General features: G+C 40.0%; 4 protein-coding genes across 6 annotated transcripts in view; 2 read left to right on the top strand and 2 right to left on the bottom strand.

Moving 5' to 3' along the window:
- Positions 1-11,828, top strand: part of LOC311055946 (beta-1,3-galactosyltransferase 1-like) — a 16,884-nt gene extending 5,056 nt beyond the window's left edge. The window contains exons 2-3 of one of the 2 annotated variants that reach the window (XM_084072233.1): positions 8,182-8,382; positions 8,936-11,828. In XM_084072233.1, the coding sequence (XP_083928359.1) occupies positions 8,336-8,382; positions 8,936-9,965 (1,077 nt within the window). In that variant the 5' untranslated portion in view covers positions 8,182-8,335 and the 3' untranslated portion in view covers positions 9,966-11,828. Of the gene's footprint in view, positions 1-8,181; positions 8,449-8,935 lie in introns of both variants that reach the window. The other variant, XM_084072234.1, reaches the window with a different exon arrangement.
- Positions 11,829-30,806: 18,978 nt separating this feature from the next.
- On the top strand, positions 30,807-33,937 carry il17c (interleukin 17c; the record flags this gene model as incomplete). Its single annotated transcript, XM_084054669.1, has 3 exons — positions 30,807-30,929; positions 31,339-31,568; positions 33,700-33,937. Exons 1-3 carry the CDS (start codon positions 30,903-30,905, stop codon positions 33,935-33,937), a joined length of 495 nt encoding a protein of 164 aa, XP_083910795.1. The 5' UTR covers positions 30,807-30,902.
- A 6,435-nt stretch (positions 33,938-40,372) lies between these two features.
- LOC311050267 (beta-1,3-galactosyltransferase 1-like) lies at positions 40,373-44,041 on the bottom strand. Of its 2 annotated transcripts, none has more exons than XM_084064279.1 (2): positions 43,937-44,041; positions 40,373-42,268 (listed from the first exon to the last, which is right to left on the bottom strand). In XM_084064279.1, exon 2 carries the CDS (start codon positions 42,142-42,144, stop codon positions 41,008-41,010), a length of 1,137 nt encoding a protein of 378 aa, XP_083920405.1. In that variant the 5' UTR covers positions 42,145-42,268; positions 43,937-44,041; the 3' UTR covers positions 40,373-41,007. The 2 variants fall into 2 exon arrangements, with proteins under 2 accessions (XP_083920405.1, XP_083920404.1); XM_084064278.1 differs by lacking the exon at positions 43,937-44,041 and adding an exon at positions 43,586-43,918.
- Positions 44,042-57,592: 13,551 nt separating this feature from the next.
- On the bottom strand, positions 57,593-65,964 carry kcng4b (potassium voltage-gated channel, subfamily G, member 4b; the record flags this gene model as incomplete). The annotated part of the gene is made up of 2 exons (XM_084054556.1): positions 57,593-58,396; positions 65,203-65,964. The coding sequence occupies 2 exons, from the start codon at positions 65,962-65,964 to the stop codon at positions 57,593-57,595; spliced, it is 1,566 nt and encodes a 521-aa protein (XP_083910682.1).
- Between the last annotated feature and the right edge of the window lie 6,125 nt (positions 65,965-72,089).

The raw sequence follows: 72,089 nt of genomic DNA, 5'->3' as shown, positions 1-72,089 counted from the left end.
TGTGTGTGTGTGTGTGTGTGTGTGTGTGTGTGTGCGTGTGCGTGTCTGTGTCTGTGTCTGTGTGTGTGTAAGACAGAGAGAGAGAGAAACCACCACACATGCTCACGATGCGCATGTGTGTGTGACACACACACACACACACACACACACACACACACACACACACACACACACACACACACACACACACACACACACACACTCACATTCTCTTTCTCTCCTTTACTTTTTCAGTCAAGTTTAGAGCCCCCAAGATGAAACACACTTCTGAAAAGGACTTCCCTTTATAATGTGTTGAAACGCAAAGATTACATAATAGAGACAAAAATAGCCATGTAATAATATTTTGTGTTTTGGATTACCTATCTTAAGCAAGTTTCAAGTCTCTGCAAGTTGATTTTCATTCTGTTCTAAAATTGAATGGAATCCAATGGCTCGCTCTCAAATCAAAGAAACCAAGATATCCTAAACATGCCAAACCAAAGGGTACATTATTATACTCTCAGAGTTAAATTAACACAGAGGATTAGACGATGCCTTTCAAAAAGCATCCTATCAATATTTTGAGGAGTAATTTGATCTGGCTTTAAAAGGATACAAACTTGTTAAAAAAAAAACATAAACAGATAAAAACAGTTAAATTAACACTTTTGTTCATTTTTGTCTCTATGCAATCGTTGCTTTTCAACGTATTGCAAAGTGAAGTAATTGATTTCCCAATTAAATTAAAATATCCTCTCACAATTCATATTTAGCCAATGTTGACTCCAACCAGTTTATCCAGTTTGGTCTTGATGACATTTTGGGGGAAAAATAAAACAAATACATAAAACCATTAACGTGAAAACTGATCTATGTTTATGTACAACACAAAGCTGAACCTGTGATTTGACACAACAACATAGTAGATGTTGAACACAGATTCTGACACAGATTAAGTGTTTGTTTAAGGTGCATTGTATTGTGGAAAGCATCAAGGACCGGAAGCAGGGCAGATTTGATGGTTAGTTAACACAATGTACAGTGGGGGGTTTGGCTCTAGAGACCTGAGCTGAGCATGAGAAGACTGTGGGGAGATAGATTACAACAATTGGGGTTGGGTACGACAACAGTTTGTTTGAAAGGTGGCTACAGGTTCAAGTTCAAGTTACTAATACCACTTAGCAAAATACCGCAGTGTACAGCATATCGTCGCTGTCGGGCATGAAACCTCCTCCATATTCTGACTTTTTGTGTTTTTTTGTAAATTAACGCCCAACTTGATCATACTACAGTGTCACACAAAAGCATCAAAATGAGCAGATCTGCAAGCTTGAAACGAGGCACAAAGTGGCACGTTTTGATCTTTCAGATCTGCTACTTTTGCTGTTTCCACCCGACAGAGATGATATGCTTCAGTACTGAAACTCATGGAATATTGATGAACCAGTTGAAATATCGTCCCTATTCTGGGCATGTCATAAACAGGCAAACATTCAGCTAAAATAGGTGAACATTCTTCAAAAATAGCAGATCTACAAGCTCACGACGCATCACATTGTGACGCGTTGGTGTGCTTGTAGATTGTGACAGATTGTAGAAATTATGTTGTGTAGCATTTTCCCATCATAATTTAACAGTGGTGGAAAAGTACTTTGTTACTAAGTAAAAGTATCAATACTGCAATGTAGAAATAGGCCTACTACGAGTAAAAGTCCGGAATTCAAAACTTTACTTGAGTAAAAGTACAAAAGTAGTTCAAATGCATAAAAGGTAGACTAATCTTTTGAAAATCTACAAGCTCACAATGCGTCGTATCGCGACGCATTATGAGATTGTAGATCGGCTATTTTCAAATGGCCGAAATATATATAGGGCTGAAGTGGTTAATATGTTTTGCAATAATAATCCAAATCTACAAAGTAACTAGTAACTAAAGTTTTCAAGTAATTGTAGTGGAGTCAAAGCACAATATTTGCCTCTGAGATGAATGGAGTAGAAGTAAAAGTAATGACAATTGGAAATACAGTACTCCAGTAAAGTAAAAATACCTCAACATTGTACTTAAGTACAGTACTTGAGTAAATGTACTTTGTTACTTTACACCACTGTAATTTAAAAGACAAAATGTAGTAAACGAAAAAAAGGGATATTTACCCAGTGTTTGGGAAACACTGGTCTGGGCTTTTTGTTCTAATGGCATTAGTGTCCTTTTTCCAGTTGATAGCAGTGATGTGGACACACCCACTCACAGTGTGACACTCAAAAGGGATACAGTTGCAGTCAGATTATACTACATGCCATTCTCTATATATGTCCTCCTCCCATGGAAAAGCAAGTCACCTCCCCATTGTTAAGTTGTTATCTTAGTATCATTGCGGCGGTAAGTTTCAGTTTAACCTTGTAGTGTTTTGTCCATAATTGTTTTTAACAAATATGTTTGTTTGGATGATGTGCATGTTTTATGCCATTTAAATGAGCTAAATGCAAAATCCAGTGTATAGGAGAGTGTCACGGGGCAACCCGTGCCCTATATACACATACACATGCATTGAAAGTTATGCAAGGACTAATGGTTTTAAACTTGTGTATTGATAATGAAATGTTCACTGATTGTTTGCTGGTTGTCTCTCCTACACTGCTGGTGGCAATCCCCTTGATTGGGAAGGTGCCAAGTGCTGTGGAGGAGGGGTGTTTCATATGCTTTAGGAGTATTGTGTTTATTTAAACTATCATTGAGTCTTTACCCCAAGTTATATTTGTTTAATTGTAACGCATCATTAGGAATGTTTAGGTTACTTTTATACTGTGGCACGGGGGAAGCTCTGGGAGTATTTATGGAAGTATTTGGAATTGTTGCTAATTGGTTCTGTGTCCTGTGGTAGGATCCACTCCCTATTTAAGGGAGGCTGCAGGAACAGTCTAGTAGCAAGTTAGATGGGTAGAAACACAGGTAACATCCTTGAGGCAGAGCTACAGGGCCTTGTGTGATCAAGGTTTAGCCTTAAGAGAGCTCTTATCCAGTTGGGTCTTGTTTATACGTGTTTGCCTTAAAGGGCAAGACCACTTTGGTAGAGGTTTGGGTTGTGTAGCTACCTTGCCATGATGTAACTCCAAAGGTGGACAAGAAATCAAAAAAAATTACTCCATCGATTACAAATTGATAATTCAAAATATGCTCCTCATTGACTTACATTGTACGGTAAAACAGCTCTCAAAGTCACTCTTTTAGCACATTAACGAACACAAACAAAGATGATTCAGACAATATAGAACATCACCAAACCCAGTACTTTTTTTTTTTTATATAAAAATGTCAACTTCCTGTTTATTTTACTATTTGAAGATCCGGATCCGGATCCGCAGATCCAGTCCGGGTTTTCTTCCTAATAAAAACAGCAAAATCAACAGGAAGTTATTTTTATTAAAAAAACAAACAGTACTGGGTTTGGTGATGTTCTATATTGTCTGAATCAGCTTTGTTTGTGTTTGTTAATGTGCTAAAAGAGTGACTGAGAGCCGTTTCAGCATACAATGTAAGTCAATGAGGAGCATATTTTGAATTATCAATTTCTAATCAATGGAGCAATTATTTTTGATTTCTTGTCCACCTTTGTAGTTACATCATGGCAAGGTAACTACACAACCCAAATCTCTACCAAGTCTTGCCCTTTAAGTGCTTATTTATTGTTCTCACATTGCTCTATTTTTAACTTTTAGGCCAGTATTATTGTTGCACTGGATTTCGATGGTGGAGTAGAGCGAAATAAAAAGCCCCAAAATGCATCTCTGACTGTCTTTGGAGCCTTGGCCGTTCGAGCCTTTTCACAGAGAGATTGCAATAACACCTAGAAAGTTGAAATATGCTATATAAAACTTCAGTACAGTGGTTCTCAAAGTGGGGGTCGAGGGGCCCTCAGGGTTCCTTGAGGGGGTTCCAAATGGACCCTAACAGGTCTGTAAACACTGAAAGTGTACAATTGGAACCAAATGGACCATTGCAGGTCCATGTGCACTCTCAGAGTTATGGGGGTCCTTCAAAAAAAAAAAAAAAAAGGGTGAGAACCACTGCTATATATATAGTAGGTGGCCAGTGACTTTGACCAGTTTCACTTTCAAAACCTTTGCATCATGCATGTCACACAAACAGAATGCGATGCGTTTTGTTGATATAACGTGATGCAAAGGTTTTGAAAGTGAAACTGGTCAAAGTCACTGGCCACCTAGTACTATAACACTGTTCTCTATATACTGTAACTGCTAGATAAGATAAGGTAAGATAAACCTTATTTGATCCCCAGAGACAAGTTCAAGGAAACTGATATGTTATCCTGACGTTAAACCACTGACATTGGAGAAGTAGCTGTTTGTCTATTGTTGGCTGCTACTAAATCATGTAGAGTCAAGTCATCCTTTCAGTTCCTTAAACAAAACATTGTGGCACCTTTTAATTATGAAGGTATGTTGATAGTAAGAACATGCTCTGACCAAGTTACTTATTCATGTACAGTAACACTGTTACACATACATTTAGTTAGTTAGTTAGTTAGTTAGTTAGTTTATTTATTTCTGTCATGATTTTTTTTTAAACAAAACAGTACAACTTAGTCAACATGATGACTATTTGGCCGAAAAGGTATGGGCTGAAGCCAAAGCTTATTTTGCCCACCTTATTACCATTTAAAATAAATTATCATAGTAGCATAAAGTAACATACATGAGATGAGTGTAGTGACAATTACTTGTTATGGGTTCAATGACTTCTTTGTCATAATGGTTTTGAGCAAACTTGGCATAGAATACTGGTATAGTCATGAGTGCATAATGGACTGTGTAGCTATAACTAAGACAACGTATGACCTGCTTTATTTGTCTTCATACATAAGACATAAGACATTGTTGTACAGATCTGATATACATGAATCCAACCTTTTCTACTCCTGGGCCCACTTGAAAGTCTCAAAGGAGTTCACAGACCACCCATCTGTTTAGTGGTCAGATGGGTGGGCCGCAAGCATTTTCAGAGCATGTTTATTTTAATTGTCAATCAGTCGATTGTGTTCCGGCTTGTTCAATGGAACTAACGTAGTATACTTTAACTTTAAGTTTCTACTTATTGTGCACCATTACTTTTTTTAAAACCTTTTTTCACCCTTATTTAAAATATATATTAATGTTATGTTATCAATAGTCTTTTTAGTGTTTTGTCAATTATTTTTGGGCCCACTTGCAATATCCTTGGCCCACAGGTTGAGAATCGCTGTTATAATACATATAATCCTATAATACACAGTGATAATGAAGGTTCGGTCAGTGCAATCACTGTGTGAGTCTCATGAAAGAATGTAAACCGCCTCCACTGTAACGTGAGTTTGGATCTGAGATATAAGACACTTCCTTTGTGTAAACTAAAGGCGTGACATACCATTGGCAAAGCTTGTCTGTACTCTGTCAATAGATGTTTGGCTATGTCCCTATTCTGGGGTGAAACATTTGGCAAGAATAGCTGATCTGCATACAAGCTCACAACGTGTCACACTCACAACGTGTCGCAACGCGACGCAACGCATTGTGAGATTGTAGATTTCCTATTTTTTAAAGGAGGGGGCCTAGTATATGTAGGTCAGTTGGGGACTCTGGTCAACAAAGTATATGGGGTTAAACTCAAAGGTTAAAGGAGAACTTTTTTCTTTTTTTTTGGGTGAGATCTGATGTTCATAGTGACAGAACACTATGCAACCAAAAAAAGAAAGAAAAAAACAACAACAGAAGTCTCGCTAGACGAGATTGAAATCTCGAGATTGAAATCTCGTCTAGCAAGACTTCTGTTTTTTTTTTTTTTTTTGACAGTGTTCTGTCACTATGAACGTCAGATCTCTCACAAAAAAAAAAAAAAAAAAGCTATTAAAATATGTGATCTAACCTAAGGCCTATCCATGCACCTTTTTAAGCTGTGGCGGACCAGGGGTGGAGTTAAGAAATTTTTCTACTGTACCATTCATCCTAAGATATCATAACATCATAGAAAAGGTAATAAAACTTTAGTCCAAAATTCTCCTTTAAGTCTTACCCTGCTGAATAGGGTTCACATACTCCCATCTTGCACTTTGGAGTACCTCATTCTGTTGTGTCGATGAGGAATCTGGATGGGGCACTCAGAACACATAAGAACACAATAATGAGACAGAGACAGAGAACTCAGATTCCAAAGTATGAGAGATTTTAAGGTATTCGAATACAGTGGAGCCAACGTACACGTCTTAATGCGACATACAGGCTGACTCAACTCAGGTCATACAATGGTTCATTCATTCATACAGGGGGGGGGGGGGGGGGCATTGGGAGGTGAAGGAAGCGGCAAACAGTCAACGCCAGCGTCCTCACCTTTCCCACATTCACACACCAATGGTGGCAAGCTAGCGCCGACCGACACATTGGAGGCAATGTAGGGTTCAGTGTTCATCTCGTGCAACATAACAAGCTTGTCATCCCAGCTGATGTGAATTTGTTTGACCCTCCATGTGGTCTCTAACTAACGGTGGTGAGTGATGGTTTAGTTGAGTAGCGAGCTCGGAGAACACCAGGCAGTATCACACGACAAGTTCTAAAGTTTATTACACACATATAGAATATATACAGTACTGGTGGACACATGACATGACCGGAAGATATGAGACATTGGAAAAGAACAGAATGAGTGAGAAAATGCATCTTGTATCATTTGCACAGATGTCAGTCTACTCTATCTGATAAAGTAGTTGATGGCCATGGCGTCAAGTGTATCAGTATGTGCTTACGCAGATATAATTATATCTTTTATAGAATTTAAGTACTTTGCTAGGTGTTTTAATTGTGGTGTATATATCTATTGTCCCTTGTGGATAATAAAGACACATGGGTCAGGCAGATAAATGTCAGTCCTATAATCATATATTCATAACGCAGAGTCACCAAAATCATTCATCTTAAAAGATTGGATTGTTTGTGAATATATAGTATAAACAGTTTTCTATTATGTAAATTATATATATATTTATTTATTTTTTGAGCGGTGCAACCGCTCCTATAAGAGTGTTTGGGACCCATCCGTGGCGAATGTTTTTCTTTCCGTCGTGAAAATTTGTTTTTCCCTGTGACGCCATGCTGTGGAAAACACGCCCATTGGCTAACCTTCGCAGGAAGTGCTGTGATTGGCTACCGAGACACATGATGAAATTAACTTCAAACTTCGCAGACGCGCTTTGATTGGCTAGCGAGACGCATGATGAAAGTAATAATAATGTAAAAAATGTAAGCACGTCACTTCGCAGGACGTGCTGTGATTGGCTACCGCGATGCATGATGAAATTAATAACTCATAGACTTTTTTAAATACAAAATTGATAATCTTGCCACAGGCACATTTGTCCCTGTGTACGGACATGTTTGACCTCTGAACATATTGTCGATTTGCATGTTATTGTTGTTTTGTTGTTGACTAGATCTAGACTGAGATAACTGTAGAGACCAACCTGTAACATCTCTGATACAGGTAGGGACAACATTTCCTAATCCAAATAAGGTCACCAAATCTTAAAAAATGGGTCAAACCAATTTCTCAGAAGATAAACAATCTTCTGAAGAGGAACACAACTATTCATTTCTGGAACCATCTCACAATGAGGAAGGGGGAGTCAGACTTCCATTTGTATTGTAATACATACAAATGCACCATGCATCAAATGGTGCACCAAATGTACCATTTTACATTTCCTTGCAACTCCAAGTGCCACCTCTATACATTTAATTTTGTGCTTTCTTAGATTTGCACTGATAGTTTATTTTGTGTCACTGCCTGCAATGTTGCTACAGCTGTCCATCAATGTTATGTCGATCATGTGACAATAAAGCACTTTGAACGTTGAACCATCAGAAATGAGTGCTGACACACACACACACAAAAACAAACCTCTCTCTCAGACCCCTTCGTCTGGGCGTGGAGATACAAGCCCAGACTGGCAAAGGAATGACCGTCATCTAACCAAATGTTATTCGCAACTGTCAGTTCTCACTCACTGACTTGTACGTACTGTAGGCTAGACTGTGTAAAATGTATATAGTCTCTACCGTACTTAAAGTCTCAAAGGAGAAAATTAACATCATCACGTTCAAATGCAATCATCATCATGATGTATCCGTCTCTTTTTCTTTTGTGTCTCGAAGGACTAGGACGCTCTAGAATGCATCAGGATATCCTGGATCGACAGCGGAGGAGCCGTGTCCAGTGATAGATGGTCATCTTCTCACCTATGCACAGTAGACACCGGTTTGGTGTCTAAAGCGCAGGCCGGACGCGGCTTAGTTTTTTGTTGAAAACATGACGAAAGCCTTAGAAGAACTAACACACGTTTTGTCTGAATCCAGGTGAGCCACAGAGAACAAAAGACACACTGTCGTAATGGACCCTTTTCACAGCACACATTTTGACAGGTAAATGCAGCAGTTAATTGTGTGGAACATGAGCTGTCCATGCTGGCACACAGTAACACCTAAATGAAACACATCCACAAAAGTATTATATTCAGTATTACTTTACCCGTCAACATGTCTGCTGTGAAAGGAATCTGTTTTATACCTTTTCAACTGAAAAATTTGGGCACAAGAGATGTTCTCTGAAAGAATAACTGCATATTAATGCAGTGACTATACCAGTATTCTGTACCAAGTTTGCTCATGACAAAGAAGTCATTGAACCCATAATAAGTAATTGTCACTACAGCCAATATATGTGTGATTATTTTTGTCAGAGAAGCATTCATGTAAAATCTACTGTATGTGTATAAGGAAAGTATTGAACCTAATGGTGAGCATTTTTTCAGTTACTTTTTATATCGATTATGATTATTAGTTATTATTATAGTGTGACTTCACATAAATGTGTTCCGTGACAACTTTTATATGAAAATGTTAATCACAGGAATGAAGACATCCAGCATGGAGGGAAGAAACGACAGACGTGGTGGAGGTTCTGCTTTATATGCTTATTACTTCTCATCTCAACTGCATTCTTGTATGAGTTTGATTTGACTCGGTTCCCATCACAGGGCACTGTTTTGTGGAGGGGTGACACTGTAACAGATACAACAGCCAAAGCAATGAGTGGTGATGCACTGCTCGAGTACTTTGTTGCTTATCCACATGACTACAACTTCACTGTGGATGAGCCGGAAAAATGTCAACAGCAGAAGCCTTTTGTGGTTCTGATCGTCCCGGTAGCTCCCCACAACAGGGCAGATCGTGACATCATCCGCAGCACATGGGGGAGTGAAAGCCCTGTGTTGGGCAAAGTGGTGAGCGTGTTCTTTTTGTTGGGACTGCCGACGGGAGAAAAGGTAGAACAAACCCAACAGCAAGTGCTGGAGGAGAGCAGAGAGCACCGGGACCTGCTACAGAGTGACTTCCTGGACAGCTACAAGAACCTAACCATCAAGACCATGGTGATGTTGGAGTGGCTGGACTCTCGCTGTTCCATGGCGTCCTTTGCCATGAAGATTGATTCAGACATGTTTCTTAATGTGCACAACTTGGTCGACATGCTGTTGAACGCTCCGAAGGACAAGTACATGACTGGACTTGTGGCCAGTGAAGCTCCAGTTCTGAGAGACCCGGACTCTAAATGGTACCTACCTGTTGAGGTTTTCCCTGAATCACAATACCCACGATATGCATTAGGACTGGGCTACGTTTTGTCCTTAGACCTGCCTAGAAAGCTTGTGGAAGCATCCAGGTATGTTAAAGCTGTGTACATTGAGGATGCATATTTGGGTTTGTGTATGAGATACCTGGGTATACCACCCACCGACCCCCCAAACTGGTCTTTGTTTAATGTGTACCCTCTGCCTTATAGTCACTGTGTTTACTCCAGGCTAATAGCCATCACAACTAGTGACGACACTGATCTTATGTCTTTGTGGGTAGATTTGAAAGGACCAGGTCCTGTCTGTTGACAGAGAAAATATAATATATTAAACCACCATTTACATGGAGGGTGTAAAGGGATGCTGTCTTTCTGTATGAAATGATGCAACACATATATGGTCATCATATCAATGTTTACACTGATCTTTCGCAAACATATTAGACCTGATAGATTATGAGAATGGTGCTTTTGTTGAATTTATTTTTCTTCATATTTTTGCATTTTCCAGAATATCTAAATAAAGCGTGGGATAGGAGGAGAAGGGTGACTTATAATAGATGAATTTTCATACATTTTTATGTATTCTATGTGCAGGTATATATGAATGTATGTACTGTATGTGGCTTGTTTCAAATCAGGCTGTATTATGAGTTGTTGTTTGTTTTAGTTTTAAAATTGATGTGTCTGATAATCCGGTGGGATGGGTCAAGAAATTGTCCGGACACGTAAATAAAACATTCATATCAGGGAAAATACTGACTTAAGAACTTTAACAAACAGCATATATTGGCTTTGAATAAATACGTAACTTTTATTAAATCTTTAGCTATTTTCAACATTCTTTAACAGTTGGTCTCCAACCTGATCTGTAACTTAAACCACTTGAACCACATTACACTTATACTATATCGTCTATGTTGGGTGGAAACCTCCAAAACGGTCACTTTTCATGAGTCAAATTCAAAAATTGCAAAAGTAGCAGATCGACAAGATCGAAACACGGCCCTTCGTGCCACGTTTCGAGCTTTTAGATCTGCTACTTTTGATGCTTTCGTGTGACATAGCTGAGTGGTTAGTGAGCCCGCCTAGGGAGCCAGAGGCCCTGGTTGCCCTAGGTACGATTCCAGGCCAGGCTGGAAAATGTGTCGATGAAATGAAATTTGTCCCTGAGCAAGACTCTTAACCCCTAATTGCTCACAGGCCCTCATTGGAAACAACCGCAAGGACTTTCATGAACGGACCTGACCTGTTAAAGGAATTATAACACTGTAGCATGATCACGTATGCCGTTAATTTACATTTCTTTTAAACAACCTTTTAAATGTAGAATTCTACCTTTTATAGAATTGAAGTACTTTGCTGGGTGTTTTATTTATGGTGTTATGTATTGTCAGGTCTTGAATGTATAGCCTACATTCACCCGAGCAAAACAATTTTCCCTTGTGGATAATAAAGACAATCTAATCTAATCTAATCTAATACTTTGTTGACCAAGACCCCCTCAGGGCTCTATTCTTCCTATCCTTTTCTTTACACCAAATCTCTTCAATGAAAATAGCCTAATGTTCGCCTATTATGACATGCACGTTAGGGTTCATGTACAGTAGTTGTTGTCCTCAGAACACCTGTCTTTTGTCATTAATAATTACAAATGGGTAATAGTGGTCCTTGGCACATGAATATTAACTTGGTTGCATCAGTGTGGTTAATGTATGTTATGAAATTACTTATCGGACAGCTGCGCAAATGAAAACAATATTAAAGAAATAATATAGAACGTGTGACATGGATACACGTTCCTTTATTGTGTCCATTTAGTTCAATTTGTACACTGTCAGAGCTAAATTAACACTCACGATTTTATTGTGTAGTATTTGCGAGTTTATACTGACTGGAGTGGGGTGTTATTTGTCTGGTTAGGTATGTAAAATGGAATTTTATAATGACACATTGATTCATATCTGATTTTATGGTGTGATGTAATACACATTGTTTGCAATATATTGATGGTGTGGTACAGCATGTGTTGATTTATGAGGCAGAAAGAAAAATATTGTCTTGGCAAGTGGATTTTCTTAAGTGATTCTGTGCTGTTTGGATAATAATAATAATGATATAACTGTGTATAGCACCTTTCTGCATTAAAACACCATCTTGGTTTTTATCTTTACCTGCCTCACTGTCCTGCACTTGGGTGGGTCCTCTCCTCACCACCACACCTACACATGACGAGCCATGGACCTAAAATGGGTTTGATAAAATGCCATATTAAAATACCCCAGAGCTCGCCAATCTGAGTTCAAGTGATATGGTTTAACACAACTTGTTAGGTGCCAGGTTGTAAATTATGTACAAACAAATAAAGGGGCTTAAATATAACTCTAAACTATTACAGTGTCGCCATGGTTAGTTAAAAGTATTGCGGTAGCATTCTGAATTTCCTGTAATGTTTTTACAGATTTGCATTTTTTGGTAATCCAGTAAAAGGGAGTTACAGTTTAATCCAAACAGCTTGTAATAAAAGCATGTATTAGCACTTTAGGCATCTTATATTAGGCATATTTTTTACTTTCACTATGTTCCTGAGATTAAGAAAAGCTGTTCTTGAGGGAGTGTCAGCCCAATGTTTGTTATCCCTTATCCAAACCCTAACCATAACCATAACCATATCCCAAATAGGGCCAAGGGAACACAGACAGGACCCTAAAACACACCCAGGTCTGTAACCTCTGTTTTGATCTGTACAGACATTATTTGAATGATGCATAGCATTGTGACAAATAATCATACTTTATATTTTCATCTGTCAACTATAGAAAATATAGTTGACAGATGAAAATATAAAGTCCATGGGAATATTGAAATGTTAACCAGAAGTATTTAAAACTTTTTAAAGAAGCAGCCCATCTAGGAACTTCAATATCAACTAACTGCAGTTATCAATTTGGCACAGCAGAGGTAGCAATTGTCTACAAAACATAAACACTAGAGACAGTAGCCTACAGAATATAGACGGCATGTGCTATCTTCATAACAAATATACAGTATAGGCCTAACTGTAAGGGAGCACCTGTGCACTAAAGGTCAACTGAAAGTACAAAAGAATAAACATTAACAAGTTACATGTGTCCAAAATCATAGAGCAATGAGAACATTTGTAAAAAATAATATTACAATCACATCAGTCATGTGTTCTACAGTTATTATTTTAGGATACTGTACATCAGGGGTTACCAAACTTTTTCAACATTTTCATCACAAGCACACGCACGCACGCACGCACGCACGCACGCACGCACACACACACACACACACACACACACACACACACACACACACACACACACACACACACACACACACACAGAAACAGAAAGTAATCTAAAAAAGAAGACTGGTTTCATTGTTGTCACAACACTTAGTGACAGATGGGGGTGGGGCGATGGGAGGGGATATTAAGAGGTGTAGTGTGGCATGTTCTTCATTTGCATAACATGCGTTTCTAGCCTCGTTCTTAATTTTCCATAATATGACAAGTGGTACAAGCTGTATTGTAGGGGCGGCCATAGCTGAGTAGTTAGTGAGCCCACCTGGGGAGCCGGAGGCCCTGGTTGTCCCAGGTACGATTCCAGGCCAGGCTAACAGTGTGTTGATGTGTGTCCCTAAGCAAGACTCTTAACCCCTAATTGCTCCCCGAGCACCGCACAATGGCTGCTCACTGCTCCTAGTTGTTATGGGATGGGTAAAATGTTGAGGACAAATTTCATACATATATATGCAAATACACTGTGACAAATAAATCCCCAAGTTGTGGGGCTAATATTATATTATATTATCTTTGGACGAGTCCTCCAGCAGAATCTACAGCAGTTTTTCAACTTTTTCATGTCAAGGACCCCAGCATCATGTTATTATCATGTCAGTATCATGTGACATGATACTGACCATGGTAATAAAATGTGTTTGAATCTGCATACATCATCTTTCTGAAGCCAACATCTTTCAGCTTTCTGGTTGTTCTAATTTGATTCATGCTTCTAGAGAAGGCAACTGGATGTTGCACCTTGCACATGCACCCAAGAGGGTTAGGGTACTTCAAGTTTACAACTTTCCCAAATCATAATGTGTTTTTCATCTGATTGCCTCAAGTTAAGACCTTATGATTTCCTTCCCACTGTTGAAATTTGAGTGGTTTATTCAACTGCCATTTTGACCGAAATTACTACTACTAGTCCATACCCGGTCGATGCATCCGTGGGGGGATATGCGCACATGATCTGGCAACCAGGGAGGCAGTTCGTCCCATAGCTCACAGGGCCATCCCACAGCTGGGCAGCCCGTAACTATGGCGACATGCTTTTACACAAAAACGCAAATAAACAGCTGAGATTTGGTTAAATCGAAAAACGGGCTTCGCAGTTCCGTGCACATGGTAATGGTCAATGGCTGTGTGCAAATTCAGATCAATTACTCCAGCCACTGAGGAGAACCAGGTAGACAGTTTTGGCCTGACCACCACCACAGAGCTTTTTGGAATTATAGGAGGATAGGAGGATATCCAGTAGATGGATAACTCTCTCTCTCACACACCCACACGCACGCACGCACGCACGCACGCACGCACGCACGCACGCACACACACACACACACACACACACACACACACACACACACACACACACACACACACACAAAGAGAGTTCTAGATGGCTGGTCCCTTCGGTGCTACATTGTAAAAACTTCGTCATACATCATATAATCAAATGTTTTAGACTTCCGTGTACCACAGCAGGTCAAATAGCCCACTCAAGGCCACTGAATGTCTCGAAGCACTTTGCAAGCAGTGGAAGTGAGACACCACAGGTGTCGATTAGAAGAAAATGTTAAAAGCCAATTGTGGAGGAAAGCATAATTGGTCTTGCAGCAATCAGAAGAAAAACACTTTATTTATGATTTTGAAAAAGTAGTGTTCTCAAATTGCACAGCTTGATGTCAAGGCAAATTTATGACCTGAGAAAGCTGGATTGTTCTGTAGCACAAGATCAGAAATGTACGTGTGTTGAAGGAGAGAGCATAAGATTCAAAAAGACGAGAGTCGTATATACTATACAACACACACACACACACACACACACACACACACACACACACACACACACACACACACACACACACACACACACACACACACACACACACACACACACACACACACACACACAAAAGCAGTTAAAACAGAACGGTCAAATTTGGCCATGAACAGTTGAACACACTGAATGGGAATTGCAATGTACACTGGAGAGAGGTTAAAGCAATTGACCACTTGTAGCGACATATACTCACTCTATAATGCATTATAACAGTCAGCAGGCCTATAATAAACTATACAATGATTATAATGTTTTACAACTATGAGAATTATAATACACTATGATCCGTGCCAAAAACAGTCTGTGAGTGTTTGGTAATCATGAAGTATTATAATACTTGGCCAAATAAGTCATTGTAAAATCCTTTATGTGTAATGATTGTTGGTATAAAACATTATGAGTAAATAGGAGTTTGTATAAATATAATTATACAGTGTTGTATTCAATTAATTATAAGTATGTTTATAAAGCATTATATGAAATAAGGTAAGGATACCTTTTCACAAAGTTATCCTTAATTGGAAAATGATTTGCAATGATTTAAACCAGAAACTCTACCAATGGCGGCTTAAATACCACTGTGTAGACAAATTAGTAATTACTTACAAACATGAAATAGGCGCTTATTGCAAGTATCTCTATGGGTTGCTGCCAGTAGTGCAGAGTCTGCAGACAGAGGATATAATGAAATAAAGACTTCCCATTTTTTAATGACAGCAGTCCATTACTTAAGAGGTGAAAACACTATTAAGCTACCAGTCAGCAAGGTCTATTATATAAAACATAATCTAGGGATATATAGTAATAAAATATTCAGAATTTGCCCACCCAGATGGTACCAATTTGTAAAATTTGGGGTCTTGGCCCATGGACTAACAATTAATATACAGTATTACTGGCATAGTATAAGAAATAATGAGAAAGTAACATAAACGGCCCCCAAGAGCACTTCAATGCCCCCCTTTCAGACATATTGCTTCTGGCACCCCAATGGTCTCTGAACGCCTCCCAGTGGGTGGTACAACCCCCCTTGATAAACAACATTTTTGATAAATATGTTTATTGGTTTAGCTAGGCCAGCCAGAATGGCCAAGCGTGGGGATCGTGTTTTCGTCCCTGTCCATCTGTCCATCAAATCAAATGAAATTAAATTCATTTATAAATCACATTTAAAAACAACTCCTGTAGAAAAATGTGCTCCTCGGAGCACAGGTCTCCGCCAGGGCAGGTAGCTTATTGTGGGCTAGCAATTTGTCACAGCAATCGTCATTACCTATCATCGATAGGTAATCGAAGCTATTAGAACCGGCAGGCTTTCTATTCCTGGAAAGTTAGCATGCTATAATAGAAGCCATTGTTCTCACATTAATACAAAATAAAATGTAAAAAATCAAATCTTGTTTGAAATGACCAACCTGCTGTGGACCGAACAGAGTGAGCTTGTAGATAGACTATTTTCACCATAGTTTGGGTCCCGTATGCACTTGGTTATGTTACTATTTATCATCATTCTCTGACTCCTCTGGAAGAAACTATTGTGGAATCGTCACATTCCTCAAGTTGACACAGTCCACAGACAAGTTGTGCTGTCTGTTCCTGCCAAAGTGTGTGCAGATTCAGAACTTCAGCTCAACAGCGAGCTAAACTCCACTTCCCATAGAAAGAACGACGTAACGTAAGATTTGTTCTTTTACTGAAGATTCTTCATCTTTTACAGGTCATGGAGTAAAAACTGAAAACAAACATAAAATACAATGTAACATGAAATGCCGTCCTACACTCTTTACTTTGTAAATACAATCGCTTTTAATACAAAATAACCAAGTATAACAATAGCATTGCCTCCTGGTGAAGGTACGTAGAAGGTAAGTTGAAAAAGCATCACATTGGACACAGACATGAAGAGGATTTATGCTCTTTGCTGCTACTACCACAAATGCTCACAGCTGTATTTTATAAAGTGCAATTATCTAAACTCACACACCTGCCTTAAAGTCACAATGACCTCTTCTCATCAAGAGGGCCTTTCAATATAAGGGTACTTCTGTCTTTCAAAATAAAGCCATTCTAAACAACATAACAGCATACAATATAAATCACATTATAAGACAAGACACAAGTAGAGACATTAAGAGAAGTTGTGTCCAAAGACCAGCTGATAGCAGTTTTAAAGTGTATGACATCGACCATTTAAAATAAATCCTTAGACATGTGTTCTCAGTGGATATTCATCCATGCTGTGACTGGTTGTGAGTTGTGACAGCGTTCTCTGATTTTTGGTGTTCTCAATGTAGCACTGGCCCTTTAAGGAAAGTGCATAAAGAGGGGTGGGCAGGTTTGTGGCCTCCTGTCTAGCCAGAAGCCTGGTTTGAGTGTTTGTGAGTGAGACCTGGAGGCATGAGGGCGGGGTACAGACTAATTCTCGGTAAGACAATCTGAAACAAATTACAAGGTTTTTATAACTCATTGTAACAATAGTATATATATATAAGAGTTTAGATAGGTACAATATTAGGCCTGTTGTTAATTATACTAATATATATCTGTACTTCCAGAAGCCTCCAGGTCCTTTGAGCAGCAGTACCCTGTGGCTGTGCAGGCCTTTATCAATTGGAGCCATGAGCATATATTGACTATCTGGGTATGTTTGTTATTTTGCTGTATTTTGTCATCTTCCTATAGGAGCCTAATGAATTGATGAATTGGGATGAATTGTTGGAGGGTTGGTCTAATGCTTTATTATTTGATTTTTGTAGGAGCTTAACTAACATCACTGTTTTTCCCACCATATATATATATATATATACATATACATATACATATACATATACATATACACATACACATACACACTATCTAGACTGAGTGCAATAGGGTTGACTGAGGACAGAGCTATACTGGGTTACTTATATACTTTATTTTCTTTTGGTTTTACATTATTTTGATTTGTTTAATTTCTGTATATTTAGTTTAGAGGCCCAAGTAGGCCCCGAAGCCCTTACCCTTATTGCCCCTTTGCCTCTTGAGTTTAGTCCCTTTTGCAGAACTCTAATACTAACCGCTTTCTTCCTTTCTGTATTTTAACCTGACTATTTTTTATACCAATTGTTGAATAAACTTGACATATTTGATACATCAGCCTCTGGTTCTGTTAATTCTGAACCCGTACCTTCCTGGGGAACCTTACCTTGTTCAGTCCTATATATCTATATATATATATATATACAGTATATATGGTTAATGTGTTTGAAGGATCCCTCACTCCTATATGTGTGGGTAGCGTAGTCATTGCTTTACAACGCCCTGCTACATCAAAAAGACTGCTTTGCGTTCCATAAGTTTGTAAAAGTTGACCTTCCTTCGGGCCAGTGGGTGGTTATAGCTAGCCTGACAGAGTCAGGTTAGGTTATAGCTGAATGGGTAGAGCCTGGGAAACGTAAGGTCCCAGGTTTGATCCCTGGCCCCAGCTATGTGTCGAGGTGTCCATGAGCAAGACACTTCACACCTAACTGCTCCCCAAAACCACTCCCGGCAGCCATCGGCTGTGTGAAGCTGAAATCTGAATTTCCCCTACGGAATTAACCAGGTCTTCCCCTTTCCCTTTCCCCTTGTGCCAACGCATTCACTGTCCCAAATCAGATCACAGAGTTGATTGATGACATTGGGTGCCAACTGCCAAGTAATGGCTGTCCTGTTTGGTGGAAAGCACAGATTCCCTCACAACAATGCAATCTAACACCTTCAGCAAGGAGGTTGTCTCAGCTTCATCACTTGTAGCGCCTGAACGTCTACCCTCCACTGAATCTGCTTTAATTTCATAACATTCATTGTAACTGCTCCACTGCCTATAAGACACGCCACTGCTCTTGTAGAAGATATGGACAACCATGTGCTGCTGTGTGGACCGTGTCAACTTGAGGAATGTCTCAATTCCACATAAAAAGAGTCAGAGGATGACGATGAATAGCGACTGTAGTCTGTATAAAACAAGTAAGCAATAGGTGCCTATAATGGGCTTGTACCCGTCTTACTGGATTACTTGATGACATTGTGGTTATTCAAGTAGTTTCGTAACTAAGTAATACATTTGTGCTTACTTATTTGCTTCCTCCTTTATAGGTTGAATAGTTATTGAGATATAGCCATTTTAAGCTCCTGGCAGCCATTATGCGCGCCATCTTGAAAATGATGCCTTTCCGGAAGTTACATTTTCCTAGATTTATTTTTTTATTGCTTATTTAGCATGCCCAATAGTAACATTCATTGAGAAGACCTTTTGTATGAATTTATGGGGTGTTCAAACATATACTGAGCCATCTATTATTGGAGTTTCTGCATAAAGGCCACTAGTGGGCCAGCCCAACTGGTGGTTTTTGAAAACCTTACACCCACACCTAACACCATGCCAAAAATCTAAAACGTGTCACTAAGTGCACAATCTTCATGAGTTCTGACATATTCCCTCTCAGCTATTGCAACTACAGCTTGTAGCACCTTGTCTGAGCTAATCTTGCAAACCGTTGGGCCGATCAGTACCAAATTGCTTGTGCACATTGCCAGTAGGTCACAGACGTATCTCCACAACTTTTCCCACATATGTTTTACACTTTTTGTAATTGTGTTTTTCACGTAATTATTTCCCCAAATGTGTTCAAATATGTAAATAATCCAATTAAATATGCACAATACCAAAATGTCCTCAGCAGAAATGGATTCAACTGGTAAAAGTACCTGAAGGGTCAACTGTTTATCCCCCCCACCAACCAAAGTGCAGTAGGCATGTCTAGCTAGGCCGTCAATGTTTGCCTGTAGTTGTCTTCACAAATTTGTGAAGTAGGAAGAGGCCAAATTACGCGTGAGGGGTGCTTTTTCTAGTGTTGATAAAGATGATGAGCCCAGTGTTGACGCAGTGGTGGCGCACCGGGTAGTAGAAATGAAGCGACTGAAATAACAAAGCCCAAAGTTTACATTCACTATAATGCCGAGACACCAAATGAACGTGTTATACTACGGAGAAGGAGGACCACCAACGTACCCTCTGTGCATGGGGAAGTGGCACCACATGCCAGGAGTAAACACTCCAGAAGGATTGTTTGTAGCACACAGGGGCTATAATGACAACAAACGGTCAAGTTCAAGACCACAATATAGTATGCAGGCGATTGCTTAAACAGCGAGATGGAGAGACATGCCTGCACTGATGCTTAACAACAAGACATACTGAAGCCCAACAGGCCAGCCTGGTTTACAATTTACTATTTACAATTTAGGCATTTAGCAGACTTAATCCAGAGCGATTTACAGTAAGCAAGGACACAAGATAATACATCATAATACATTAATAATACAGTACATGCATAGAAATAGTAATCTAATAATAAAGTAATACATAAGTAAGCCAATAATCTAATGATAACTAATACATACGTAAACCAAGAACCTATCAGCCTGTACATTGAAACTATCTGTCTACATAACATGCTATCTAAGTTAGATTTTAACCTTTGCATAAGCCTGCAAGGTCATCAAGGATAGGGCAAGTGCTACGGACTGAGGTGGATTCTGAAGAGGTGAGTCTTGAGCTTACGGCAGAAGATTGGGAGCGAGTGCAGTTCTAATTGCAATGGGGAGTTCATTCCATAGTTCGAGCCAGAAGGGAGAAGAGTCCATAGTGAAGGTTCTGACAGCTTCCCTGTGTTAGCTGATCTGAGGGAGCGGGAGGGTTGCCTCCCACAATTTTCAAATGTTTCCGGTCATACAGTCTGGGACTCGGAAGCTCTGATCATGATTAGAATATAAACCGGATATGAAGCCTCCTCCCCACTTCCGTTTCGTCTTTACAGTCGCGCAAATTAATCCTAATATAAATACAAATCATCTAAGTATATTTAGCTTGCTGCTTAGCAGAAATGGAAATAAAATAATAAAATGTAAAGATATTTTAAAATATATTTTCATGAACGGAAGTGCCAGCTTCCCCTCTCGGATTTCGGGAGTTGTAGTTCCAGACTCTATATAGCATTCAGAGATTGTGGAATAGTTGTCTGGCTACGCGAGACTAGGTTGGATCAGGCTTTGAAGATATGGGGGTGCCATACCTTTGGTTGCTTTGTGGTTTAGAGCACACGCGTTTAGTGTGGCCACACCCACCGAGGAAGAGCGTGGCATGGCACCCACAAACGAGCGGAGACAGATAGCTAACTCTGGCAGAAGGTGTGCTGCCTTAATACTGGTACTGATGAGTGGGCGGAGGATGGGCCGTGGTTAGCGTGGGAACCAACACCCGTCCTGCTATACAAGGAAACAAAGACAACTTCTCTTCAATAATCATGGCTATAATATCCTTCTTACTGAACAGTCTTTTTCAACGGAATTAGTTTTTCTTTGTATAGCTCAACTAAAACAATACACACCCTTTTTACTATAACAACACTGGTCTTTTTCCCACACTTATTTAACCCCAGCCGGCCGCAGCGCACGCCGGCTACAACTCTTAAAGGGACATATCCGTACAACTGCTAACAGCACAGCTACGTCGCTACACAATAGTGCCCTCTAAAACGCTGCTATTTTATTATGCATGTAGAAGGAATTAGAAACCTTTCGAATTAGCCTCATGGTGGCGCTATAACAGGGCCCTTCACATTTTGGCCTATAACCCTTGAACCATAGGTTGTAGAGTCAAAACAATTCATCGGATCATGACACAACTCCCCATATAGGCCACGACCATTGGTGCCAGACTAGATTTTCTAGTTTAGTTTAGCTTCCGTTTCAGTTTAGGTTTTGCATGTCTGCGTTATCTGACCTCAAGTGGACATTTATCTGGTATCAGTTGAGATTTTATAAGTTACAGTGATGTATTTTTCTTTGTTGTTCATTTGACAAGTAACAGGTAAATTCTTTAATGTGCTGTGATGTTTCCAGTAGCAGTTAATATAAGAAGAAATGGAATGCTTGTGTATTGTGCTCTAGAACATTTATGAGCGTTATATCCACAATCCACATGAACGACATAGTGTTACATGGTATTTTTTATGTTTTTTACAATGGACGACATAGTGTAGCATGACATTTTTAATGTTTTTTACATTGGACGACATAGTGTAACATGGCATTTTTACTGTTTTTTATATTGGACGACATAGTGTAGCATGCCATTTTTAATGGTTTTTACATTGGACGACATAGTGTAGCATGCCATTTTTTATGTTTTTTACATTGGACGACATAGTGTAACATGACATAGTTTTTTATGTTTTTTACATTGGACGACATAGTGTATAGCATGGCATATTGTTTATGTTTTTTACATTCAACGACATACTAGCATACTGTATGGCCTTTTTAGGGCCCGAGGACTACACCAATGCGAAGCCCTATTGAAATACAAGGAATTATTTGATCACAAATTAATCACATTTTTGAAGGCCTAAACACACTTAAAAAGTTGTGCAACTTTGCACACTCATCACAAGTGGCGAAAATGTATTTTATTGGTCTCAAAAAGGTTCTTGGCCAAATGGCACAACACCGCCTCCTACATACTTTCAAAGTAGGTGCGGTTTCATGTACTGTACATGTACACAATGTGTTACGTACATGTACAGTATCATGTCTCGTCCAACAAAAAAAATCTTGGAGCCATGACCTAACCTGGCAGGAAGTCAGCCATTTTGAATTTATTATGGCGTTTTAGTGCATTTTACATTTTCAATATATTTTTGACATCAATAAAGAGCTTGCTATTTTGATACTAGCTTGAGAGTCCTGAATAGAAAATTGGTGTTAAAACATGCCACACCTCAAATGTGTGACTTGTGACTTGAGTTGACCTCAGTGACTTGGGACTTACTTGAAATGTGAAGGCTAAGACCTACTATGACATATAGGCATCTGGCATAGGCATCAAACAACATACTTTTCTATTTAAGCAATGAAAAAGAAAAATAACCTATTACTCTTGAAACAATCCACCAGCAGAGCTCCAGGATGGACTGACAGGGCCAATGGAATGCCCCCGGAAGTGCACTGCACTGTCTTGGCTTTCGAAGGAAATTCCCATGTCATCTGAATGCAGCAAACATCACTGTGACTGACTTTTGTTCTATTTTGTGCTTCCACCAAGATGCATTTACAATTACAGTATATAAGCTCAGGGTAAATGGCACAAACCCACATCAAACAATAAGTGGTCACATAAATGTTGTGCAAAGAAAACAATACCTACTAAGCAAGTAGGATACCATGCAGGTAGCCTAAAGATCAAATCTTGCATCTGTCTAAACAGACTATCTAAATAACATTCTTAGCTTTTGAGGTCAAGCTAACATTATTTGTCTATCTATACTTAATATAAACATAATTATGTGAACAAGTAACCAACATACTATACTTCAGCATAGCATAAATGCAGTGAACACACACACACACACACACACACACACACACGCACGCACACACGCACACACACACACACACGCACACACACGCGCGCACACGCACACACACATTTAGCTGCTTTTTTTGGCATCCCAAGTTGTTGGAAGCATCTTACAACCAACCTATGTACATGGCCTAGGCTGCCAAAGATAAACACAAGTAGATTGCACCCATAGCCTAGCTCTGTGATGGTACAGTAGGTGGCCAGTGACTTTGACCAGTTTCACTTTCAAAACCGTTGCATCATGCATGTCACACAAACAGAATGTGATGAGTTTTGTTGATATAACAAGTTTGTTCATATAGAGTCCTATCCACAAATCCACCGTTTAACTTCACACAATCCACATTATCAAAACCATTGGTGTTGTGTGCCGCATTCTGTTTGTGTGACATGCATGATGCAAAGGTTTTGAAAGTGAAACTGGTCAAAGTCACTGGCCACCTACTGTATAGAGGAGCAGCTGGTATTTAATGACTTTGGTCATAAAAGCTTCCTCTAAGCTAGAGTCAAAGGTGCAGGCCACTTCAAGAATGGAAACTGATCTGGAGCCTTCATTGACAACAACATCATCTGGTTTATTAGCAGAGAGATGTGCAAATATTTCAGGATTTTCAGTACAGAGTTGAAACATGGAATGTTTGACACAGGAATGTTTGTACATTCTCACTGACGGTGTAAAATGTTTAGATATGTCCTTAGTTATGAGATCAACTAATCTGTCGTGGCGTGCTATGTAAAGCCCTTTATAGGCATCGCAGCCATTCAGAATGTGTGACATGGTTTCTGTAACTAGCCCTGTGGTGTGATGCAGACAATGAGGTACATGGGTGGAGGGAAACCAGAGAGAAAGGTTGAGTCTGGTGGGAAGGATCTGTAACCTGGCTTTTACTGTAAAGGTGATAATGTCCTCATTGAGAGCAGTGTTCCTTAAATGAATGGGAAACGGAGTGATCAGCAGAGGGAAGACAAGCACACACACACACACACACACACACACACACACACACACACACACACGCCGAGGAACCACATACAGCTAGGCTCTGATGCCTGGCAGCGTGTCCCGGATCGATTCCATGTCACTCCCCGACTCTCTCCCTGTTTCCTGTTTCTTCACTGTACTGTCGAATAAAGACAGAAAAGCCCCCCCCCCCCCCCCCCCCCCACCCCCAGTCAGGTACCTGACTGTGGGTAGCTTAAGCTTTAAGTCACCTAGAATGAGTGTCTTCAATTAAATTCCCAAGTGGGCCTGGGGGGACAATAGAGCACAATAATGGAAAGAGCAGTACTCACATTTGTTACTTAGGTAAAAGTATCAATACTGAAATGTAGAAATACTCTGTTACAAGTAAAAGTCCGGTAATAGAAATTTACTTCGGTAAAAGTATTGTCCTAAAAATATACTTAAAGTACCAAAAGCAAAACTTTGTCCGTGTGAATCTCGTGGAAAAGTGGAGATATTTTACTAAACATACGTTTTCTGGCAGAACTTTCAAATGGATATGAAATTAGAGGACAATATCTGACTCCAAGTCTTAGGAATTGATTATTGGGTGAGTACACACTTAGCGCAGAGCACTTTTATGCCGCGGAGATCATTCTGCTAACCGTGCCCACAGCCATGGGACCGATCTATGGCTGTGTATTTGGAATACATGAATGTATGTAAGATCACAGATATTCTAGGGCTAAATTCTTATGTGATTGTGAAATACATTATTTGATGTGGAAACGGTGACCCTTATGCTGTTATTTGGCTAAGCTTTCTGGGGCTATTTTATGGTTAAATCTATTTTAATTATTTTATGTAAAATATATGCAAAGATTGGGCATACCTGCGCGCGGGGGGGGGGGTCAAAACTGACAGGTTCATGAGCTCTGGCACCTAATCATTTACAAATTAAGCTGATTATGCTGATACCACTATGATGCGTCTGCTCTCCGGTAATGATGAAATAGCTTACAGAGCAAATGTCTCCAGTCCTCCACAACTTAAACCTAAACATTTACAAAACCAAGGAGGTGGGTGTGGACTTCCAAAAAAGCTGTCCAGAGAGTAAGTAGTCTTGGGAATGGGAACCAATGGTTCCCGGACCATGTGGCCCAAAGGTCAAGAGCCTATTTCCTGTTTCCTTAGCGTGAGACAGCTGGATTCTTCACATGAACACGTGAACCTTATCCTCCCTATTCTGGGTGTGACATAATAATAGGCAAACATTCTGTGAAATTAACAGATCAGCTATTTTCGGTGAAGAAATTGAGTGTAGAGGGAGAAAAGGAGGAGGTGAGTATAGAGCCCTATAGGGACCTTGGCCAACAAAGTATATAGGATTTAAGTGGTTGAGAGTTTGCACTCATTCTTACTTTGGAGCTGTGTGACAATAAGGTTTGTTTGTTTGTTTGATTGATTGATTGATTGATTGATTGATTGATTGATCGACTGATCAATACATTACAATGAAATTATGTATCTGCTAGCCTCTTTCAGAGTCAGAGGCCAGTGTATCCTACAGGCGACTGAAATTGCAACCCAATTTTCTTTAGGGGAGGGGGGATTTTGAATGATAACACTTGTAAGATCGGTATTCTATCACTTATTTGTGATGTGCACTTACGCCTCTCCAAATGATCCAGAATGCCGCAGCACGCTTGGTCTTCAACCAGCCAAAATGTTCACATGTCACCCCCTTCTCTGCTCCCTCCATTGGCTCCCAGTTACTGGCCGCACAGAGTACAAAACACTGACATTGGCCTACAAAGCAACCAAAAAAAACTAAAATCTAATTCTGTTGAAAAAGACTGTTCTGTAAGATACATATTATAGCCGTGATTATTGAAGAGAAGTTGTCTTCGTTTCCTTGTGTAGCAGAACACGCTAACCACCCACTCATCAGTGGGCTGATTGGTATCAGTATTGAGGTTGCACACCTGCCAGAGTTAGCTATCTATCTCCGCTCGTTTGTGGGTACCACACCACGCTCTTCCTCGGCAGGTGTGGCCACACTAAACGTGTGTGCTCTAAACCACAAACTACAGGACCTTCGCTAAAACATCCAGGACAACGCTCCACACGTCCCAGACTCTTCTCCCTTTTGGCTCCCAAACTATGGAATGAACTCCCCATTGCAATTAGAACTGCAGACTCACTCATCTTCTACCGTAATCTGAAGACTCACCTCTTCAGACTCCACCTCAGCCTGTAGCACTTGCTCTAGCTTTGACGACCTTGCAGGATCATGCAAAGGCTAAAATCTAACTTAGATAGCATGTTATGTAGACAGATGCCAGGTCATTATAGTTTCAATGTAAAGTAAGTAAGCCTTGCCGAGGCCTGAGGCCCATAGGGCAGGAGCCTATCTCCTGTTTCCTTACGGTGCATTTTAACAGCGGGCGATTCAGGATAGTATTCTCCGGAAGTGCATTATATGTCTATGAGAGCCGGCAACTACTGGCGATAGCTGGGCGAAGTGGGCGGGGGGAACGATGTTGATCTGAAAAGATGTATTTTATTTATCTTTTGGACGATGTCGTCCGGCGATCGTCCGGAGAGTCGCCCGCTAATAAAACGTATTGTTAGCGTGAGGCAGCTTGATGTACAACTTGTTTATTTACTCGTACTATACAAGTACACCCCCTGGACATGACGATAGTATGTCGCAGGGATTTACCCCAATCTGAACCTTGATGCTGAGTGCCAAGCAGGGAGGCACTGGGTCCCATTATTAGAGTCTTTGGCATGTCCGGTCGCGGATCGAACCCCGACCTCCCAGTCTCAGGGCGGACACTCTAACCACAAGGCCACTGAGCTGGTTGGTCTTCAGACTCCACCTCACCCTGTAGAACTTGCCCTAGCCGGATTATGCAACCGGACCTTGCAGGATTATGCAAAGGCTAAAATGTAACTTAGATAGCATGTTATGTAGACAGATGCCAGGTCATTATAGTTTCAATGTACAGGCTGATTAAGGTTCTTGGTATACGTACTGTATGTATTAGTTATTATTAGACTATTGGTTTACTTATGTATTACTTCATTATTGGATTACTATTTCTATGCATTTGATGTATTATTGATATATTATGATGTATTATGATGTATGATCTTGTGTCCTTGCTTACCGTAAATTGCTCTGGATTAAGAGTGTCTGCTAAATGCCTAAACTGTAAAATGTAAACTGATGACGCACGTCATGTCACCATGTGGTTGAATTTACTTTGTGATTCTAATGAGTTTGTTACTGCCTGTCTGCTGCCTGGGTCTGGGAGCCTGCAGCCTGACTGGAGCCTGCAGCCTGACTGGAGGTATGAGCCTGCAGCCTGACTGGAGGCATGAGCTAGTGAAGGGGAGAGGGGCAAAATGGATAAGGAAGAAACGGTCTATAGGCCATTAAATGCCCAGTTTAGAAGAAAGAAGAAGGTGAGAAATGTGCACAAGACAAAGGTATGCCAGCTTTGCAGCTATGTCATCTTCAGGGCTGGACTACTTCACTGTCATGTGTGCTTATTCTTGTTTGGAATGAAAAAGAAAAAAAGGTTCTGAGGAGCAGAGGAGGCTGTCCAAATTAGGATTGGGGACGTCTGAACAGTAGTACATGTGCACTTGCTGGTGAACTGATAATCATTTAGATAATACACATTCATTTGTTTGATTCTGTCAAACAAATGAAACAAACATCATAGATACGTCATAAATGTAGATGATTGGCGTCATAGAGTGAAGAGAACCACATGAAGCCATGCTGTTATGAAATTGAAATGAAAAGGTTTGAGAACCACTGCAATCACAAGGCCACTAGCCTCGATCTCTAGGCTTTTATTTTTTATTTTTGCTCAAAAATAAAAGCCTGGACCAGCGAGTCGGTGTTCCGGGCATAGGAAGTGTTTCATTTCCCCAACCAACCAGAGTGCAGTGGCCGTCGCTCCAAATGTTGTGTTGACGGGGCGGGGCCTGACGGACAGATCGGTGAACCAATGGGATCACACGCATTCTCTCTCCGGAAATGTTAAACACGCCCCTCTGTATGCCAGATATCAGACACGCTAGGTCAGTCTACAAGGCCACTGAGCTGTTCGAGAGAGTAGATAACTTCAAATCAATTTCTTGTTATGTTGTAAATGAGTGTCAATGTAAGTATTATTGTGCAGAAAGCCTGTGTTCTCACATTTTCTATCACAGTTGGTATGAAATCTGTTAATTAATTAGCTTAAAGGCAGGCTCAAAAATAATTGTTCAGGGTTTACCAATCACCTGTAATACTAATTACACTCAAATTCTAAGGATAGGTGTAACAATAATCAATGCCCCCCCCCCAGCAGCCAATGCACTTTTTGACCCACTTCCAACTTTTGTTAAGTTCCAGTCAGTGTCTCATTGAAATGGCAATACATAATTGAATCCTGAATCTTGATGATACCTTTCCTTTGAACAGTGTATAATGGAGCTGGAAAGGTTCATGAAACTTGAGTCAAGGCAACACTAATGTTATGACAAGGCACTTTGCCTGGGCCACTGGTCTAAATGCAGGATGAACACATTTATACTCAGAAAGCACTGCTGGGGGGAGGAGTTTGTTTACTACATATTGCATCACCCCATTGTTAGCCTCAGATATGGATAGTTCCGGATAGTTCTCGTTGGTTCTCCTTTATGAATAATTAAAAGGTCATGATAGAGTTCAGAGTGTGGATTGTGTTTTTATGTTTATTATTTTTTATTTGAAAATAAATACATAATAATAATAATAACAAAAAAAGAAAATACTAAACATTATGCCCACTTTATGGGTCTGAATTAATTGCTACTAAAAGTGTAAATACCACCATATAAATCTACTTCTAGACCAATTATCTGTTTACTAACATTGAGACTGGACGCACAGGTGATTGTTTCACGCAATCAATTCCCAAGCTGTTGTTTTGGGGTGCGCTGGTTTCAGCACACCCCAACCCCCTCTTCTGTGTTGGCTAGGGAGGCGCGTCCTAGCGAGAGCTGACAGAATGGGTTTCATTGCACGCATACTGGTTGCACGCATACTGGTTCTTACTTATCAGTGTGACGTCGTCTGTTAAGGGGTCACAGACAGACAGACAGACAGACAGACAGACAGACAGACTTCTAGTCATCTTGGCCTTTCTTTGCTCATAATTTGTACAGATGTTTTAGAACTATGACATACAATACTGGTTGGTTGTAGGGTTTCCCAGTATGGCAACCTTGATGATGAAGGACTATTACTGCCCCTGGCCGATCTAAATACAGGATAACTACATTTATACTGGATAAAGACTGAGGGGAGGAGTTTAGCTACTACAGCATTACATCACCCCACTCTGCCAAGCCAGTCACTGAAGAATCTGTGCTATGTGAAATGTGATGTCACCCCAGCTAGTGTAAAACAGTGGGGGAAATTCTTTGTCGTACAAGTTCCTATCCTTTCAGGAACGGGGGGGGGGGAGAAAGGAGTAAGGGAAAGAAAGAAAGGAAACCAGGCCAGAAGTGTGAAATATTCCGAATAATAGAGTCCAGATGATGTTTGTTTGTTTGTTTGTTTATTTAACATTTTAATTGATGGCACTGAAATCATTGCTAGGAAATGTCAACATGAATTCTATAATACTACTAGACTACTGTAGGCTATAATAGATAGACAGACAGACAGACAGACAGACGATATGTCTTAATTATTATTATACTTTTTAGAATATAAAATTCATTCTTTTTTTGCAACTGTACATTTATTAATTTGTTATTTATTTAGTTTGACTTTATTATGTATTAATACACACGACACACACACACCGGTAAAAAAAAAATATATATATTTCAAAAAAGTGGGTAGGGCAGCCTGTAGCCTATGTTACTACTACTACCACGTAGTATAAGGTGGCATAAGGTGGTTTTTGCCTTGAATTTAACTTCCCAGTCTAGCTAGCCCAGGGAGCATCTAGGGCGAACAACGCATGTGTGAATACAGTTTCTTCCCTACCACAGGGCAGTGGTGGAAAAAGTACTCACATTTTGTAAAAGTATCAATACTGCAATGTAGAAATACTCTGCACAACGTATACTCATTATGCAGAATGTCCCATTTCACAAGTTCAAATGTATTAAAATCTTTTGGAAAATAGCCTATCTAAAAGCTCACAACGCGTCGAAAACCGACGTGTTGTGAGCTTGTAGATCTTCTATTTTCAAATAGCCTATAGGGTTGAAGTGGTTAATGGATGTTTTCTGTTTTGTAATAATAATCATCTAATCAATCTACACGTAACAACATTAACTAAAGTTTTCAAATAATTGCAGTGGAGTAAAAGAAAATTGGAAATACTATAATAAAATGTTTACTTAAGTACAGTACTTGAGTAAATGTACCTTAGTTACTTTCCACCATTGCTTCTTCCCTACCACAGGGTTAAGGCAAAAATAAGCTCCCATGTAACCACGTTGTTGTATTGACTAGTCAAGTAGTCACGTGACGTCTGGAGTAGACTGCCATGCCCTTAGTTTACACAGCGCAGTGAGCGCTCTGTGTCAGGATTTCCCCAAAGCTAACGTTACAGGGATGTACAGTAGTATATATAGAGACTAGTATATATAGAGCACGATGGACCACCACTTATCCACTACATCCCAGATTGCGGGTGCAAGATGACACGGGCCAGCAGTCTGCAAATGGTAACCGACTTTTTCCCTAGAATGTTGTGTATGCGCATCGATCTTAATTGATTTAAAACATTGTTAGCCTAAAGTATCCTATGATCAGTGGTGTAAAGTAACTAAGTACATGTACTTAAGTACAATTTTGAGGTCTTTTTTTTACTTTCTTCAGTATTTACAATTTTCAATACTTTTACGTTTACCTGCATTTTTATACATTTTTTAAAAAACTTGTGAAATGGGACATTCTGCATTACTTTCTACTTGTTCTACTTTAAGTACATTTTTATACCAATACTTTTGTCTTTCGTACTTGACTATGACTTCAGCATTTATTGTGTTTATCCTTTTTATTTAGACTGTGTGTGCATATTGTTATTGTAGATATTGCATCCAAATCCAATCAATAAATCATTCAATATTTTAGATTTCCATTGGATTGCTATGCATCTTCAGTGACCAGTCTTGTGGGAAACGAATCCGATGTGTCAGTCAGAAGAGTCTGGAATCTCTCACTGCAAGGTTTCTGACAGCCCAATGGGGCGAGGATCCCAAAGCCATGGAGCCACAGTCCTGTGCTAACTTCACAGCCCAGACGGCCCAGACCTGGAACCAGAAGGACCACAGCCACCGCTCTCTCTCCCCCTGGCGGTACAGGTATGTTAATGTTTATTCAGCTTTCAGCTTGATCACAGATGTTTAAAAGACATGTGCCATTAAAAACACTGAATTATTTTGCTTATTACAATATAAAACTTCAAATAAATAAAAAATGCAATTGCCTATCTAAAAATCCAATAACAAAACCATGTAATCCATTAAGACCAGGATCAGCATCTGTGTGTCATTTTAAGATTTCTTTGGCCATTCAAAAAGTAGCAGATACACAAGCTCATAGCCGCGCTATACCGAGCTTGTAGATCTGCTATTTTTGAAAAATCATTGAAAATGTGTGCAAATCTTTGAATATATATTTATTAGACATTTTGTCAAATATTTTGTTCCAGGGACCCCCAGAAGCAAAGATTTGAGTTACAAATGTTCGCTTAAAAATATATTCAAAGATTTGCACACATTTTCACGTTTTTTTTCAAAAATAGCAGATCTACAAGCTTCAAGCGTATTTTTGAATAGCCAAAGAAATCGAAAATGACAGAGATGCATCCCCAGATTGAATGGGTTAAGAGTTTGCACATGTATGGGATTGGTGATTTCTTGTATCTCTCAGTTCGGCATGTTGGAATGTCCAGTGCGTTTCCATTCCCAGTCTAGCTAGCCCAGGGAGCATCTGGAATGACATTGAGGTTGCCCTCATTTTCAGTGTCGTCGAGATACGTCACAATTTCATTTTTATTTTCACATAAATATTCATATCAGTGATAAAACAGAACAAAACAGAAACAAAACAAAAACAGAAATGTTGTATCTGTGATACAAAAAGTATGTGCGTGCGCTTGTGTAGGCCTATATGCCTATATTCAAACATTTCTGAAAATCTTTTGGAAAAAAACAATTGTGGTAAAAAAGGACATGATAAATGCTTTAGCTACTCGTCGTGATTCATAAAACCTGTTGTTTGTGTAACACTATTTTTTTGTATTGAATCAGTATCATGGTCAGTATCATGGTCAGTATCATGTCAGTATCATGACAGTATCATCATGGCCAGTATCATGGTCAGTATCATGGTCAGTATCATGACAGTATCATGTCAGTGTCATGGTCAGTAACATGTCAGTATCATGACAGTATCATGTCAGTATCATGGTCAATAACATGTCAGTATCATGACAGTATCATGGCCAGTATCATGGTCAGTATCATGGTCAGTATCATGGCCAGTATCATGGCCAGTATCATGGTCAGTATCATGGTCAGTATCATGGTCAGTATCATGGTCAGCATCATGGTCAGCATCATGACAGTATCATGGCCAGTATCATGGTCAGTATCATGGTCAGTATCATGACAGTATCATGGCCAGTATCATGGCCAGTATCATGGCCAGTGTCATGGTCAGTATCATGGTCAGTATCATGGTCAGTATCATGACAGTATCATGGCCAGTATCATGGTCAGTATCATGACAGTATAATGGCCAGTATCATGGTCAGTAACGCGTCAGTATAATGGTAATTCCCCTCTATACCAGCAGTTATCAGCCACTGGAGTAGTGTGGTGGTGTTGACCTGCATGAACGCACTGCCCTCTGGCTGTATTCTGGTGTTTTCACTGTTTGTTTTTGTAGACAGTGATGTTTTTTTGTAAATGTTTTTTTTTAATTGAATACTTTATTAGTCAGAAATGTAAACAGCACATGGTACAGTAAGACATTAAGGCTAAAAGGATAACACTAAAACATCATGGGGACTTGTTTTCATTATTGTCCTATGTTGACAACCAAATCAAAGTGTACTCTCCAGTCTGTTTTATTAAATATTCAGATACCTCATAATATTAATTTGATCAGACCCCTCCTAAGCACATTCAACTTCAAACTCAATGTTATAAACTTGTTAGACACATAGAAAACAAAAGGCCCTGGTTCTGGTGACTGACATCATTATTTTTTATTACGGTAGTTATTTCATTATGTTAATATTTTCTGTAATGTAATGTTGCATCAAGTCCATGCATGAAATCTATGAAATTCATGCATGCAGCATGAAGTAACTAATTGATAAATGAAATTGTGAAATAAAAATGCAATATATAAATATTTTTGGCAAACTTGCTCTTTTTTTAATTCCTACATATTTGTGACTGTGATTTTGTCTGTTTGTTTTAGAATAGATAAACAGGAGAGCAGAATTCCACAAGAAATTGCCATAGCTGAGTGCTTATGCCAGGGCTGCATTATCAACCGGCGCGAAGAAATGGGGTACAATTCCGTGCCTGTGTATGGAAAATTAAGAATCCTGAAGAAGACCAAATGCCCAACTGATCCACACCGATATTTTATCGAGGCGTTTACTGTTCAAATCCCTGTGGCCTGCACTTGTGTTGCACCCACACGTGTAAGTTGATAAAAAAAAAAACGGAATGAAATTAGCATTGGCTTAAAGTCATGCTGTGTAACTCTTTAAATTGAATAAGCTATTTTTTATTTTACCTTTCCCATATTTTTCACAAGTTGCAAGTCTTTGCCCCCCTACAATTAATTTATTTATTTAATTATTTTTTATTTAGTTACTTTTAATGTATTTTATTTTGTTGAGGTATTTTGTACCTCTGTGGTTTTGTTTCAAACTGAATTCTGGGAAAAGCAGTTCTAACATTACAGCCGCTTTAGTGATAACTGAGCTGTGTGACCAAAAAGACTTCTAAAATGAATGCTACACAGTATGAATTTAGTATCTCAGATATAGGACTTGATGTACTGTCAAATAATCAATAATCATGACAGTTGACCTAACAAGTGCTATATGAAAAAGATCCAAAATAATTGAAGTTCCTAATTTATCATAGAGAGCAAATCTTAATATAGAATATTAGAATGTAATCCATAGAAGAAAATATTTTGGACCGTGAAGGGAAACCTAGAACCTTCCATCACCTGAAATTTTCCAAAGCACATGAATGTATATTTCTATGGAAATCTGACATTTCTCGAGCCTGACAAGTCATATTTGGACTGTCACACATTATTTGTAATAATGCTTTGATTTAAGCAAAATGTTATTACATTATATATGAATTAGGCTGTACACTTGATTTATATTTGTGTCAACCTGCACAATTTGGAGAATCCAGAGCAATAGCACTTTACGCTTTATGTTATACTCAAGTTAGTATAAGCTAAAATAATCACAGCCCAGGAAATCAATGGAGCTAACATTAAGTTCCTATTTATCTGTATCATTATTCAAAATTGTAAAGAAAAAATAGCATGACATTTTCTTAACATTAAAATATCAGTGTTTTGCCAATTATTCAACTAATTGGCCCACCTACAATATCCGTAACAAATGCTGCTGAGGACCCTAACGTGTTATAATTTGTCTCTTATCGGAAACAAACAGCTACAGTAAGTGCTATCTTCTGCTAGCCCTAGTCATTTAATATAATCATGATTATTATGACTTTATGGGTATAGCAGTTTTTACAACAGCGCTACAAAGCGCTTCACACAGCATCAACAATGTAAGAACAGGAAATATTGTGCGAAAAACATAATCAGAGATAATAAAAGGATAAAAAATGTGTAAAAACAAAAAAAAAGTAACAATAACAGATTGGAATCAGGTAGTAAAAGCAATACAAGGAGGTGATTTAAAAGAGAACACTGAATATGCTAGACCAGGTGTAGGCAAACCATGCGGTTATTTCCAGTATCTCCCTGTTGCTTTGACAAAATCTTTATGGAAATGAATAACTATATATTTGTTTTGTTTATTTATATTTTCATTTTTAGTTATCGTTGTTGTAGGCCAGGCTAAAGTTAATCTTACAGTCTCCAATTGTAAAAATGTGTAGCCTATACACTAAATATAGGCTGTTGTAGACCTATTAGTAATGTTGCTAGGCAAATTTAGCCTTAAAAAAACTGTATACCTTCATGGTACTAAAGTGAAAGTGTCTCTGTTTGGCATGTGTGGCATATTGCACACCGCTCTATACTGCTCACCTGTGGTCATGTTGTAAACATTCTAGTATGCAAAGGTTGCAAGTTGCATAACGATGCAATGAGAATATATATTTTTTTTTAAACAGAGGGGGCAGTGCAAGTCAGATTTTGTCACTGCAGGAGTGAGGACTTGAAGCACTTGTTCAAGTTCATGCAACTGATGGATGTGTATCTGGGGAAAAAAATCATTAGTGGCGCTCTCAAGCCCCACAATGAGCTGTTCACCCTATACATCCAGACTACGGCCGGAGTGCCTGTGTGTTCTGCCTGTGGATTAAGTCTTACGTATTTACCTTTTTATGATTTTATTATCCTGTCTTGTATTTTTTAATGTATTTATATGGACCTGAGTCTGCTAATAAAGATTGAATTGAATTCAAGTACAAGTAAGAGTAGAAGTACAATTATTTTATTTATATATATATACACAGTATATATCAATGCATTGCTGTAATGTTTTTACAATGAATTTATAGAACCTTGTAAGCGATGTAGTTTGTCTTTGGTAAACACAGTAAGCATTTGAAAATGAATGTTTTTTTTTATGTCTGCATTTTTCATCACATAGACTTCAGATAAGGCCATGGGGTGTTCTTGGAGTTTTTTCAGGCTGATTCAGCTACTGATCAGACTTGTTCTCCTCCTGCTGCCGCCATTACCGTGTTTTGTTTTGAGTTGAAACAAGAACTCAAAAAGGTGGTGGAGATGTGGATAGGTTTGTGTGCCTGGATGACGTATTTCCGCTTTCATGTAGATAGAGGGTTGTTTTTCCGGCCAAGGACCCCTTAGCTGGGACCCCATACTGTACATTCTTATTTTTTAGAATGCTTTCCATTCTGTCATACAGAAACGTGAATGGTGCGTGCATTGTGGCCTTGCATAGAACTTTAAAATTCTGTTCAGCTCACAAGCCAGACATCGTCATTGAAATTGTCAGCCAGCTCTGTGCAGTTTTGGGGAAGTAAAAACTCCTGACTAGACACAACTACAACATGCCAGACAACACTGTTCTGTGTGATAGCCATCGAACCTCAGAATGGTGAAGTAGAGCAGTGTGTTCTTCATAGCTTCTTCACAGCTTTCATGACATCTGACAATTCAGCACTAATGTCTTTGGCAACGTTACGAGTGACTCCCTAGTCCCTGTGTAGCATGCAATTTAACCTGTAACCAGCATGCAGTGTTACACAGAATCAAAAACGAATCAGGTGCACACCTAGGAGCCAACCAGTGCTTGAGCACCTGCCTGTTTGCTTTCGTAGGAGAAATAGCCCTTCTCTCATTTAAATATCGGTCTTGCTGAACCACAGTTGCTCTCCACCCTGCTCTCATTCAATACAATGTAGGTTAGGTCGTTTTGTTTTGTCACCCTGATAAGTCTGAAAACGTTTTAGTTGAGCATGGCAGTCTCCATGTTTCTTGTTAAAACCAGAGTATAAAAGGCACGAAAATAGCAAATTTAGTTGTCAGCACTCACTATGCAACACTTTTAAAAACACCCAGCAGAAGAAGGAGATGTAAACATTTCTCAGACATATGTATGTGTGAAGTGTGGTTTACATTATAGGACATTATGCAAGTAACACTGTTCAAGGTTCTGTTGATTTTTATTAGGGCTTATCTATGAATCATTATCATTCATATTTGTAATTATATGAAGTAGGCTATGTACACTTTTACTAGACTGGGTCTATATTGTTTAACTTATCTGTTGCCTAAATTTCTACAGTCCTCCACACAGTGGGGGTTTGGGGTATAGTTGGGTAGCATTTCTTAAAATGTATATTTGCCAAAGGTATGTTGGATTCATGCATATTTTCAGACATTTAAAACAAAACAAAAAAATATCAGGAAAAAAAATGGGTGGCCCCCCTGCAGTGACTCAGAGGACCGCCTAGGGGTCACGGACCCCCTGTTGAATACCCATGATGTAGATCCCAGTGCAGAGTGTGTACTGTGTTAGGTTTCCTTCTTTGAAGAACACAGCGTGTGGCCAATTGCATTTAAGGGGAAAAAAGAAGGAAAAAAAGTGCAGCCTTCCTAGAATGTACTTGAGTAAAAGTAAAACATTTGTCTTGGAAATGTGCTTGAGTGAAAGTAAAAATTATTTAAAAAAATAATAATATACTCAAGTAAAGTACAAATACTCAAAATCTGACCTTAAGAACTCAGTACTCAAGTAAATTTACTCTGTTACTGTCCACCACTGCATATAGGTGTATATACCATTTACTATAATCTCAGCACTAATGTGATGTTAAAATCAGGGTTTGATTTGTAAAATAAAATAAAATAAGAAAACAAGGGGGGATGATAGGGGATTGTATGACAAATAAGTTGAGACATTTAGGAAGATTTTGGAAAAAATATTTTTTTGGAGGGAATCCAATTTTTGATGCCTGGATCAATGTGGTTATTTTCTTCAATCAATTTGTTAAATAGTGATATTATCAAACATATAAATATCAAACATGTCAGACAGTCTACATATCCCAAAAGGAAATGCATGTATTTAATTCAGTCTGACCGGCCATAAAAATGAATGACTAGAGGGGGGATATAAAAAAACATTTTGGATTCCCCCACATCCCCACAGAACATCCAAAATGTAACCATTTTTTTAAAGCCAAACCTATGCTTAACACACACAACCCTAACCCTAATTACTATGTTGTGTTCTAATTTGGTTGGACCAATGGACTGGCTGCACCAATAACTTCTGTATTTGCAAGCTTGTGCATTACAAGATGCCATTAGTAAAGGTCAAGAATCTCTATAATTTCCTTATTTTCCATATGAATTATGGAATTCAACATTATCTCCTCAACATTCTCTGTAATTTAGGCTAAAATGTCGGCTATCGTTATCCAATATCATATCTTAGTCCTTCAGTCACTACCGATGAAATATTCAGTGAACTAATAAGGAGTAGCCTTACCCCAGAAACATGGTATTTCAGTCATTTTCTACTATGTCAATAAATAGGCTAATGAGGCTAATGAACCTTTTAACCAACTTGTTAACCAGAGTCCCCCACTGCTTTATACTAGGTCCCCTCCTTTTTTGCTCTACACTAAATATCTTACTTATCAAGCTCACCACGCATCGCAACAATGCGTTGTGAGCTTGTAGATCTGCTATTTTGTGTGCCCCCAGACTAGGGACATTACGGTTCAGTTCTTCTCCCTCCACTGGTACATTAGGTGTGGCCTACACCTAGATGCACCACAGTTAGCCCACTGCACTGATGTATTTATGTATGTACCGTAGTTTGTCTTTGGTAAACACAGTAAGCATTTGAGAAAAAAAAATGTTTATGTCTCTGTGTGTGAGTTTTTTCAACATGGACTTCAGATAAGTCTGGCTGTAAATTAGAAAGTGTCAGGTTAGAGTTCAATGGCGTGAATATTGTCATTTATGTCAAGGAACATTGTTAGCTGATCAATGTTTCTTATTCTGATGGAATGTGGCTGTATGGTATATGCACATTACATTTATGGACAGTGATTTCAATTGCAGGGCCTGATTGACTGAAACAATAATTCAGGCTGTGTATGAGACATACACATACAGTATATGTGCAGAAATGCGCACATGCAGAAATGCACACACACACACACACACACACACACACACACACACACACACACACACACACACACACACACACACACACACACACACACACACACACACACACACACACACACACACACACACACACACACACACACACACACTTTTTTCCCACTGATGAAAGCTTAAAGAATGCTCTTAAAGGTCATTCATTGTGTGTACATGTTTGTGGCAGATATGAAACTATCAGCTCTGTCTGCGGTATCTGGAGTAAAGCACAGTCAAGAGGATGTGGTCACAGTGTGAACTGCCTCTCTGCAATCTCTGCAGCTCTCGTGCTGTATGTTACAGTATGTAGGCCTACTAGCGCTGATTAGGAACTTTGATATTCTTGCTATATGTGTTTTATTTTTACCAGCATGCAACGCAGGTCTACAAAGAGACTGAGCACTAGTCGATATATTCTCGACATATTTTCGATCATTGGCTGTCCTTTAAGCCAATAGGGAGCCACAAGCAGTGTTGCCAGATTCTGCAAAATAAATAAGAAACCAAGTCTATGAAAACAAGCTACACACACACACACACACACACACACACACACACACACACACACACACACACACACACACACACACACACACACACACACACACACACACACACACACACACACACACACACACACACACACACACACACACACACACACACACACACACACACACAGGAAAAAATAAAGCATGCTGGTATACATGACTGTGTGTCTTGTTATTGAAGTAACAGAGAGAAGGTCATTTTATCATCTACTCAGGCTTATGTGAACACCCCAGACAGTTTTTAAGTTGCTCGATTCAGTATTTAGATATTGGTATTCATTTTATCAGACACGCCCCCTTCCTATACAAACCCATTATAACGTCAAACTCCATTTTAACAATGTTAGATTCATCGAAAACACCCGTCCTTGGTTTTGGTGACTCATACTGCCCACCTAATACGTGAGGGGGCCACTTTTTCATTTCTTTTATTATCATTTTTTTTTCTTACTTTTAAAAATAAATGAAAAAAGTTATCTATCATGGATAAAATGGAGTTTGAAGTTACAATGGGTTTGTATAGGAAGGGGGCGTGTCTGATAAAATGAATATCAAATATCTAAATACTGAATTAAGCAACTTAAAAACTGTCCGGTGTGCTCACAAAAGCCTGAGTAGACGATTAAATGACCCAAAACCAATTTGAAAAAGTTGAAAGTTTGAAAGTTTATTTCTCACATCTCAACTTGACACGTGTAAAAGAGTGGGTGAAATTATCTACCCGTTATAATAACGAGAATAAAGGGAAAAACTAAATAAAACAATATCAATTATCTACATATGTGTGTATTCAAAAACAACAACAAAATACAAGTGCAAGTAAGAGATATCAGCAGCAGGTATCAAATGGGTTCAGATTGACCTAAGTGCAAAGTAAATTTATCGTCAAATGACCTACCACTTACACATTCCGAAGGTCCTTGCCACTTACAAGTGATCTTGCACTTGTAAGTCGCTTGCTAAATGCCTAAGTAAGTTGTAAATTGTAAGTAGCCTGATGTTTTAACCATTTCCTGATATGACGTCATTCTAGGATGTGAAAACAAAATAGCAAATATTAAATAATGTTTTCCTGAGTTTCCCTGAATGAAATATGCAAAACAGACTTTCACATCCACCAGATGTCTTTAAATTCTGGAAAACGTCCCTGTTGTCCAACATGAAATGTAATGTAACTAACCGGCAAGAGAATTGCAAAAAATAAAGAGTGAAAGAAAACATCAGCTGGAGAGTAAAAGGGAAACAGCACGTTCCGCCTTTCAAAATGTTCATTGTCTCTATTCACGGTGCTTGACTACCAACAATAAGGACCTGGTCTTTTAAAGTCTTTCCAAATGTTCATACGATCCTCCATATTTCGATTAGTTGTGGTGGCTATTAACTTGGAGAAAGCACAGCGACTATAAGTCACAGGAAACACTTGAAACAGATACCAGTTTGGGGGGTCGGTGGGTGGTATACCCAGGTATCTCATACACAACCCCAAGTATACATCCTCAATGTATAAAGCTTTAACATGTCTAGATGCTTCCACAAGCTTTCTAGGCAGGTCTAAGGACAAAACGTAACCCAGTCCTAATGCATAATGAGGATATTGTGACTCAGGGAACATATCAAACGGTAGGTACCATTTTGAGTGTGGGTCTCTCAGAACTGCAGCCCCATGTGCGACAAGTCCAGTCATATATTTGTCTTTCGGAGCTCTCAACAGCATATCGACCAACTTGGGCACATTAAGAAACATGTCTGAATCAATCTTCATGGCATAGGAGGCCATGGAACAGCGAGAGTCCAGCCACTCCAACATCACCATGGTCTTGATGGTTAGGTTCTTGTAGGAGTCCAGGAAGTCACTCTGTAGCATGTCCTGGTGCTCTCTGCTCTCCTCCAAAACTTGCTGTTGGGTTTGTTCTGCCTTTTCCCCCGACGGCTTTCCCAACAAAAAGAACAGACTCACCACTTTGCCCAACACAGGGCTTTCGCCACCCCATGTTCTGCGGATGATGTCACGATCGGCTCTGTTGTGGGGAGCCACCTGCACGACCAAAACCACAAAAGGCTTCTGTTGTTTACATTTCTCTGGCTCATCCACAGTGAAGTGATAGTGATATGGATACTCCACTAAGTACGGTCCTGGAGATACATAAGGAGGTGGTGTAGGCAGCGTTGTCCGTGGAGTGGATACTGTTGTATTATGTACCACCGTTATGGTTGATAATGTTGTAACATTCATCTCCTCAGGTTGTAGGAAAACAGAGGAGTTGGTCATAATAACTTCCCCATTTGTTTGGGATTTGAATATTGTGCCCATAGCATTTTCCTTGACGTTGGGAGATGCTGTTGTGAACAGGCCTTTGTATGGCATCCACCATGTTGTTGTGTTGTTATAACGTATCCACCATTGTGGGCTCCAGTCTGCTGCCATTTCCATGACATTCACATTGTAAAAAAATAGAACTGACGTCACAAGCAAAACGAAGCAGAACCAGCGCTTGCACGGACAGCTGCAACTCCTGCCACTTTGAGCAACCTTCCCAGCCTCCACCTTAGTCGTGCTGAAAGGAAAGAGCACATAGCGACATAAACAGCTTTACCTCAGCACCATAGTGTTCTTGAAATCATGACCACACCATTACACCAGGCAGTGGTAAATATAATATATTAAAATACACTGCTGCCAGAATAATTGGTCTTCCCATACCAAACCTCACAAAACAAAGAACTACATCAATCACCACCTTATCCTAATATGGTAGTTCTCTAGGCGCCCACATCCACCAACCATTGCCTTGGGGGGTGGGTGGGTGTGGGCTCCAAAGCAACTCGGCCCACCCAAACAAAAATTCAAGCCAAGTTAAGTAAACTTTAAAACAGAAGTTACCTAAAGGCACTGCATAACCCTTTTTAAGTTATCTATCTATTGAGAACCCTCAATAGAAATTGAGAAACCGGCTTTGTGAAATACTTTACGGATACTGATTAAATGGTTGCACAGCTGGCAAGAGTCTCAGTTCAATCTGTCATCAGGCTTATGTTCATTATATTTGTGCAACATAAACTGCTAAAACATTACAGCCACTAATTATAAAAATGTGAGGACAATAAAAAACTGCAATTAGCAAGTGCCATTGATTTGAGAATTCTCAGTCGCTCTGTGTGTAATTTCTTTCCTTAGCGACATTATTAAAAGCTGAAAACTTAAATTAAATGTATTGTTTGCTGTAGTCATAACATTTTATTTAGGTAATGGTGTGCCCCTGATGTAACCAGATTTGATCTGCAGGGTAAAGTACATGTCCCTTCTCGGCTCAGCCCCAAAATATTTTTTTCCTCAACGCCCCCCAACCCCCAGTAGCCTATCCACATCCAGCCCAGACACCCCCCCAACCCCAAGGCAGTAAACCTACACTGCAGGTGCATTGGTTAGGTAGCATATACTTTAAGGAACATTTGGGTCTAAATCCTTCTTCACACACATCACTATCATCATTATATCCGCAGAGGGTCCCCGGCCGAAACATTTTCTATTAAATTAAATTTAGATTTTAATTTAATTTAATTTCAACTTTGCTGAGCAAGACTTAAATTTGAAATGTATTGCTATAAAGTAGTCCTTACTCTAGGTCTCTCTTCTATAATGCTGACATGCTAATTCCTTCATGCAAATATTCATGACAAAATAATAACAAGTCATTCACCCCATTATACAGTAGAAAACATAACAGATTGAACAGACAGATGTAACTTGAGAGCAACAAGTCCAACTTGTTTGTGATGCTTCATCAAACTATTCCTAATGGCTCCAATCTCCCATATCTACCTAAAATAAAATATGTTTTATTTAGTGGTATATAAAGAAGTGGCATACATACCTTCCTCTGCTGTTAGCAAAGCCATTTTCTAACATGTTGAGTGCCTCGTGTGCTTACACACCGTTACAGTGATCGTTCCTTTCCTATACGGTGCCAGACAGTAATGACTGCAGACAGTATGTTGTTCTACTGGTATAGCCAGTTTTTCATCCTCACTTCAAACCTCTATGTATACAGCCACGATTATTGACACACTCTGTGGTTTGGCAGGGATGCTGGTTAGATGTAGCTGAATGTGTAATAGCCATTGATAAGGCATCACTTCAAACTGACCTTTAACTTCTTCCTTTTTGACCCATTCAGTGTCTATCCTGTCAACAGCACAAAGGTAGGAAATAAGATATTACAAACCAGGCTGTTTTTTCTTCATGGCTGCAAGCCTCACACCAGCAGACCTCAGTGTCTGGTGGCTCAATCTACTACTGTGTTAAAACCACAATGTAGAAGTACTTCCTATGTGTCGTGCGTTACCATAGAATTGTCTCTCTAGAGTTCCCCATTTTAGTCCCCATCTGGATATGTAAATCATTACAGGCAACCATGGAGCTCACAGGTTTGTACCTGCACTGACACCCCGCCTCTATTTGTTTTCCGCAAATGACACAGGTGTTCAGGTTTCACGTTTCACATGTTGGTCCATGTCGTGTAAGATGTGGTTGTAATATAATCCCAAGAAGGAAACAAAAAAAAAATTAGTGCCTGTTATTGTTATGTCTATTGTGGTTTTCAGTACTGATTATGGTTCACATAGTATATGTATTGTTTTGTTATATGTAAACATGTTTATCTGACATAGATCAATTACTAACTAAACGGTATTCAACTTGTCAGTTAATTATTACATTAATGGGTTATGTGTTAGTCATATAATTCACTTCACTCAGCGTTTTGTAGTTGTGTGGTGCACCAAGGATCCTTTTGGTCCAGAGCGATTTTTTGATATACTGCAGATTCTTTAAAATATTAACATCCTAAGGTCATTTAAACTCATAAAACAGGTGTTTGTTATTTATATGCCCACACACCCCTGGAATTTGAACCTTAGATTGTGGGTGCAAACAGAACACCTTGCTCTTGCGTGTTCTGTTTGCTCTGTCAAGGGACCCTGTCTTGCGGAAATTGTGGATAAGATGGATTGTGAGACACAAATGTTAGTTTCCAAATATTAGTCATGTCCTTACAAGACATGAAAAAGTACCTGTTCTGTAGAAAGAATCTGATGCTTTAAGTCAGTGGTTCTCAAAGTGGGTCCGGGGGTCGCCAGTAAAATGAGTTAATATAGCATCAGAATGAGTTTAACCAGTTTCAACCTATATTGGCTATCGGCTATTTGAAATAGCAGACCCACAACCTTGTATATCTATTTCGCTATTTTCAAATAAATCTTGAACATTTTGAAAAAAAAATATCTTCAGAAGGGGGTCTGTGGCCAAATATATTAATGTGGGGGTCCTCGATATGAAAAAGGTTTGAGAACCACTGCTTTAAGTCACAGCTGCTCACCTTGATTGTGTAAATATCTGTGAATTATATGAGGGGTTGATCCATGTTTCACAAAGTGATTATTCTATGGGCATAATGCACTTTTCAGTTTGTGGCATGTTGAAGACATGTTGAAAACATGTTCTGACTCCCCTGTAATTACTCACCCCAGCCCCCTGAAGTCAAAACATTTTCCACAGCAGTCCGAACACTCACCTCATCAGACTCTACCTCACCCCATTACTTGTAGGCTATATATTTATGATGATATATTTTAGGCTTGACCTTGACCGTCCGTCACCCCCTGCGTCTGTGGACAGCTAATCTCCGCTGGCTTGATCGCAGCGAAAACTGTGCACACACACTCCCTGGATGCCAATTTTTCACATGGGCCAGTTATAGCACCACCAGGAGGACACTTTTTGCAAAACACATTTTTTGACAGTACTCTATGCTATGGAGTTACATTTGTGTCTTTATTAACCAAACAAAATAAAAAGATTTGAGGGAGAAAAATTATAAACAAGCAAAAAATAATTTTGAATGAAAACTAAAAACTTTAAAAACATTAAAACAGCGAGCAAAACATTATAATGTGCAAGAAAAAACATTTATATAAACAGAGCAAAACATTATTTTGAATGAAAACAAGGTAAAAAAAAAAAGCAATCAAAAAATATATATTTGCAAGCCAAAAAAAAAGATTTGAAAGATAAGAAACACAAACCCTGGTGCTAGCCTATAGGGCAGTGAAAGGAACAGCTCCTTCTTACCTCCGGGCTATGGTCGATGCTTACACCCCTGCCCGACCACTTCGGTCTGCCACCTCGGGGCGACTGATTACCTCGTCACTCAAGGGTCCTTCTGGTCGATCTACACGGTTACGACTTTTTTTTGTTCTGGCCCCACAGTGGTGGAATGAACTTCCCACTGATGTCAGGACAGCAGAGTCACTGCCCATCTTTCGCCGCAGGCTGAAAACCCACCTCTTCAGGAAACACTACCCTTCCTCTTTGCCTGGCCTACTTCTTGTTAACTAGTTGTACGAACTCTTGTTTTATTGTTCAATGGTTTTATTGGATCTTGTTTAGTCGATACACTTATTTGTTTTAGCTCTTGCTCATTTGATTTTGCTATTTTGTCTCATCTGTTTAAGAAAGTAGGTAGCTGATATATTGCACTTTTACCTTAGCGCTAGGTATACTCTTGGTTGCTTGTTTTTGCAGAAAATGCACTTAAGACTTCTGGTGATTAGTGGTTTCGTTCCCTACCTATTAGTTGGGTCATTTATGGCACTTCCGTGACCGTGGAGAGCGAAGGTCCGTTTCTCAATGGATTTGTCATCTAGGAGGGTTATTAAACACATTTAGCCGGGGTGTCTTTTTTAAAACGGCGGGGAAAATTTGTGGGAGACCAAAATCCAAAATGGCTGCCGTGAAAATGAACTTTTTAATGGTTTGACCTACAATGATGCACAATACATGGTTTCAGAGCTTATTTTGGTCAAGGAATACATATATGGTGTTAATATAATGATTTGACCTATTGTCGACCTTCAAATGCAAGATGGCTGCCAATTATGAGCTCCAAAAGGGAGTTTTTTTCAAAATCGTCACAGAGCCTTCATATTGGGCTCAAAATAAGCTCTGCTCATGATGAGTTGAATAATATACAGTATAAGTACACAGAAGTAATCTCTGAGGTCAATAAAGTCAATGTTTGTGTGTAAACAGCAGTTGCTGATTTGCGGTTTCCCATTAAATAGGGTAGGCTACTGAGAATATGGTGTCCAGTTCATCCCATCACATTTTCATAATGAACCAAAAAGTAATTGTGCAGTATAGCCTAACATAAAATAGTATTATGTATGCAAAGCTAGAAAGGTTAGTTGCTTGAGTTGATTAAAGGTCAACTCATTTGTCACCCTTATTTTGTGGTATTGCTCCCTGTTTCCTGTCTGCCTAGTTACTGTTACCTGCCTTGTCTAACCAGTCTTGTGATTTTGTCAGTGTTTCCACCTGTGTTCTCTTACTCCCCCAGCCTATCCCTGTGTTGATTGTCTGTTGACTTCACCTGTGTCCTGTTAATCCCTGTCTATTTAAGCCCTGTGTTTGCACTGTGGTCTTGTTGGTCTGTAGTCCTGTGAGGTGAGGTTTTTAGTTGTTGTTCTTTGTGCTCAAGCATCTTGGACATTAGAGCGTCTGCCATTCCAGATCCCTTGAATCGCTTGTAGATGGCATAGATGTAGGACATCAGCTGGTAGAAAGTTACGAGGATTGGGAGGATGTCCTTGAACATTTCTGGATTCTCCGCCTTGAGCTGTGTTGAGCGTCTTATACTGTAGGTGGGCAGGTCACCAACAAGAAAGGAGAATGGAATATTCTTCTGCTGCATGGCCTCCACATGTTTCACCATTATGTCATTCACCACTGACTTGCTTGGAGGTTCATTGTAGGTTGTGTGGTAATTAGGCTTGCTCTTGTTGGGTGGTGGATGACAGCAGGACTGGGCACCACTGTATCCTGGAACTCGCTGCTCTTCAGGTGGTGGTCTTGTGCCATGATTGCCTACACGAGACAGTGCATGTATTACAGAGCGAGCACGCTGCGGAGCTGACCCATCCACTGGTGGATCTACCCTGGGACAAGCAGGTGACTCACTCTTGCTACCAGGGGGGCATCTGTACTGGCAAACCGTTGTCAGTTCTGCACACTTCTGCTTTAGCTGTGCAGAGATTTCATTCTTCTTGGTGAGCGTTTCAGCAGTCTCTTTGCCTGGTTTCTTTTCATTGCTCTCTGGCTGCATGTACATGACATTTGTTCGATGGACTCCTGTAGAGTCACCTGTCATAGTGTCAATCTTGAAGTCGTCATTGTCGATGATCACGATAGCTGGCTTGCTGTCTGCGATCTCATGTGGGCAGGTTGCTGATGCCTCCACATCCATCAGAGCCCAATGGTCATAGATGAGCAGTGTATCTCCATAGCTGATGCAGACACCGCTCTTGTGCAGAGTGTCTACCAGATCTTTACTCCCAGGTTGATAGCAGAGCTCCGCAGCGTGCTCGCTCTGTGATGCACTGTCTCGTGTAGACAATCATGGTACAAGACCACCACCCGAAGAGCAGCGAGTTCCAGGATACAGTGGTGCCCAGTCCTGCTGTCATCCACCACCCAACAGGAGCAAGCCTTATTACCACACAACATACAATTAACCTTCAAGTAAGTCAGTGGTGAATGACATAATGGTGAAACATGTGGAGGCCATGCGGCAGAAGAATATTCCATTCTCCTTTCTTGTTGGTGACCTGCCCACCTACAAGACGCTCACTGAGCTCAAGGCGGAGAATCCAGAAATGTTGGAATGAAGGACATCCTCCCAATCCTCGTACCTTTCCACCAGCTGATGTCCTACATCTATGCCATCTACAAGTGATTCAAGGGCTCTGGAATTGCAGACACTCTGGTTACAGCAGGGGTAGTAGTGGAGGGGTTGGTAGACCAAGCACTACGAGGAAAGAACTACAGACGGGGCGTGCGGTGCATACTGCTCTGGAGAGAGGTTCTTATCCAAAATCACTTGTCCAAGATTCTTGAGTACAAAGAACAACGACTAAAAACCTCACATGACAAAGGTCTACAGACCAACAAGAACACAATGCAAACACAGGGCTTAAATAGACAGGGATTAACAGGACACAGGCAAACTCAACAGACAATCAACACTGGGATAGGCTGGGGAACTAGGAGGACACAGGTGGAAACACTGACAAAATTACAAGGCTGGTTAAGGCAGGTAAAAGTAACTAGACAGGAAACACTGGGATCAAATACAAAAATACAAAATATGGGTGACCTTTAAATTCACCTCAATGATGGGATGGGATGAACTGGACACCATATTCTCAGTAGCCTACCCTATTCAATGGGAAACCGCAAATCAGGAACTGCTGTTTACACACAAACATTGACTTTATTGACCTCAGAGATTACTTCTGTGTACTTATACTGTATATTATTCAACTCATCATGAGCAGAGCTTTCATTTGAGCCTAATATGAAGGCTCTGTGACGATTTTGAAAAAAACTCCCTTTTGGAGCTCATAATTGGCAGCCATCTTGCATTTGAAGGTCGACAATAGGTCAAATCATTATATAAACACCATATATGTATTCCTTGACCAAAATAAGCTCTGAAACCATGTATTGTGCATCATTGTAGGTCAAACCATTAAAAAGTTCATTTTCACGGCAGCCATTTTGGATTTTGGTCTCCCACAAATTTTCCCCGCCGTTTTAAAAAAGACACCCCGGCTAAATGTGTTTAATAACCCTCCTAGATGACAAATCCATTGAGAAACGGACCTTCGCTCTCCACGGTCACGGAAGTGCCATAAATGACCCAACTATATGTTGAATGCACGTATTGTAAGTCGCTTTGGATAAAAGCATCTGCTAAATGACTGTAATGTAATGTAATGTAATGTAATGTATTAAAGTTGACTAACAAAAAACTAGTTTAGCTGGTAGAACTTAATCTCTTCCTGTCCTCAAGTATGGCCCTTTTGCTCCTGCAATGTAAGATGGAAGCACTGTCTGTAGCCTACTGATAAGACCCAATTATTGAAATCCCAAATATGGAATATACTTGGACCATGCCACATTTAATGCCCGTCTCAGGACTGCCAGTGCCACCCGCCAGTATTCGTACAGTGTATAACTTCCCAGTCTCCAGGTTTGCGAAAGTATAGCTAACCACTTTAACCCTGACATCCCATTTTTTAATTCTGGGCATGTATAGGCTAAAAATAAAAGAAAATTGCTGATCTACAAGTTCACAACATGCTGTGATGTGTTGTGGGCTTGTAGATCGCCCCCCCCCCCCCCCCCCCAACTAATTAAAACAATATTTATTTGATAAGTGGCTCGTTTTAAAATGTGTAGCGCTGTGGAATAGAGTAGACACTATATGGCACTATGACTATTATATTTAGGGCTAGGCCTATGTGATTTTGGTGATACTGATTACTCGTTTTGCATGTCCGTGGCAAAAATAAAATATTGATGGAAATGTCCATCACAAGCTTGCATGGTGATGACCTCTAATCTGAACAGATGACATGCCTTCTGTTTTTGCTCTTTTCATGCCCCATTTTTTCACTGTGGTCGCTCGCATTTTGTTGACTTTGATTATTTCATTGTCTGACCACACCACATACACACTCTACGTTGTCCTTTCCTAGTAAAAGAAAGAAGAAGAAACATGTTTTTTTTAAAGCACATTTTGCTATATTCACAGAATTGAGGCAGCTATAGCAATCATTTCTTTTAGCTGTCTTGTCTTCACCTGATGCAATTGTGTGTACAGGTACCATGTGCAATAGCACCGGCTTCGGATGCTGTCAATGCACTGAATGGGACATTATCACGTTTAATCAGACTATTGATTGATTGGTGTTTTGTCGTTATTCTGTGGGTTGATGAAAGTTGGGGCAAACGCTCACCCCAAAACATGATTTACGATTCTGTGCCTATCGGTACATGACTCGGACGGCGCTGGGTCGACTCAAGCGAACTTCGCAAGGTTCGGCACGGCAACAAGCTCCCTCAGTGGTGCCTCTCGTGGCTCAAGTTCGCTTGAGATGGCGCACCTCTGTCGCGGTCCAAAACTATACTTTACGCAAAACACCTACTGAGCCCCATCAGTAGGTCAGTATCTCACCTACTTAGACCCCCTGGTAGACCCCCTGGTATAATTTTTGGCTTGCTGTTTTAATTCGTTTTCATTCAAAATATTGTTTTGCTCAGTTTATATTTTCTCTCTCTCAAATCTTTTTCTTTGATTAATAAAGACACAAATGTAACTCCATAGGTACTCCTACAGATTGTGTCAAAACATAACGCAAATCGGTACCCAGTATCTCTATAGTCATTAAATGAAACAAGTCTTTCAGATTATTCATATTCCATCCTGATTGGCTAAAAATGTCTTCCAAAGTTTGCAGGAGCGCTTTGTTTTGAACAAAATGCCTCAAATCATGAACACAGCATGCAATTTCCGTGAAATTTTGCACTTAATCCCACACAGCCTCATGGTGGCGCTATAACAGGCCGATGATTCATGTTTTTACCTATAACTGCACCTATCTGTGTAACACTTTGTATGCGCACTCCTTTGAGGTCAAGGAAAAACCTTTGCCCTGCTTTTTTCACATCTGCCTTTTATAACGCCACCAGGAGGCAAAAAAATACCACTTTTTTTATATTACTCCTTCCAATTTCATCCAAATTTCACGCAAATCGGTACGTACACATGATCTCTATAGTCATGTGATCAAGACAGATCTGTTTGATTTTTCATATTCCATCCTGATTGGCTAAGATTCACATCTAAAGTTTGCAGTAGTGGCTTGTTTTGAACAAAATGCTGCAAATCACACATTCACACTATTTTGAGGAACAAATGCCACCCTTTTAACATTGGCCTGTTATAGCGCCACCATCAGGTCTAATTTAGCAAAACACATGTTTGGAACAAAATGCCTCAAATCATGAATACAGTGTCCGATTGCCGTGCAAGCAGTAGCGGCTGGTGGGGATTTTGGGTTGGGGGGGGCTATAAGACATCCATTATACTATATGATACCCATAGTTCACCCTGAAGCAACAGCATCATATTCCAGATAGCAAGTTACAGCAATGACGCTACTGTAGGCTATCTATACTTTGTTATAGGAAATGCTCCACAACAACACAAGTACCCAACAAAAGAGGTTCCACTGCTCCAGTGAACGTTGTTTCTATGTGCAGATAGCTGCTCTTATATCATGATTATTGGTGGTGGTGGCAATACTAATAATAATAAAAAACAAAATAAGACCAGAACCAGACAATAATTAAAAGGTTAGATTATAAGTCTGCTTGAGGTGTAATGCAGCTTTAAACATATGTATAAACTGAAACTCATCTCCTTCCTACAGTAGATCTCTCTCTCATCTCCTTCCTACAGTAGATCTCTCTCTCATCTCCTTCCTACAGTAGATCTCTCTCTCATCTCCTTCCTACAGTAGATCTCTGTCTGTCTGTCTGTCTGTCTGTCTGTCTGTCTGTCTGTCTGTCTGTCTGTCTGTCTGTCTGTCTGTCTGTCTGTCTGTCTGTCTGTCTGTCTGTCTGTCTGTCTGTCTGTCTGTCTGTCTGTCTGTCTGTCTGTCTCTCTCTCTCTCTCTCTCTCTCTCTCTCTCTCTCTCTCTCTCTCTCTCTCTCTCTCTCTCTCTCTCTCTCTCTCTCTCTCTCTCTCTCTCTCTCTCTCTCTCTCTCTCTCTCTCTCTCTCTCTCTCTCTCTCTCTCTCTCTCTCTCTCTCTCTCTCTCTCTCTCTCTCTCTCTCTCTCTCTCTCTCTCTCTCTCTCTCTCTCTCTCTCTCTCTCTCTCTCTCTCTCTCTCTCTCTCTCTCTCTCTCTCTCTCTCTCTCTCTCTCTCTCTCTCTCGAAAATTAAGGAATTAAGGCCCGGCCCTAACTGGGCCCTACTGGGCCGGCCCGAACAATTACCATACTTTTAGGCCAAAAACTCGTAAATGTATTGTGTGCTTGATGTCCTCAAAGTCACTTTTGAAAATCTTTTGAAAAAAAAATTGAAAATCGGCCACTTTTGCCGATTTTCGATCGTCGATTTTTCGATTGAGTTTTGGCCATTGTCGCCCGTCTTTCTTTAATAACATGGGCTAGGAGGGTCAGACAGCGACAAACTAGATACCTGAGTAAAGTTTACTTTGAGCTGCATCCAACACATCCACTGACATGTCCGTCAGCCCTTACCGTTAGGTCGCTAGGGGAAGTTGAATTATCTTTCACACACACACACACACACACACACACACACACACACACACACACACACACACACACACACACACACACACACACACACACACACACACAGACTAGCGAGCGATGTTAACTTTCCCCAACAAATTGGAGCCACTTCCAATGTGATTAAAGCAGCGATCATGTTTTTAACTTTGTCAGATAAATGAAGCAAATCCACAATACCTTTCTGAAGACGGATTAGAAAGTAAATAATCCATTTGAATACTGCCGCCTGCCTTGTTAATCCTCCTTCACCTTCCCAGAACAAAGCGCAGAAAGGTACATCTTTCTGTTATTGGTCAAAAGCCAGTGAGGGCGGAGCTTGGGGGCTAAATATTAGCCCAGCAGGCGTGTCATGTCAACTGTCAATCGCTTAACTCAATGGAAGCCAATGGAAGCTGATTTGGGCTTAAAGAAATCAACCCATTTTGACATATTTTGTGTTTTTCTTGTAACTATTTGATGCTGTTGCTGTTCTAGGTTCCACCAGTATATCAAATAATCTCTTCTAAAACATTTTGATAATAATTTCTCATCTTTATTCCATAAGATAGGGGGGCTTAGCCCCACTAGCACATTGATAGGAGCCCTTGTTTGGTAAGCTTCCTTTGTACCTATCCTCGCTTTTACAACCAAAGGTTATTGGACATTCCACACGTTCACAAACACACATTAGATATACCAGTCCATGTAAGAGAAGTGAACAAGGAAAGACTGCTTTCATGTATTATGCTCCATACAAATGGAACAAACTTCAAAACTCTCTGAAACTGGTGCGATTGGTCTCAATAGAGACATTTAGGGTGCTTCTTGAGGACACACTACAGAGTGACTGCACCTGTTTCATGTAACACTATATTTATTTGCATCTGTGACATTCTAATGTGATTGAAATGGTTATTGTTCTTTGTATGTGTTTTATATGCTGTTATCAGGGTGTCCTTGAAAAAGAGAACTTGCTCTCAATGGGCTTCCCTGAATAAATAAAGGAAAAATAAATAAAAGATATAGGGAGAAGCTTGTGAGGAATTATTTACCAATGTCCTTGTGCAGGCATGCCACATGACGTGTATTTCACTTCACACAGGAAGCAATGGCTACTTATTTGTATGATATTGAGGAATATTTGGCAATTTACAAATTGATTCATGAGAATAAACTAAAACAGCTTTGGTGTTTTAGTTTAGTTTTGTTATTCATCTTCCCATGCAATTTGGAAATTGGAGATTTAAATGCTGTTACAGAGAAAGATACAATGGCAGTCAACTGTGTCTACTGGTTGGTATCTGTTGACTATAATGCATTTTATTGCTGAAATGGCATCATCATGAAACTCATGTAATCAGATCAGCTGGGCAAACATTAAACTGATTGGGTAATGCAGGACACATCAAACCATCATAAACAAGGGAAATCTCTGGAGACATCATTCTATCCATTAACTGGGATAGAAATCCAATGTCATGAAGGTGGTGATATTTGGTGATCATTGCTGTAGGGCAGAAACCTCTTAGTTCCATATTCTAACTTCTTATTTTTAAAAATGAATGCCCTACTTCGACATACTACAGTGTCACCAGTGGTGAAAAAAATACTCAAATGTTTTACTTAAGTACAAGTATCAATACTGCAATGTAGAAGTACTCTATTATAAGTAAAAGTCCGGAATTCAAAATTTACTTGAGTAAAAGTGCAAAAGTATTGGAATCAAAATCTACTTAAAGTACCAAAAGTAAAAGTAAGTTTGAAAATAGCAGTTCTACAAGCTCACAACGCGTCGCAATGCGACGCATTGTGAGCTTATCAGCTATTTTCAAATAGCCTAGGTATAAAATAGGGCTAAAGTGGTTAATGTATGTCTTATAATATAATAATATCTGCAAAGTAACTAGTAACTAAAGTTTTCAAATAATTGTAGTGAGTAAAAGTACAATATTTGCCTCTGAGATAGTGGAGTAGAAGTAAAAGTACAGAAAATTGGAATTACTCCAGTAAGTAAAAAAAAATACCTCACAACTGTACTTAAGTACAGTACTTGAGTAAATGCACTTAGTTACTTTACACCACTGAGTGTCACACAAAAGTAGATCGGCTACTTTTGAATTATGAAAAGTAACAGTTTTGGTCTATGAGGCGTCTGCCTGACAGCAACGATATATCTGAAGTACAGTGTGTGTGGATGTAAGTAAACTAAAATGCTACAGAAATAAAACATTTGTAAAGACACTCAACATGTTATTGCGAGGACAGGCAGGTTGTGAGCATGGTATCTGGTGTGTGGAGGACGTTCACATTGTAACTTGCTTAACACAGGGAGGTACTACTTCAAAACAATGCAACTGTGCTGCAAGCAACACAAATGAATGTCACTTTCAAGGGTATGACCATTATAATGCTGCACAGACACATTGAGGTTATCATGAGTTATAAAAAGACCATTTTAAATGTCCAATGTCAATTTCTGTGACTTTTGACAGTTTATGAATTGTAATACTGTTTCTAAACTGGTGGTTGGTAATCTATCGTTTTGCTATTTGTGCAAAGAAAACCTTTCAAAGAATCAACATTTCCAATCATCATTTGCCTATATGAATGTCCTGTTGAATTCTGACCTGCTCAGCACACGCCCCTGGCTGTAGGAAAATACAAATCATTTTAAACCAAAGGCTTAAGCAGAGCTGTAACTTTAAACTAGTAAATTGTTTATAAACATTAGGTAATCACATATCAGCAATACAGTACAAAAGAATTCCACGAACATAGAACGAACCGTATACAATAGTGCATTGTACTATTGTACTACTTATGAGTAACTGATACTGGTAACTGATAGTATAAGTAATGTTTGGGTGCCTCGTGCCTGTAATATTATGTAATATATGATTACGGGCACCCAGACATATTATGTTCCTTTCATTTTCCACAAATGCTTTATTAGCCTCTCTCCCATGTTGCTCAATAACCACTCATACAATATTTTTTTGCACATGTTATATTTTGTTTGGGCATGGGTATTGGTCATGTTTGCTCTTACTGGAGTTTGTCAACTTGAATGTTGTTAGACTCTGACTTTGATTGTTTTTAAGCCATGTAAAGAACGGAATGTCCTCTCTATTTCAACGCTATTATCATGAATGTTGATAGGGTTCAAAGTTTTGGGAAAGGAAATGACGTTTTCAGCTATTACAAACAATTTTAAATGATAGAGACATGTTTACTTTTATTGTCAAATAGGAAATCCCACATTTGACTTTGACCTTCCATAACCTTTACAGTCAAACTCAGGGTCACCACCCGTAGGAGAATAGATGTTGCTCTGTCTTAAAGGGGTGGGTTTTGTTGCACTGGCTTTTTACTATGTGTTTATACACCCGTTTAACTACTGTGACATGAATGTCATGGTTTACATATACTGCTGTTTGCTCTGTTTGCTCCATTGGTATACCCTTGTGTTCATTATGTTCTAGATATACTGCACAATGTCCCTCTGTTAGTGTTTCCCAAACTTTTTTCCTTAGAGGCTCCCCTTCTCATATTTGACACTTTCTAATATCTATTTTTACAATGTTATTACTGTGCTTTACACAGTGTTACATGAGGGAGTTATGTTAAAGTTATTTGATTCTGTATGACAAGTTGGACTGATATCACATTGAGAACATAGTATAGACCGTGGATGAAATCCAGTTATGATTTTGTGCAAAAGGTTTGGACTACCTCAAAAAAGACGAGGCCTAAAACAAACTGATAATTAGGGAATCACACACCTCAATTACAGTAGCACATACTGACCATGCACCAGCTGCAACAACAACAACAACAACAATGGCAGACATACACACATCTTCTTTTGTTTTTAAGTCACTATGCATGCTCAGTGTGTTCTTCTCTGGCATTTGATGAATTGTTGATGTAGATATTTAGCATGAATCATCCTTATCCTTATTTTTTGCATTCTCATATGTAAGGAGATATTTTGCCAAACAAAAGTTGTGTGAATAGAATCGTCTTTTTAAACGGAGGGTATCTGTTTACAAGAAAGATATGTGTACATATGTGTGGACAAGGGCTAAGTCTCAACAGTCTGTACATATTCTATAAATATGCTAAAGGCAGAGCAAGCCTTTAGCATAGTTGGTTTCGGTAAATACTTAACACTTAGCCCTGGCATTTACAGTATTAGCTTAGATTTCTATCTTAGATTGTATTCACATTTTCTATTTCAAATGTGTATTTCTAATTCTTATACCCTTGACTGTGGTTTTTCAAATTCCATGTTTGTTTGTTTGTCACATTATAAGGCATTGTTGTGTATAGGCTACCACTGCTACTTTAATGAAAAGTATGAATTCAGAGTATGGATAGGCCACAACTAAAGGTTTAATTTAAATACAAAACATAAACACAAGCTTGCAATTGTCAAAGTATCATTTGAGTTTGTAATTAACCACTTAAACCCTTATACTCAGGGCTCTATACTAGGCCCCCTCCCTTTTTCACTCTACAATAATTATCGTTGTCGAAAATAGCCGATCTACAAGCACACTACCCGTTGTGTAGATCTTCTATTTTCATCTAATGCTCACCCCAGAATAGGGGTGCTAGGGTTCATGTGGTTAATGACATGAAGCCATCTCAGAGGACAACAGATTTCCAGGTATTCAAAAGGCTGTAGATGGAAGCGTGGAGGACATGACCAGATCATTGTTTCCTGTGGGCACAGGAGACAAAGATCGATCGAATGAGGAGACCATGTCAGCCTCCTTTCTTTCTTCCTTCCACAGTCTTTTGTATTCCTGCTTGAGCTCCTGATAGCTGCGGGAGAACGTATGGAAGATGGAGGTGGCCGGGAAAGCCATGATGAGGATTCCGCTCAAGATGCTGGCCAGTGCGACCAGCTGTCCGGGGATGCTGTGCGGAACCATGTCACCGTAGCCCACTGTGGTCATGGAGATGATGGCCCACCAGTACGTGACCGGTATGCTGCTGAAACTGTGCCGTGGAGGGGTGGAGGCGTATGGTGCCAGTTCACTCTCCGCTAGATGGACCAGTGGGGAGTAGAGGGCCACCGCTACGCACACAAACAGCAGCAACAGGCCGAACTCCCTCATACTACGCTTTATGGTCATTCCCAGGGTCTGCAAGCCCAGCGAGTGGCGAGCCAGTCGCATAACGTAGAGGATGCGCAGGGCCCGTAACATGCGCAGGATCAGGCCCAGTTTGTCCAGGTACCCTCTGCCTGGTCCAGCATTATAATGGTCGTCAAGTGACGGATCTCTGACCTCCACCACCAGTGACACGTAGAAGGGCAGGATGGCGATTGCATCGATGATGTTGAGGGCACTGCGAGCGAAAGCTAGCTTGCTCTGCGCATGGACAAATCGCAGCACAAACTCGAAGGTGAACCAGGCCACACAAACTGACTCCACCACAAACATGTTGTAACACTTCTGGGAACATTCACCCTGCGGAGATAGACAGGGAGAGATACTAATTAAATTAAAAGGTTTAACACACAGTAGTTTGTTAGCACACCGTAACTTGTTGAGGCCAGTCTATACAAATAAGTTGAAATATCACATTGTGATATTATTTAACCACATGAACTAGGGCTGGGACGATAATCGTTATTATTGTTTATCGTAATAAAAAATGCTCACAATAATCGTATTGCAGAGATTTAAATTCATCGTGAAATTGTCCTTTTGCCAAGCTGCATATCCGGTCTGAACCTGACCTGAAATGGCTCTGTACATGGACCACTTACCAAAAAATAGCTCGCGTGTGAGCTTGTAGAGCTGTAGTTCAGTTATGGTTTACCTGCAGAATATGAATGCTGGGGTTGAAGTTGTTAAGCATATTTTCATTATCGCGATAATATCGTTAATCGCAATTATTTTGGCCACAATAATCTTGACATGCAATTTTCATATCGTCCCATCCGTAACATGAACTCTAGTGTCCCTTTTCTAGGCATGTCATAATAGGCAAAACATTTAGTGTAGAGGGAAAAAAGGAGGGGGCCTAGTAGGCTATAAGCCCCACTTGTCAAATAAGTAAGGGTTAAGTGGTTAAAGGTAGGGTAAGTGATATTTTTTGGTTAAAACAAAAAGTATTTTGTTAAAAGGTTAAAGCACTATATTCTGATAGTAATCATTGCTATAGAGTGTTTGTTCAGTAAAAGGAGTCTCCCCGTCTCTCCAGCTCTTTAATAAACAGAAAATAAATGTTTCGGTATGTGTCAAAATCTCAGCCAATCAGGAGAAAGTACCCATTTCTAAGCTTAATTTTTATAGTGTTCCAGTTCCAATTTTGCCTGCTAATTTCTTAGTGTCATCACTTCCAATTTCACTTGTTTAATCTATATCCTGATTGAGTTCTCTATCCTGATTGACTTATAACTTCAGACTAATAAATCTCTGCCAGGAGACACGTCCTACTTCTCTCCATCTTTCTGACTGTCTGGGGCAAGTTATAACAAGGATATACTGTAAGAAACGATTGTCATTACATTATTAACAGTGCAACCAAAGTGACACGCTGTATGGAGACACATTTTGGATAGTGAACACATTGAACAGTAGTGGCATGTTATCATCACTAGGACAAACAGGAAGGAGACCTGAGTATTTGTGTGCATGCGTGCATGCAACTCTGTGTGCATCTGTGGGTGCATCCGCACGTGTGTATGTGTCTGTCTGTGCATGCGTGTGTCTGTCTGTGTGAGACACTTTTCATTAAATGGAGAAAGAGAGAATAGAGAGATTAGTCTCTCAGTCTCAACCCATGCATTTGCATGACATATTTGACATTATATTTCAATTTGTATATTGACTGTTAAATCGCGGTATATTGAAGTGGAACAAAAAAAGGGGTAAAGATAATTGGCTACTCTCAAGTAAATAAATGAATAAATCTTCCTCCGTGCCGACAGAATCTGTCATGATCTAATGTTAATTAATGTTGTGTGTTCGTCTAGGCCTACATATTCAAACGTTCATACACACACCCACACACACACACACACACACACACACCACGTGTGTGTGCGTGCGCTGATAAACGAGCTCCATCAGAGCTTTTGCCGCAGATGATCACTAAATAAATACTTCCAGGTTGGATCAAATTTACATCTGCTTTATCATCATTTCTCCCTCTTTCCCCAACCAAGCATAAGACACAAACTGCATTTGTTCCCAGGAGACACATTTTCCTGGTGTGTCCACTGCGTTCACAAATGGGAGTGTGGCGAGAGCTTCACAGCTGCAGCCAGGAAAGCAGAACTTCAGCAAAACAATAATTTACATATATTGGAGAAATAATTAATCTTGGTGGATTGTGGGGCGATGATTTATTTGTACACAAGGATTTGGGTGACTTCAGAGCCGATCTGCGCAGCTCTATTGGCTTGTGTCAAGCGAAGCCTAGCCATGGAATCTTCATAACTGGAACTGGATTTTCCAAATACCCAATTCATTTAATTTTACATTTCACACTACCTCATCTACAATATTAGCAATGCAACTGAGCTCAGTACATTTGGTTTGAACTGAAATTGGAATTTCTGTCAGATTCTAGAGTTTCTGATCAGCAGAGTATTCTTTTTTTTTTATTATAACAAAACAGAAAAAGCACTCTTGAACATTCATAGATTTCACAGATGTTATTTTTTTCACCGTAGCCCACTGTGGTCTTGGAGTATCTAAGTAGAATGCACAAGCAGTGATTAAGGATGTGTCATTTTAACAGTTATTCCCATTCACAAGAAATACCATCAATGGTGGAAATGGCGGCACTCCAAAGAATAAAGGATGTCAGCTCAGCTCAGATGCACATTTCTTTGTTGCTACCTCAGGCTAATGTGTTTAGGCAGGACTCTGAGCCTTCCTCAGAGTAGCTTTTTACTATGCTCTGATGAAGGCACCTGCCAAAATGCGTTGCCTGAGGTAGCAGTAAAGAAATGTGCATCTGAGCCAACAGTCAGTCAGTGTTGCTGCCAGATTTTGCGAGAGAAACAAGCAACCAGCTCTATGAAAACAAGCCAAAATAAGCGACTAGGGCAGGTCAGTCAAGCTTTATTGTTGACTGACCTGACTTATGAAAACAAGCCCAAAATAAGCAAATAGAGCAGGTGAGTCAAGCTTTGATGTTGTTTTAGGGCTGTGGTTTTCAAACACTTTCATGTCAAGAACCCCAAAATGACTATGTATTTGGCCACAGATCCCCATCTGAAAATATTTTTGTGCCAGTGACCCTCAAACAAGATTTTTTGCAAATAACACAGCGTTCACAGCGCGTTTTCAAAAATATATGTATATAGGATTAAAGTGGTTAAACTGAAACAAGCCCAAATAAGCAACTAAACTGTAGAACCAAACATAAAAAACAAAAACTTCCAATATTGACAAATGACTTTACGGGAAAACAAGTTCAAAGTTGCTTATAATAAGCAGACTTGGCAACACTACCAAAGGTCTTGCATCTTTATTCAATGGAGTACAAATATTTCCAACTGAGTGGGTTATTTTTGTTTTTTACTATAGCTGAGCACCCATAGCCAAGTAAGTGATCAGAGGTAGCACACCTGCCCCCCATCCAAACATCAATATCTCATAGTGAAAAACTGTCAGATGTTTCACACGCACATTAGTCTCGTGTGGCCAGACTGTTGCCTCCCACAATTTTCAAATGTTTCCGGTCATACAGTCTGGGACTCGGAAGCTCTGATCATGATTAGAATATAAACCGGATATGAAGCCTCCTCCCCACTTCCGTTTTGTCACAGTCGCGCAAATGTATCCTAATATAAATACAAATCATCTAAGTATATTTAACTTGCTGCTTAGCAGAAATGGAAATAAAATAATAAAATGTAAAGGTATTTTAAAATATATTTTCGTGAACGGAAGTGCCAGTTTCCTCTCTCGGATTTCGGGAGTTGTAGTTCCACTCTATATAGCATTCAGAGATTGTGGAATAGTTGTCTGGCTATGCGAGACTACACGCACATTATCATTGTCATACCCACACCTGGGAGGGACAGAGCGCTCTGTCAGCTGTGTAAAAAAAAAAAGCACTATGGTAAACACTAGTAAACACATAAGACAGCTACTATAACACGACAATTTGACAAGAATATAAGACATTGAAGAGTACACATTTTTTATGTATTATACTGACAGAGGGCAGCCTATGTTAGTCTTTTCTCTGTTAGATCAGTGAAGAGTAGCTATTGACTCCAACTTTAATTTGAGTTTAATTAAACTCTAATTTCAGCTCAAACATAGCCTACTGTCAATGGTAAAACTAGTTTGTGTAAAATCAGATATACTTGGCCGGCGCCTACACAGGGCCATGCAAGTCGTGAACGATGCAAGTTGGGAATACACGCCCCGCCGATTGACCAATGCAACTCCTTGCAACATGCAACTACTGTCTTGCAGTATTATCCCCAATGGCAATTGCGAGGAGTTGCATAAACTGTTTAGTTGCAAAGAGTTGCGACTAGTTGCATTGGTGCGGTTTGACCTTTAAAGCAGTCTTTAAACTATTTGCAAGTTCACCTTTCCTCTGAAAGAAATATCATTAGCTGTTTTAACCCATTATTTCCCATTCCTTACTTTACTTTATTTTTTGTATACCCTACCCAGACATAGCAGAAGGTCATGCTTGTGTGAAAGCCATGTCAAGCTTTCAGCACCCTGTAGTCAGAGTGATAAGACCATGGATGTACTATGATGGAATCGTAGTGCAGGTGCAGGCAGGCCCGGAGTGGCCATCAGGGGACTCAGGACATTTTGCGATGGCATGCCTGTGTAATCACTGATGTGGCCTGCAGTCATGGCCTGTCGAAACACAGGACAAAAAACTTTGAACTTTACAATTTGGCCCAGAAACACTATGACTGCAGGCCACATCTGTGAAAATGGCAGACCATGACAGCATTCATTTTCTTTCTTTTTTTTATCTTGCACTGGCCCTGGCAAAGCAGAGTCCACTGTCAGAGAAACGTTTCTTTAAAGAATATGCACCAGTCAAATAGCGATTGGTCAAAAATGTCAGTAATAAAGGTTTTTTTTTTTTTAAGACTCGATTGGATTGGTTTGATTCGTTCCCCACCCGCCCCAAGACCAGCACAGAAGTAATGTGATCTGTGAAGGTGTGCGAGCAGGTAACCGTCAATTGATTACTTAACATAATTCTATGTTGTAGCCTAATGTCCACAAAGAAAATGAGAATGTATTGCTTATACAACTACACAAAATAAGTGGTGTGGGTCCTGGTCCACCTCCACAGGTGGGTCCCGACATGAAAAGGTTTAGGAACCTCCTGTTCTAAGGTAGGATAATCTCTCACCTGTCTCAGGTGAGTTGACATTGTCAGTATCTAATGTTACTGAAATGAGATAACATAATTAGTGTGGTTGCCCTTAGGCGACCACAGTGTTGTTCTTGCACCTATTTATATCCACAAAAGCCACGCCACTCTTCTCGAAGTTTTTGCAGCACACACACACATTGAACTTGTCTAGATTCACCATTCATCATGTGCTTGTATTTTGCTAAGCAATTAAGCAATGTGTTTTTTGCCTTTCTTTTGTTTTTAAATTAATAAATTACTATGTGAACACACACACACACACACACACACACACACACACACACACACACACACACACACACACACACACACACACACACACACACACACACACACACACACACACACACACACACAATTATATATATATATACTGTATATATAAGATCTCGGGAGTCAATGTAACTTGCTTCCCAAATTTGTGGGAGGGGCCTATGTGTTTTACAGAAAATTAATAAAATGAATAAATGAAGAACATCAGCCAAAATGTACTATTATGGATTTATGGTTTCAAGTACTGTCCATGACTAATGCTCCTGTGTGTGTGTGTGTGTGTGTGTGTGTGTGTGTGTGTGTGTGTGTGTGTGTGTGTGTGTGTGTGTGTGTGTGTGTGTGTGTGTGTGTGTGTGTGTGTGCGCGCGCGCGCGTGCGCGTGTGGTTGGGTGCCGTGCATCCCAAAAAGATAAAAATATGAAGAAAAAAAAATCTGAAATTGGCATTCTGTCAACTCTTGAGAGATGTATAATTTTCAGACAGGCATTTTTTTCTCCTTTCTCCATCCTCCCTTCTCTTCTTTTCCCTGGAATGCTGTCTTAAAAGAGCTGTTTTCTGCTTTCGCTTCCATTTGTTCTCGCCAGGGCACAGTCAAATACCATGCTGAGGTGACCTAATAGCGACTGTGATATATTTATGTCTAACTTTACCAAACATAGGGAGCTATCATTGAACAGTTCGCCGGTAGCGTTACGTGATAAGACAATACCAGCCGTCTCTGGCCCGGCAAGCCTTCAGACAGTAGGAACAATGGCACCTCTGTCAGGAGCCTGTACGGCTCTGCAGTAAAACCAGTGTCCTGTCTATATACTGTGTGTGTGTGTGTGTGTGTGTGTGTGTGTGTGTGTGTGTGTGTGTGTGTGTGTGTGTGTGTGTGTGTGTGTGTGTGTGTGTGCGCGCGTACATACGCGCACACACACGCACACACACACACACACACACACACACACACACAATGTTGCCCCGACTAGGATGGAATTGCTAGTTGGTCGTCAAAACAACAGATGGGCAACCGCTGATTGAGTAGGATATGTTCACGCTGTTTTAAAAGGGATTAATACTGCTCTCCTCAATCTGAATGGAGTATGCATTAATGATTATATAATGCAGAGCGGCTTTGTTCACTAACTGCACACCTATCTACTGTAGCTATAGCTAAAGATTGAACCAAAAATTGGCCATGTCATTATAAGACTTTCTTGTTAAGTTTTAGACAGGGTTTGATTTTCTGGGGGGATGAGGGGTAATCCATGCATCTGCTTTTGAAATCCCCCTGGTCATTAATTGTTATGGCCAGTGGGGATATGTTTCATCCCTTGTTCTGGTCAGACTTAATTTCCTTGGAAAATGTTGACTGTCTATGTTTGATGTTTATTAATATCACAATATATTATCTATTTTGGGCAAACTATAAATATATATATATTTACATATTTTCAAAGATAGCGGAAATAGCAGATCTACAAGCTCATCAACACATCACGATACGTTGTGAGCTTGAAGATTGCCTATTTTTGCTATTTGTCATACATCGAAGTATGTGTATATAGGCTTCAGAGGGTAAGAAAATGTTACAAATCTAGCCCTGCTTTTAAATAGGCATCTGCTTCATACACACCTTTCTTTCTTCTTCTCTGAGATCTGGCATGCTGCTGATGCACAGGCTGACAACGGTGATCACCACCATTATGACAGAGAGGCAGGCGAACACCTTCCCTGCCAAACCTGACTCAGGATTCTCCATCACTTCCCGAACTATACTGAGCAGTCTGCGGTATCCCACCTCCGCCTTCTTGACGGTGACTTTCTTCAGCATCATTCTCTTCTGCCTCCACTCCTCCTCTTGGCGCTCCCGCTCAGCCACCTCCTCCACGCGGGTGATCATGCGGCGCCGGCAACAGCGCTCCATGTGGCCCGGGTCCACGCCCCAGTAGTCCAGCTCGTCATGCAGCGACACGGCGCACAGCTCCCGCAGCAGTCGAAGTTTGCCCGCGGCCAAGAAGTTGAGGATAACCCGGAAGGCTCGAGGGTTGCGGTCGAAAAAGAACTCCTGGCAGGTTTCGTCGTAGTCGTCACACAGTCGCGCTTTCTCCTCAGTGGTGGTGCAGAAACGCAGGCGTCCCAGCCGGCTCTGGGGGAACTGCTCCAACGTGCTCCAGGGGAAGGTGTAGCGGTTGCCCCCCACGTTGATGAGAACCTGCAGGGTGTGGTCGATCACATAGGAGGCCTCGACGTCGCGAAGCAGCTGAGCACGCAGGAAGTATACGCCCTTGACGGTCTCTGTCTCTGGGATCTCTGTGAAGAAGCGATCGAGGCTGCTGTCTTCGCTGGCTGAGTAGTTGTCGAAGCCATTGGTGTTGGCGTTGCTGATGATGGGCATGGTTGCTGCTGGTGGTGGTCCGACAGGGATTGAGCGGTTTCTCTATGTCGTCTTGAAAAGGATATCAGGACGAGAATCCACAGGAAAGACAGAGAAGTCTGGTGAATCGGAAATGACAGTTGATTCTGTTTACCAAGTTTTCTTGAAATGAAATATTGCATAAGTAAAACACAAAACTCACAGAATAGGCAGTTATGCACTAAAAGATTTTTTGGGACCTTTTGAAAATAGACATGCTTTCACAAGAACAAATATTGCTATAGCATATGAAATACATTGAATCAGCATAGTGTTATAATTCAGACACTGATGATAACTGTAGTTCGCATGCCGATGAATTGCAGTGGTAAAGTTCTCAATTATAATCATTGTATGTTTGAGCTATTGTGATTGTATTAAGATTTTTTAAATAAAAATATCTTTCTAAAAATCTTTCAAAATTCATTGAGAAAGTCCAGGAAGGTGTTTACGCAGTGTAGCATGGTGTGCAAATGATTTTATTTGTATTTATTCTTGAGCATCGCGCATGGCACATGCGCAGAGCAAATTCAGTCAGGAAACTTAGTTACTGGTGGCCAACCATTGGTCTGTCTCCATGCTTCCCTATTCTCAATCATTCACATATTCACTTCATTGATAGAGCCTTAAATGGGGAAGTTTGCATTGCTCAATCCTTGCTTGCTTTTTGCTGCTGCTTACTGCTGTCTGTGTTGTTGCTGCCACTTACTGCTGCTGCCTTACAGCTTGCTGCTCACCCTCCACCACCCCAGCTACCACCTGTTGTTTTGGATCTGCTTTTGTGTTCTATGGGGGTTCAGAAGTGCTCCCTCAGAGTACAGATCCATTCATCGCCAAACCAAATTAAATGTACAGCCCATTTTATATGAATTATAATAATAATTTAATTCATTCATGAGTTGCCCTGACTGAAGTGACTGTTGGACTCATTAATAAATACTATATTTATTTCTCAATATTGCAAACCTGTATTTAGTGCAGCCTGGATAACTGTAGGCTACTTTACTTTTCTGAATTATATGCTACTTTGCAGTGGTGTAAAGTAACTAAGTACATTTACTCAAGAGCTGTACTTAAAGTACAATTTTGAGGTATTTTTACTTTCTTCAGTATTTACAATTTTCAATACTTTTACTTCTACTCCACTACATCTCAGGGGTACTTTTAATCCACTTCAATTATTTGAAAACTTTAGTTACTAGTTATTTGTAGATTTTGATTTACAAAACGTAAATTAACCACTTCAGCCCTATACATTTGAAAATAGCCAATCTACAAGCTCACAAGGCCTATTTTGATGCCACTACTTAAAATTTGGAATTCCGGACTTTTACTTGTAATGGAGTATTTCTACATTGTGGTATTGATACTTCTACTTAAGTAAAAAATGAGAGTACTTTTTCCGCCACAGTTACTTTGTTAACATTAACATTCATGCTCAACTTCTACTGTAGCCTACTGGGCACAGTATGCACAACTACCGCCCCCTGCTGGTTGTGTTCATTCCTGAGAAAACTTGCATTACATTTCTCATCAGAAGATGGATTAACCATTAAACCTGGCGTCCCCATTTTTGGCATGTCATTATAGAAATATTTTATAATGTTATATGTTGACAAATATTTGAAAAAATATATAATAATTTCGCTATTTTCGAAATAAGCCTTAATTGGTTAATTTCTGCATGCAGTTTACAATCAATCTGAAAACTCATATGATTAGACTAGGCTAAATAAAGTCTGTTTCATTAAAATGTGAAACCAGCTCAGGAGGCTTAATTACAGCCACTTAATGAGGATTGGTTTCACACGGAAATTGCATCACTTTTAATTAAGGCTAGCTCACTAATATTCAGTAGCTAGCCTACTGAATATTAACAGTTTTGTATCAGATTCCCTAAGGAGATATCAAGAAGTTCATACAGGAAGCTACAGGTCAGGATACATGCTGTAATTAAAAGATCTTGAACATTTGAACACACAATAACCTCGAATAATTCAGTGGTGTAAAATAACTAGGCTAAATGTACTGCACTTAAGTACAATTTTGAGGTATTTCTTACTTTACTGGAGTATTTCCAATTTTCTGTACTTTTCTACTCCACTACATCTCAGAGGCAAATAGGCCTATTGCATTTTTTACAACACTACAATTATTTGAAAACTTTAGTTAGTTAGATTTAGATTATTATTACAAAACATAACCACTTCAGCCCTATTTCGGCCATTTGAAAATAGTCGATCTACAAGCTCACAATGCATTGCATCACTGCTATATGTAGCCTATACATTAGAAAACTTGTGAAATAGGACATTCTGCATAATGAGTAGCCAATAGCTTTCTACTTTTGGTACTTTAAGTATAGGCTACTACACTTTTACTCATTTTGAATTACAGACTTTTTACTTGTAACTATCTATTTCTACTTTGCAATAATTGATACTTTTATTAAAGTACAACATTTGAATACTTTTTCCACCACTGAATAATTCTCGCAGGGTTTCACTCACCTTAATTTGACCAGGCAGTTATTATTATTTGTAGTTGTCATCTTTGTGATCGCTTGTCATCATCATCATCATCATCATCATCATCCCTCATCCCTGCCTCTTGCTCTGCAGACCATGGGCTACAATCTAGATCTCCTGTTTAGTCCAAAAGGACTGACGATCAGGAGTTCCTCACATGATTATTTTGTAAAAAGGAGAAACTCCATCAGGTTAATGATCCAGTTTCCATTGGTTTGCGTCAGGCGGTGCCAGGCGCGTCCTGTCTGTCTGTCTGTCTGTCTGTCTGTCTGTCTGTCTGTCTGTCTGTCTGTCTGTCTGTCTGTCTGTCTGTCTGTCTCTTTCTCCCTCAATCAATCAATCAATCACTCACAACAACAACAACAACATTATCTCTTTACCATCCTCCTCCTCTCCTGTTCTTTTTGCCCTCTCTTTTCTCCCTCCAGTCTCTCTCTCTCTCTCTCTCTCTCTCTCTCTCTCTCTCTCTCACTCTCTCTCTCTCTCTCTCTCTCTCTCTCTCTCTCCCTCCCATTCTCTCTCTCTCTCTCCCTCCCATTTTCTCTCTCTCTCTCTCTCTCTCTCTCTCTCTCTCTCTCTCTCTCTCTCTCTCTCTCTCCCTCCCTCCCATTCTCTTTCTCTCTCTCTCTCTCTCTCTCTCTCTCTCTCTCTCTCTCTCTCTCTCTCTCTCTCTCTCTCTATAGGCTATATTAATATTGGCCCACTATAGTAGCAGACAATGTACAATTAGATGCACCCCCCCCCCCCCCCCAAAAAAAAAAAAAGATGCCTGCATGTTGAAATAAGCACTCTCTCTCTCTATCTCTTTCACAAAATCCACCTGCATGTTGAAATAAATATTTAATTATGATGTAGTCCAAAGGGAGTTCAAAGGACAGCATAGCAACTGTTTGACAACATACCCTTTAACCCTTGCCAATTGGGGAATTCCAGCCTGGTAGAAGTCTTTGGAGGTTTTCACAATACAGTATGTGAAATGTCTAGTTTGTCAACCTGTGGATATTTAGAACAAAATAATGTATTTCTAATATTCAATATAACAATATCATAAATCAGGGGTCTTCAACGTTTTCAGGCCAAGGACCCCCTAGCTGAGAGAGAGATGAAGCAGGGACCCCCTCTATATTGTATAAAATTGTGTTTCAGATTAAACTTTTTTAGTTTACTTGGTCTGCTCCTTTTTCCCTCTACACCAAACCTCTTTGCCAAAAATAGTGCTATTTTTGGCTAAAGTTCTCCTCAGAAAAGGGATGTTAGGGTTCAAGTGGTTAAGGTAAAAAAGAAATCATATCACAAAGATTTGGCGGACCCCCTGTAGTAACTCTGAGGACCCCCTAGGGGTCCCGGACCACCTGTTGAAGACCCCTGTCATAAATGTTCTGTTCTTCCAGAAAAAAAGTGTAATGAATTATACTGCACCGATGCAACACTGGCGACGTTATCTATACCCGGGGATACATTTTTGGCTGTGGTGATGTCATGATGATTCGGCCGATAAACCTCAAACATTGTGTACTCAACACCATCTGCACTGCACTCCTTATTGCATAACGTCGTGCAGGGCATCACTGTGGTCAGACCAGAACAATCCATTTAATTTAGATCAGATGAGGGTGGGTGATGTTGCCTTGGCTGATGAATAACAGGGATTAAGTGATAATCCACAGACAGGAAATGATCAGGACCTAACCATTGCTGACGTTACTTATGAGGTCAAGTCCAGCCAGTTCTATTCAGTGCCAAATTTCCTATGGATTAGTCACCCCATGGATATCTTTTTAGTTTTTGTCGCATTCCTAAGCCAATAATTTGATGACCAGCGGACGGTAGGCAGAGATTCCGATAGGAGACACAAAGGAGACTCTTTGTGTCTCCTACCGGAACCGCTGCCGGTCATAAAATTATTGGCTTAGAAATGCGACAAAAACAAAAAAAAATCCATGAATTCAAGTCTCCATGGGGGGACTAATCGATAGAAAAAAAGTCATTTTGGGGGTGAACTATCCCTTTAAAGTGGTTATGCAGGTGTTGATGCTATATTAACTAATTCTGCTGGGGACCCCCTGGCTGGAATCCCTCCAAGGACCCCCAGTTGGTCCCCGGACCCCATTTTGAGAACCAATGCTTTCAGAGACCCAACAGTTCACCCATGAGCAACTTGGTAACCACGGCAAGAAAACCCCCCCCTGTAACAGGAAGAAGCCTTGAACAGAACCAGACTCTAGGTGGGCGACCATCTGCCTTGTCCGGTTGGGTTGGGGAGGGGAGGGGAGGGGAGGGGAGGGGAGGGCGGGGGGGGGGGGGGGGGGGGGGGTAGAGAGAGATGCACAGCAACAACAAACAACTATAATGACAGTCCACAGCCAGAGTCCACAGAAACCCTCAATCTGCAGAAATGGGGCCGTTCCCCTAATCACGTTGTTAGACATAAACATTGTGGATGAGTGCCACGTTTTTGAAAAAATCGAATGTAATCATGGTCCCAGAGAGACTGGTTTATTTGTTCCAAATTGCCTGGGAAGACGTGCACCATGCAGGTAAACAACATGTCTGTTGCAGTTCTCTCCCAGACGTATATGTTGAGTTGTTGATGCACAAGACTGCATTCCCTTCCCAAATGTAAACGTCTACTCAAATGTTAAACCCTATAAACTTCTCTGTAAGACAGATAGATGAAAACACATGCAACACACTGTGAGCTGGTAGATCTGGTATTTTTGCCATCTTTTGGGTTAATGGTTAACATACATTCTCAATTGAATTGTTAAGTTGTTATATCATCAAACATAGCAGTCTACATTTCCCTATAAGGTCTGCCAGACCAGGAGCAGGGGTAAAACATGTCCCACCGCCATGAACATTCAACATTCATCAATCAGAATCAGAATTGTCACATCAAAGGGTTTACAACAGGTGTGAAGGAGTGGGTCAAATAGTGTTTTTGTGTAAGCTCCATCGTTTTTGTTATTTTTCAGAAAGAGAAAGAGAAGAGCAGGAGGGGGCAGGGAAAGCAAAGAGAAAATAAATAAAACTGGAGAGAAAAAGACATATGTCAAGGAGAGGCAAAAAGATATCCACATGTATACACATGGCTTAATCCAGCTCAAAACCCTGAACGCCCCCCCCCCTTCCCCCAGCAAATCCAACCCTGTGTCTACTGTTTGTATGTATTTGTTTTGTTTGACTAACATTGTGAGTGTGGTACATGGCTGTATTGCTAGCTTAATGCTCATGAAGCATTCATTCCCTCCATTTCATGTTATCTGTGGGTCTCGTGTTTCCAGTAATGGGATGGAGCCGCATGTTGCAGGAACTGGAACACAAAGGAGGAAGCCCTGCACAGCCGTCTCAGATGATGAGGTCATGGGGTCCGTTTACAGCTGATGGCTTCTGAGATCCTCACCTTACAAGAGGGAATGTCCTGGTGGAAGATCCCCTGCGATCATAATAGGTATATCATCCGCTTTGACACTGTATATATATATATATATACACCCTTCTTGAACTGAGAATGTTCACATGTTCACACCTCCATCACAACTCCGTCACCATTACCACCGACTGCCAGGTTAGTCATCT

Source organism: Gymnoscopelus microlampas (genome assembly GCF_963454915.1).
Source record: "Gymnoscopelus microlampas genome assembly, chromosome: 1".
NCBI lineage: Eukaryota > Metazoa > Chordata > Actinopteri > Myctophiformes > Myctophidae > Gymnoscopelus > Gymnoscopelus microlampas.
This window is presented reverse-complemented; position numbering and strand designations above follow the sequence as displayed.

Excerpts from the sequence above, each read along its gene's own strand:
- LOC311050267 (XM_084064278.1), bottom strand. The coding sequence starts at position 43,620 with ATGTTAGAAAATGGCTTTGCTAACAGCAGAGGAAG. Across the intron at positions 42,269-43,585 it reads TTTGCTAACAGCAGAGGAAG|CACGACTAAGGTGGAGGCTG; the intron begins GTATGTATGCCA and ends CTTTCCTTTCAG.